The following is a 72,089-nucleotide window of genomic DNA, read 5'->3' on the forward strand; positions in this document are numbered from 1 at the left end:
TTGTGTTGTTTTATTCACTGGGCCTGAGTTTTGGTTCAGTCTCCCCCCAAAAAAGTGAGATTCAAATTCTCACAAAGTGAATATACTTCAGTCCTGTTAGTTTGTCGTATGTCAGCCAGCCACTTTCTGCCACTTAGATTGCATTGTTATTTACACTGGGCCTGAGTTTTGGTTCAGTCTCCCCCCAAAAAAGGGAGATTCAAATTCTCACAAAGTGAATATACTTCAGTCCTGTTAGTTTGTCGTATGTCAGCCAGCCACTTTCTGCCACTTAGATTGCATTGTTATATACACAGGGCCTGAGTTTTGGTTCAGTCTCCCAAAGAAAAGGGAGATTCAAATTCTCACAAAGTGGATATACTTCAGTCCTGTTAGTTTGTCGTATATCAGCCAGCCACTTTCTGCCACTTACATTGTGTTGTTTTATGCACAGGGCCTGAGTTTTGGTTCAGTCTCCCACCAAAAAAGTAAGATTCAAATTCTCGCAAAGTGGATATACTTCAGTCCTGTTAGTTTGTCATATATCAGCCAGCCACTATCTGCCACTTACATTGTGTTGTTTTATGCACTTGGTCGGAGGTTTGGTTCAGTCTCCCCCCAAAAAGTGAGATTCAAATTTTCACAAAGTGGATATACTACAGTCCTGTTAGTTTGTCGTATATCAGCCAGCCACTTTCTGCCACTTACATTGTGCTGTTTTATGCACAGGGCCTGAGTTTTGGTTCAGTCTCCCCAAAAAAAAGTTAGATTCAAATTCTCACAAATTGGATATACTTCAGTCCTGTTAGTTTGTCGTATATCAGCCAGCCACTTTCTGCCACTTACATTGTGTTGTTTTATGCACTGGGCCTGAGTTTTGGTTCAGTCTCCCCCAAAAAATGTGAGATTCAAATTCTCACAAAGTGAATATACTTCAGTCCTGTTAGTTTGTCGTAAGTCAGCCAGCCACTTTCTGCCTCTTAGATTGCATTGTTATATACACTGGGCCTGAGTTTTGGTTCAGTCTCCAAAAAAAAAGGGAGATTTAAATTCTCAACAAGTTTATATACACCTTCTACCTTGTTTTACAGTACCATATAACGGTTGTTATTTTGGTTAGATTTTCCAAAAAATGAGGAAGTCTGGTGGAAGAGCCCGTGGGCGGTGGTTGCCAGCTAGTACTGATGGTGGTGGTGGTGGTGCATCTGGTGGTAGTGGCAAAAGCACAATAGCACCTAAGGCTGGAGGTGTTGAGCCAGCGTCATCGTCTGGCTACACAAGGCCTTGAAAGCTCCCTTATCTGGGAGTAGGAAAACAGCTTTTAAAGCCAGAGCAGCAGGAAAAAGTTTTGGCTTTCCTTGCTGACTTAGCCTCTAGCTCTTTCGCCTCCCCTTCAGAAAGTTCCAAATATAAAACCAGCGAGTTGTCAGTGGATGCTCCCGGTCAGGAACAAGATGTTTCCTTGTGCCCTTCACCCAAACCAAAAGTGGAGGATGCATCAGGCGACACTACAGGTTACTCCATGGAGCTCTTTACACATACCATGCCTGGGATAGAAAGGGAAATTGTTAACTACCCATTACAAGATAAATTGGACATGGTGTGCACTGATGCACAGCCACAGCTAGATTACTATGCTGTTCCATTGACTCAGATCACTACATTGCCCTCGCAGTGTACTGAGCCAGAATCTGACCCTGATGAGACTATGGTGCCCCGTCCCGAACGCTATAGCACCTTACATGGTGACACAGAGGAAGGTGCACATGACATTGAAGAGGAGGTGATAGATGACCCAGTTGTTGACCCAAATTGGCAGCCATTGGGGGAAGATGGTGCCGCTGCCAGTAGCTCAGAAGCGGAGGAGGATGATACGCAGCAGCCATCTACATCGCAACAGCTGTCATCTGACGTTTGTCAAAAACAAAAACAGTTTTAGGACAGTGTGGCCATCCAGTGAAAGTAGCACAGTGTGCAATGCCTGAAAAGTCATTCCATAGTAGGAAAAGTGTAGTGTAGGCAATTTTTTAACCAAGATCCGAATGATCAGCGCAAAGTTATCTGTAAGAAGTGCTCAAAGACCTTTAGCAGAGGAAAGAATCTCCTAAATTTAAATACAATGTGCATGCGTAGACATTTAACCAGCATGCACTTACAAGCCTGGACTAACTACCAAACATCTCGTACCATTGGTGCACCTGCTCAGAATGAAGGTAGTCAGCAACGCTACATTGCTTCCCTCACTGTAAGCCCACCGGTTAGGACACCACCAACAGCATATGTGGAGATATCGTCGCAAGGCCAAAGCAGTCAGGGAATCACAAGGTTATTGGTAGGAAACACTGTAGGTAGGCCAACATCAAGAATACCATCACCAACCCTCTCTCAATCCAGCATGTTCACCACCACCACCGCTAATTCCACCATATGCAGCTCTCCAGTCCAGCTCACCCTACAAGAGACTCTTGTTAGGAAAAGAAAGTACTCATACTCTCATCTGCGTACACAGGGTTTGAACGCCCACATTTCTATACTAATCTTGTTAGAGATGATGCCCTACCGGTTGGTTGAAAGCGAAGCTTTCAAAGACCTGATGGCCTACACAGTACCACGCTATGACCTACCCAGTCGGCACTTCTTTGCGAGAAAATCCATCCCAGCCCTCCACCAGCATGCCAAAGACCGCATTGTCCATGCACTGAGGCAATCAGTCAGTGGAAAGGTGCACCTCACAATAGAAGCATGGACCAGTAGGCATGGCCAGGGACGTTACGTGTCCATCGCGGTGCACTGGGTTAATGTGGTGGATGCAGGGTCCACAGGGGACAGCCGTAGTGGGACAGTTTTGCCTAGCCCACGGTCTAGGAAACAGTTGGCTGTAGGCGTTCCCCACCCCTCCTTCTCCTCCAGAAGGAAAAGCTTGTCCACAGAGCGCAGTCGCACGACCTCTCCATCTGCAGCTGCCAGTGTTGCACATGATGTGTCCCATTATTGAACAGCTAGTGGTAAGCGTCATAAGACTGTGTTAGAAATGAAGTGTTGGGGCGACAACAGACACACCGCAGTAGTACTGGTCGAGTACTTGCAGCAACAAACTCAGTCATGGCTGGGCAGTGTACATCTTGAGGCAGGCAAGGTAGTCAGTGATAACGGAAGGAATTTTATGGCTGCCATAGCCCTTTCAGAACTTAAACACTTACTTTGCCTGGCTCACACCTTGAACCTGGTTGTGCAGTGCTTCCTCAAAAATTATTCGAAATTACCAGCCCTGCTTCTGAAGGTGCGAAGACTTTGCTCGCACATCCGCCGGTCACCCGTACACTCAAGCCGTATGCTGAATCATCAGCGATCGCTGAATTTTCCCCAGCACCGCCTAATAATCGACGTTGCAACAAGGTGGAACTCCACACTGCACATGGTTCAGAGGCTGTGTGAACAGAGGCGTACTGTAACTAATTTGTGGGAGGATACACATACACTGGCAGGCACTTGGATGGCAGACATGGAGTTGTCTGGTGTGCAGTGGTCGAAGTTACAAGACCTCTGTCAAGTTCTTCAGTGTTTTGAGGAATGCACATGGCTGGTAAGTGCAGACGACGCCATCATAAGCATGAGTATCCCACTAAGGCGTCTGCTGATGCAAAGTTTGACGCACATTAAGGAGCTGGCGTCTGCAGCCGAGGAGGAGGGAAGCTTTGATGACAGTCAGCATTTGTCTGCTCAGGGAACTCTCCTGGACGAGGTGGCGGACGAAGAGGAGGAGGAGGAGGAGGATGATGGGGATGAATATTTATGGGAGGAGGATGCTTCTCAGGGGCAATAGAAACTGGTGATGTTGCAAGGTCAGGTACAGGGTTTCTGCGGGACACAAGTGATGTTGATTTGCAAGAAAATGCTCCTCAACCCAGCACAAGCAGTGAATTGACAACTGGAACATTGGTTCACATGGCTGAGTATGCCTTGCATATCCTAAAAAGGGTCCCCCGCATTATCAAAATGATGACCGATGACGATTACTGGTTGGCCTGCCTCCTGGATCCATGATATAAAGGAAAATGACAAAATATCATGCCACATGAGAACCTGGAGCAAATATTGGCTACCAAGCAAGCAACTCTTGTTGACCGTTTGGTTCAGGCATTCCCAGCACACAGCGGCGGTGATGGTTCTCACACGAGCCGTAGGGGGCAACATGGCAGAGATGTTAGAGGTGCACAAATCCAAACTGGCATTGGACAGAGGGGTTTTATGACCAGGTTGTGGAGTGATTTCGCAATGACCACCGACACGACAGGTACTGCTGCACTGATTCAAAGTGACAGGAGACAATATTTGTCCAGTATGGTTACGAACTACTTTTACTCCCTTATCAATGTTCTCCCTCACAGGTCATTCCCCTTTGATTACTGGGCATCTAAAATAGACACCTGGCCTGAATTGGCAGAATATGCATTACAGGAGCTTGCTTGCCCTGCTGCTAGTGTGCTATCAGAAAGAGTCTTCAGTGCTGCTGGTTCAATGCTGACCGAAAAAAGGACACGTCTTGCTACCCAGAAAGTTGATGATCTAACCTTCATTAAAATGAACCAATCATGGATTTCAAATTATTTTGCCCCACCTTCCCCTGCTGACACGTAGCTTGCCTGAAAAATGTCTTGCTTTTGGCCTCCTCTTACTGACTTCGCCAACTCCTCCATTTGCAGCTGCTGAATGTCCACCATAGGCCATTTTTATACCTCCCTAAATGGGCGGATTCTCCCCACACAGGGCCGTGGTCACCACCTGGCGCAAGCACCCGTGCGAGTGCCGTTTGCCTGAACAGGTGGGTGTGCCCACTCTTGGCGACGGCACTGGCACAGGGTCCCTCATAGTACAATGAAGTGTCTCTGATGGTGGTGGTGCACAACTAATGTCAGACACACCTTCGTAATATGAGGGGCCCTGTGCCAGTACCACCGCCCACGAGAAAGTGTTCCCCCCAGCTTGAACAGTGCTCTACCACTTGCAATACTTACCTCTCCCTGATCCACCACTTTGTAGTCTGTGCTGTTAAATCCTTCAATGGCACTGCCAATACAAATTTGTTGAAATGATAGATGATAGTTAATATATACAGGGGCCCTGGCCTCCATTTAGACCAGTTAATACTTTGCGCTTACTACCACTGTCTGCTACTCAGCAGAGGAGCCCACCCCTGTACCTAGCTATGCCACCTGTTTATTTTTGAACAATTTTTTGCAGACATTTAGCCCACTTTATTATTTGGGCCTACTAACTGTGTCAGCCACTTATTACAGTTGTCCTCCACTGAACAAAGCAATGCCACCTGTGTACTCCTGTTACCAATTTTGAACTGCATTTAGCCTACTTACTTATTTGGGCCTAGTTACTGTGTCTGCCACTCACTACAGTTTTCCTCCACTGAACAAAGCAATGCTGCCTGTTTAGTCCTGTTACCAATTTTAAACAGCATTTAGCCTACATTATTATTTGAGCCTACTAACTGTGTCTGCCACTCACTACAGTTTTCCTCCACTGAACAAAGCAATGCCGCCTGTTTAGTCCTGTTAACAATTTTGAACTGCATTTAGCCTACTTTATTATTTGGGCCTATATCTGTGTTTCCTCCTCATCCTGCTCATTGCCTAGCCACTGCTAGATGAGTCTGCTGGTACATTGACCCAGACCAATGCATTCCCCTTGCACTCTACACAGCCAGAATCTGACCCTGCTGAAAGTCAGGTTCCCTTTCCCGCATACTATACCACCTTACACAGGAACAAAGAGGAAGGTGCAGATGAAAGTGCAGGTTTCTTCATCAGGTGAGGGGGCTATAATCATTGGTGATGTCACTGGCACAGGGCCCCTCATAGTACGCAAAAGTGTCTCTGCCAGGGGGAGGCGCCACCCGCCGTCAAACACACCACCGTACTATGAGGGGCCCTGTGCCAGTGCCAACGAGTGTGCCCCCCCTGCTTGCTCAGGATCACAGCACTTGCAAAGCTGAAATACTTACCTCTCCCTGCTCCACCGCCGTGACATATTCCGTGTTTCCTGGGCCCACGAAAATCTTGAGCCAGCCCTACCCCCCCACAACTTTAGCCAGATGACCCCCAGTTTTCAATGCCTAACTATTATTATAAAGTAAATTAAGATTGACAAGCTTAAGTAATAAGAATTGATGTTTTTGGCACTAAAATGGGCACTGTAGGTGTTTTCCTGTCCTCCACTCACTGCCAACTTTGATTCCCCATTGACTTGCATTGAGTTTCGTGTTTCGGTCGGCCCCCCGACTTTTCGAAATAATCAGCCAATTTCACCCGACCCGACTTATGACTCGATCCTAAAAAAGTAAAAGTCGCTCAACTCTAGTGATCACGGTTAAATTTTCCACCTTTTCATGCAGCATCATAATAATAATAATAATAATAATCATTGCGACTTTTCGCAATAATCGGCCGATTTCACCCGACCCGACTTTTGACAAAGTCGGGTTTCGCGAAACCCTACTCGATCTGAAAAAAGTAAAAGTCACTCAACTCTGCTCTACAGTATTTATATATGCACCCAATGTCTTCCAAAGGCATTAGAAGGGTTTTTTTGTTGTTGGATGTTATACAATTGACAAGAAAATGCTACTCAGAAGATCTATGTACACACTGTAAGAGAATGAATTAGTAAGCCAGCTGCACCATAATTTTGGCTCAATTTATGCCAATATAGTGTCACCAGCTATTGAACCCGTTCTACGCCCAGGTGGCGAGCATTTATATTGGTATATGGTCTCCATCCTGGTATGTGCTGCTCCATCCTGCGTCCCGATCCTGTCATGTGCTGCTCCATCCTGCGTCCCCATCCTGTCATGTGCTGCTCCATCCTGCGCCCCCATTCTGTCATGTGTTGCTCCATCCTGCATCCCCATCCTGTCATGTGATGCTCCCATCCTGCGCCCCCGTTCTGTCATGTGCTGCTCCCATCCTGCACCCCCGTTCTGTCATGTGCTGCTCCCATCCTGCGCCTCCATTCTGTCATTTGCTGCTCCCATCCTGTCATGTGCTGCTCCCATCCTGCGCCCCCGTTCTGTCATGTGCTGCTCCCATCCTGCGCCCCCGTTCTGTCATGTGCTGATCCCATCCTGCGCCTCCATTCTGTCATTTGCTTCTCCCATCCTGTCATGTGCTGCTCCCATCCTGCGCCTCCATTCTGTCATTTGCTGCTCCCATCCTGTCATGTGCTGCTCCCATCCTGCACCCCCGTTCTGTCATGTGCTTCTCCCATCCTGCGCCCCCGTTCTGTCATGTGCTGCTCCCATCCTGCGCCTCCATTCTGTCATTTGCTGCTCCCATCCTGTCATGTGCTGCTCCCATCCTGCGCCCCCGTTCTGTCATGCGCTACTCCCATCCTGCGCCCCCGTTCTGTCATGTGCTGCTCCCATCCTGCGCCCCCGTTCTGTCATGTGCTGCTCCCATCCTGTGCCCCCGTTCTGTCATGTGCTGCTCCCATCCTGCGCCCCCGTTCTGTCATTTGCTGCTCCCATCCTGTCATGTGCTGCTCCCGTCCTGCGCCCCCGTTCTGTCATGTGCTGCTGCCATTCTGCACCCCCGTTCTGTCATGTGCTGCTCCCATCCTGCGGCACCGTTCTTTAATTTGCTGCTCCCATCCATATGCCCCATACGCTGCTCCATAAGATGCTCCATAGTATATGCCCCGTATCAGGTGGCATAAGTAACAAATAGCTGTGGCATGAAGTGCCACAGCCTCATGCCACAGCATTTTGTTACTTGCACCACCTGATTCCTTTCCGCCGCCATTTTCTTGGTCCTCCTGCTGGCGGAATCGGCGTCTGCGCAGTCCGCGCTTTCCGGCGCCATTTTCTTGAAGACACACCTGCAGTGTGTCTTCAAGAAAATGGCGCCGGCAGTGTGTCTTCAAGAAAATGGCGCCGGAAAGCGCAGACTGCGCAGGCGCCGATTCCGGCAGCAGGACCAAAAAATGGCGGCAGAAAGGAATCAGGTGGCGTAAATAACAAATTGCTGTGGCATGAAGTGCCACAGCTTCATGCCACAGCAATTTGTTATTTACGCCATTCCTTTCCACCCATTTTCTTCGTCCTCCTGCTGCCGGAATCGGCGCCTGCGCAGTCCGCGCTTTCCGGTGTCATTTTCTTGAAGACACACCTGCAGTGGAGCCGGAGTGTGTCTTCAATAAAATGGCGCCGGAAAGCGCGGACTGCGCAGGCGCCGATTCCGGCAGCAGGAATCGGCGCCTGCGCAGTCCGCGCTTTCCGGTGCCATTTTCTTGAAGACACACTCCGGCTCCTCTGCCTGTGACTGGTCAGAGGGCGGCACCGGCGCGAATTAGGCGCGTCATCGCGCCCTCTGAACTGTCACAGCAGAGGAGCCGGGAGACGGAGCCGCACGCAGCGCTGAAACGGGGAAAGGTGAATATACTTACCTTCCTGGCGGTCCTTGACTCTCCGGTGGAGATCGCGGTATGCGTTCAGTGCTTACGCATACCGCGATCTCCTGGGAGCGTTACTCTGTGGGGGTCAGACTGCGCCGGCGCTTGCGCCTGCACAGTCTATAAAGGCTTCGGACAGAGTGACGCTCCCAGCGTTATATCATAGATATGCATGGGCCATGCTATATATAGAACAGAGTGAGTATATGGATGTCATGTAGATATTTAATGTAACAGACCCCTACATATAATAAACTTGCAACCTATAGTGCCGTTCATGTGGCACTAAAGGATGTTTAGCCTTATTCAATTTTTTAAATAAATAATTTTTAAACATTGATGTGTTGCCCCCCTATGTTTTGTAATCAGCCATGATAAAGCATTTTGATAACCAGCCATGTTAAAGCAGACAGCTGATAGCTGATATTAGGATGGAAAGGTTCATGGAAATTGGCTACATGGCTACTGTATTTTCGTGTATGGCGAGCATTTCCGTATGCTTATTGATTGTCTAACAGCCACAAAATATGTGGGTTGAGGACTCAAGCATGGTGCTGAAGCACCCCGATGCTCAATCGAATATTGAGTAATGGCGAGCATGCTTTCTCATCACTAATGAGTATCTGATTCAAGATCAGCCACATGATAAATGCAATAATGTACACCAAAAATTTTGCCAAAATTTTCAAAACAATCCCTGGCACAAAGTGAGTTTACTAATGAAAAGTGTAAATAAAGAAAAAAAAAGGGACAATTCATTAAAGTGTTTTCACCAGAAAGCTGTCCTTAAAAGGGAACATGTCATGTAAAAAAATGCTATTAAAGGGAATCTGTCTCCAGGCTTCCTCATCTGAGAGCAAATATCAGCGTTTTGGATTAAAATATAACTTTTTTTAACAAATTCTTATATTAAAAGTTCCGGGGACTGGAACCTTCGAATGAAGTCGGAAGCAAGTGCGTATTTCACAGTGGGGCGTGAATATACAGTGGGGCAAAAAAGTATTTAGTCAGTCAGCAATAGTGCAAGTTCCACCACTTAAAAAGATGAGAGGCGTCTGTAATTTACATCATAGGTAGACCTCAACTATGGGAGACAAACTGAGAAAAAAAAATCCAGAAAATCACATTGTCTGTTTTTTTAACATTTTATTTGCATATTATGGTGGAAAATAAGTATTTGGTCAGAAACAAAATTTCATCTCAATACTTTGTAATATATCCTTTGTTGGCAATGACAGAGGTCAAACGTTTTCTGTAAGTCTTCACAAGGTTGCCACACACTGTTGCTGGTATGTTGGCCCATTCCTCCATGCAGATCTCCTCTAGAGCAGTGATGTTTTTGGCTTTTCGCTTGGCAACACAGACTTTCAACTCCCTCCAAAGGTTTTCTATAGGGTTGAGATCTGGAGACTGGCTAGGCCACTCCAGGACCTTGAAATGCTTCTTACGAAGCCACTCCTTCGTTGCCCTGGCGGTGTGCTTTGGATCATTGTCATGTTGAAAGACCCAGCCACGTTTCATCTTCAATGCCCTTGCTGATGGAAGGAGGTTTGCACTCAAAATCTCACGATACATGGCCCCATTTATTCTTTCATGCACCCGGATCAGTCGTCCTGGCCCCTTTGCAGAGAAACAGCCCCAAAGCATATTTCCACCACCATGCTTTACAGTAGGTATGGTGTTTGATGGATGCAACTCAATATTCTTTTTCCTCCAAACACGACAAGTTGTGTTTCTACCAAACAGTTCCAGTTTGGTTTCATCAGACCATAGGACATTCTCCCAAAACTCCTCTGGATCATCCAAATGCTCTCTAGCAAACTTCAGATGGGCCCGGACATGTACTGGCTTAAGCAGTGGGACACGTCTGGCACTGCAGGATCTGAGTCCATGGTGGCGTAGTGTGTTACTTATGGTAGGCCTTGTTACATTGGTCCCAGCTCTCTGCAGTTCATTCACTAGGTCCCCCCGCGTGGTTCTGGGATTTTTGCTCACCGTTCTTGTGATCATTCTGACCCCACGGGGTGGGATTTTGCGTGGAGCCCCAGATCAAGGGAGATTATCAGTGGTCTTGTATGTCTTCCATTTTCTAATTATTGCTCCCACTGTTGATTTCTTCACTCCAAGCTGGTTGGCTATTGCAGATTCAGTCTTCCCAGCCTGGTGCAGGGCTACAATTTTGTTTCTGGTGTCCTTTGACAGCTCTTTGGTCTTCACCATAGTGGAGTTTGGAGTCAGACTGTTTGAGGGTGTACACAGGTGTCTTTTTATACTGATAACAAGTTTAAACAGGTGCCATTACTACGGGTAATGAGTGGAGGAAAGAGGAGACTCTTAAAGAAGAAGTTACAGGTCTGTGAGAGCCAGAAATCTTGATTGTTTGTTTCTGGCCAAATACTTATTTTCCACCATAATATGCAAATAAAATGTTAAAAAAACAGACAATGTGACTTTCTGGATTTTTTTTTCTCAGTTTGTCTCCCATAGTTGAGGTCTTCCTATGATGTAAATTACAGACGCCTCTCATCTTTTTAAGTGGTGGAACTTGCACTATTGCTGACTGACTAAATACTTTTTTGCCCCACTGTAAGGACAGATGATGCAGGTTTGTCCACATATAACGGCAACGTCTTTGATGACATGGTCATACTCGCCCCATGGCACTCCCCTGATGAGCATAACGAAACACGTCGGGAGAAGGGGTGAAAGTGTCCTCCGCTGAACCTGGATAAAGGGTCGTAATGTTTGGCTCCCTCCATACTTCGTGAGACCTTTCTGATTTGTGAAGAATGTCAATTTTTCATGTCGCATTGATTCTCTCCTGAGAGAGGGATAGTAGTGAGCTTCACCTCAGAGATGATGCACCAACAAAATATGATGCTCTCTCCAGTCAATCCTTAATGCAGCAGCCAGGGTCGTCTATCTAGCTAATCGTTACTCAGACGCGTACGCTCTTCGCCAATCATTACATTGGCTGCCCATTCATTACAGGATACAATTCAAAGTACTTGTTCTCACCCACAAAGCTCTTCACAGTGCAGCACCCCTTACATCTCCTCCCTCATTTCTGTCTATCGGCCTAACCGACCTCTTCGCTCTGCAAATGACTTTCGACTAACCTCTGCACTAATCCGTACCTCCCACTCCCGACTACAAGACTTCTCCCATGCTGCGCCAATTCTCTGGAATGCTCTACCCCAAGATATTAGGATTATCCACAATTTGCATAGTTCTAGGCACTCCTTCAAAACACATTTGTTCAGAGCGGCCTACCATGTTCCCTAATCAGTTATTTTGTTTGTGTGTAGCCCATTCACTACTTCTATATATCCCCCTCTCCCTGAAGATGGCTGGACCATCATTGTAAATACATCATTGTAAATACACACCTGTACTTTGTATTTCCCCACCTCATTGTAGATTGTAAGCTCTCACGAGCAGGGTCGTCTTGTGTCGCTTTAATTATTGTATTATTAACATTGTTACTTATGACTGTTGTGTTTGATGCTGTTAAACTGTAAAGCGCTGCGGAATATATTGTCGCTATATAAATAATGATTATTATTATTATGATGCTGCATGAAAAGGTGGAAAATTTAACCGTGATCACTAGAGTTGAGCGACTTTTACTATTTTAGGATCGAGTCATAAGTCGGGTCGGGTGAAATCGGCCGATTATTTCGAAAACTCGGGGGGCCGATTGAAACACGAAACCCAATGCAAGTCAATGGGGAATCAAAGTTGGCAGTGAGTGGAGGACAGGAAAACACCTACAGCGCCCATTTTAATGCCAAAAACATCAATTCGTATTACTGAAGCGTGTCAATCTTAAGAAACAACCATAAAGCGGATTTCATCCACCAAGGTACCTTATAGCTATAAGGCATTTTATTCATTATAAATTTTATTATGTTCACTGCTCATTATCATATATTTGACATGATATCATATAATTTTTTTCTCTTTTTTGCATAATGCCATTAGAAATACTAATATCCATATTTCTAGTTTCACTTTCACCATTTTCCCCTCTTCTTTTTCACAGTGCCACTTTGTTTTCACTATGGACGTTGTTACTACTTCACTGTGGTGTTACTCTTTACTCATCAGGTATGTGCACATGTTTATTTCTTTGTACTAGATGCCCCGCTGATATCTACCTTGCATACTTACCATGATTCATTTCTGCCCATTACGTCCTGCGGTGTGCGCTTCCTCTGGCTGGCGTCTGCCTGTCTCCATGGCTACATATTCTCCTGACGTCTTTGGCTCTGGGCCCACTTTGCTCACGCATCGGCGGTGGGCGTGGACCGATGATGTCAGACGCTGAGGCCCTGGCTTCCAGCCTTCGCCGTGCCATTGTAAGCACCGTATATACTGCACAACTCTGCTTTTGGTGGACTCATTTCCTCCATGCTATAAATACCTGCATTTTACGCCCTGACACCACGCCCCCCAAAGAAGCTACACAGTGAAACGCGCGTTGGGGTTCTCTCTCCATGTCCATTTAAGGTTGGTTTACTCCTATGGTATTCTATTGTGGGAATCTACTTCTCCGCTTTTCATTATATGCCATGTATGCTTTATAGAACAATTTGTGGAACACTCTGTCTTTACTTTAGCAGTTACCTTTTTTATATATATGGACTTTATAGCTATTTTTATCAATATGCACTCGGCACTTTATATGATATGACTCTAGTCTCCTCTATATACATTTTTTTGCATTTTGTACTGCTATCTGATAGGTATATTTTATGCTGTGGATCTGTTCCATCATGCTATATAGAAAATCTTACCACTTTTATTCTGCCTATTACTAGTCTGACATATTTATATACGTTCCATTTTGGACGTTACACCCAAAGTTGTCACAATCCCCCCCCCTTTTGTTCTTTTTACATTTTTGTATCATCTTTAATACTATTTTAATGCATTTTTCTAAATAAAGATTTGTTTGATTTACATCTTATATTGCTCTGTCTTCCATATCTTTTTGTTTGGTTTTCTATACGCTATTTATGGATGAGCTTTGATTGGGCCTTCTGTTATGGTAAATACTGTGCAGGCGCTGGCGGCTCCACATTGGAGGAGGAATTTTTAATTAATTAGTCGGAAAAATGGCGCTGCTGGCGCATGCGCAACAGCAGCTATCAGATCTCTATACAAACTGATAGCTGCTACTGCGCAGGCATGACATGCACAATTTTCTAATTTACTTTTTTTTACTCTCTCAATTAAATCAGCAAAGCGGATTAAGTGCACAGTAACCATGCGATTATGCTGCTGAAGTGTTTTTTTATTCAGTATTTGATGGTATTCTTTATGTAATCTAGGGGACAGGTCACTGAGGGATCAGTGACCTGTCAACAGTCTGCATTATAAATATCTAATCAGAGCACCACACACACCAGCCCCGCCTTAGGGCATAGGAATCTCATTAACCCAAAACTGAAAATAAATATTAAGAAACAATCATAAGGCGGATGTCATCAACCAAGGTACCTTATACTGTAGCTATAAAGCATTTTATTCATTATAACGGTGCTGACCTGACAGTGTGTGTGGGTTACTATGCACAATCCTGCTGTAAGGTTCCCTTTAATCATTATCAGAGTGAGCCTGTCAGAACTTTTTGTTGACAGGCAATAGTGTCTGTATTAATACACCCTTGAGGCATTAAAAATCTGCTCAGACAAGACGATAGGGGAAGGACAGTATAACACATCCAAGGTATAGAGAAACAACTCATGCCATGTGTCCAAATTTGAGACCCAGTAGCTGAAGGTCACAGAGGAATTAGGGAGTATGCTGGTTTGGTTGGCCAGGTATTGTTTGACTCTCTTTAAAAACTTTACCTCCTTGGCAAAAATACCCGGTCATGAGAGCATATATGCTGGGATGGTGTCATGAAATTTCCCAATGTCTTTGACAATGTATCTCTACCTCTGCTGTACCTGGTGTTTGTCTCTCCCATCTCTCCTCAATTGGACAAGGAAACTTATCTCCTGTTGCTAGTGTCTGATGGGAATTTATACAACATATTTTCCACAATGGCCTTCTGGTATAGCACCATCTTAAAAGACCTCAGGAAGAAGAGATGGAAAGTTCTCTTTGCAGCGTGAGTTTAGTAGAGTAAACAACCAGTACTCTTTTTTGGCCAATATGAATGTAACGCGAAAGTCTCAAGAAAGGCAGTACTTAAAGTCTGCCATATGTGCCAATTTCCCTTAAGCCAACACTTTCCCATCTCCTTCAAGAAGATTACTCTCCATCTCCTCCTCCATCTCTTCCTCGTCAATCCCCTCCTCAGCCCATCCACATAGTAGATACATGGCAAAGTTTGTGTGGATACTAGCCTCTTTTGCACTCAGCCAGCTCCTGTTCCTCCTCCTCCTCTTCTTCAGCTTCCACCTCCCCATTGTTAACCAATCTGCATTAACGAGATGAGATGAAGTTTGGAAGAATCTCCCTGTCTCATTTCTTCTTGTGTCTCCACATAGTGAGCATGGAAAGCTTAATGTTTAATTGTCAGCAGCAACTGTTTAAGTAGGCACAGCATCAAAATCACTGCACTGTTGATGGCATCATCGCTGCTTGCCATCTTTATGTAGTCCTCAGAGTCTACAAATCTGCACAAATGACAGCCCACTCTTCAGATGTTATATGTGAAGGTTAACAAGAATACTGACTGGTGTGTTGGAGCTGGTATTCCACAACTGGCCTCTGCTGTTTACAAAGCCTTGCTAGCATGTGCATTGTGCAGTTCCAGTGCATAGTCATGATGCACACTTGTCGGTTTTTGAGGCTTTTATAGCAACGAACTGTACACAAGAAGATGTAATATCCTGTGGATGAGCAATATCATACCAGTACATTTTTAAACAAGTTTTTTGAGGGTTATACGGCAATGAAATGGACTCCAAACCACGGAATAGTCTATAGATGAGCAATATAATACCAAAAAATTATTGAACAAGTTTTGTGAGGCTTATATAACAACAAACTGTATCCAAGAATATGTAATACCCTATGGATGAGCAATACAAAACCAATACATTTTGAACAAGTTTTTAGAGGGGTATATACCAACAAAATGTACTACAGACAACGCAATAGTCTATGGATGAGCAATACAATACTAATAAAATTTTGAACAAGTTTTTTAAGCATTAAATAGATTTGAAATCTACCAAAGAATATGTTAAAGTCTATGGATGAGCAATATATTATACCGATTATTTTTAACAGGTTTTTTGAGGCCTGTATACCAACTAAATATAGTCCAGACCATGCAATAGTCAATGGATGAGCAATATAATGCCGATACATTTTTAACAAGATTTTTGAAGGTGATATACCAATGAATGGGACTCCAGACCATGGAATACTCTATAGATTAGTTATTAAAAAATTTAGACCATAAATATTTCGGAAGTGTAGCTGATGTATTTAAACAGTCCTACAGGCTTGACAGATAGTGCAAAGCCAGGCAAAATTATAAGGAGGGTCATCCATAGACCTCTGAAAGGCAACAACTGGCAAGCCTCACTGAAATATTTAATATTAAAAGCACTTTATGCACTGTTGTCATCTCCTGGTAAAAAAAAGCGTCGGTTAATCCAGGCACGTTCAATTTTAAGAGCATGAGCCTGCCAGCATTTTCAGTTGACAGGCGAAAGCACCTGTCTGTTATGACCCCCTAAACTAAAAACCTGTCACACAAGATGCTGTCAGCAGGGCACAACACCCCCATAGAGGGACAGTTCATGCAAGGTGTCCAGCTTTGAGACCCAAAAATTGAAAGTCGCAAAGAAAGTATGGCGTATGCTGGTTTGATCAGCCAGGTATTGCTTGACCATCATTAAAATCTTTTCCCTCCTTGTCAAAAATGCCCAGCTGGGCTGCTGTAATGAAATTGGCCCATGCCCTTGACAATGTACCCCTGCCTCTGCTGCGTGTCTCCCTGGCCTCTCCTCCTTGGTTGGGCAAGAAACCTTGTTTCCTGATGCTATCATTTTGTAACGGGATTTTTTTCAGAATATTTTCCAAATGGCCTTCTGGTATAGCACCATTTTAGAAGACCTCTCCACCTCTGGAAGAAGGTAAACAATGTTGTCCTTGTAGCATGATTCTAGCAGGGTGAACCAGTGCTTATTTTTGGCCAAGATGAATGTAATGCGAGGGTCAAGGGAAATGTAGCGGTATATAATGTCGGCCATATGTGTCAAGCTCCATACAGCCATCACTTCTCTGTCTCCACCATGATGATGATGACTTCCCATCTCCTCCTCACTTTCTTCCTCCTAGTTCCCCTCCTCAGCCCATCCAAGTACAGGTGGGACAAAGATTGAATGGCTTATAGTCTCTGCTGTGCTAGCTACCAACTCCTGTTCCTCCTTCTCTTCCTTTTCCTCAGCATCCACCTCTTCATTGTTACCCAATCCATGCTGAGCACATAAGATGTGGCTGGGCTGGTTAGAATCTCTATGTGTTAAGTCTTCTTCCATCTCCACCTGGTCTGTTTGCAAAGCTTCATGTTTAATTGTCAGCAGCGACTGTTTAAGTACGCACAGAAGCTGGATAGTTGGCTAACTTTGGAGTCATCTCAGCTCACCGTCTTTGTGGAGACCCACACAAATATCAGACATCCATGTCCATTCTTCAGTTATTATGTACGGAGGCTGAGCAGAATACCGACGGGCATGTTGGAACTGGTACTCAACGACTGACTTCTGCTGCTCACAACAAAACCTTGCCAGCAGATGCCGGATGGAGTTCCAGCTCTTTCCACACCAGTCATTGAGCTGGCACTTGCATGCACTGCTGTTTCACTGCCAGCTGTAGCCGACTTGCAGAAATGGACACTGATGCGATGTCAGAACCTCTGGCAAATCTGGTTAGGTTTTTAGAAGTGGCTGAACTACCAAGTTGAGCACATGTGCCAAGGATGGTACATGTGTGGGCTTGCCAAGATTCACAGCTGCACCAAGTTTTGCCCATTATCACACACACAACCCTGCTTGGTTGGAGGTTCAGTTGCAACAACCACAGATCTCTCTGGTCCCTTATTCCATTAATTAACTCTGCCATGGTGTTCAGTTTGTTACCTAGACAAATTAGCTTCAGCAGAGCCTGTTGCCACTTCACTGAGGCAGTGCTACAGAGCTTCCAGCTTCCGGCTGATGTGGATGACATGCTCTGAGATAGAACATCAAAAATGGAGGATGAGGTGGAGCAGGAGGGGATGCAGAAACTGCTGTAGGGGGTGGAGGAAAGCCTCATCGAAGTAGGGCCATCAATTCTTGGCATTGGGATGACATGTGCCATACAAGGGTGTGATTCGGCCCCAGCCTCCACAATGTTCACCCATTGTGTCATCGGGAAATGTAGTGTCCCTGGCCACAAGTGCTTGTTCACATGTCATTCGTTAAGTGGACATTCCCAGCAAGTGCATTGGTAAGGGCACAAGTGATGTTCCTGGACACGTGCTGGTATAAGGTGGGGAAGCCAGACCATGAGTTAAAGTGGCAGAAGGGGACCGAGTACCGAAGGACGGCTGCCGCCATGGGCTGACAGAAATCCTCCATGTCAACAAGCAGACAACCTGGAAATGTGTTAATTTAGCCTGTGGGCCTTTTAGATGGGTGGCTGAAAATTTTCTCTTTCATTTCAAGGCCTGGGGTAGTGACAGCAAAAAGCTGAGCTGGGACAAGGATTTGGAGTAGCCTAATGACGGTATGTCAGAATGTTCAAGGACAGGCGCAGGGCAGGATGCATCTGCCACAATATTTTGGACAGGGGATTGGAATCACTCAGCACAGGGGAAGAGGCAGTGGTATCCCCTGATGGCACCATTTCTGGACCCAGGTATTCAGCCTACCGAATCCAGTGCTTAGATGACATGTATCTTATCATGCTGGTGGTGGTTAGGTTTGTAGTGGTCAGATCGCTGCTGATCTTGGCATGGCCGTTTTCTTTGTCTAAGAACTCTTTTTAAAAAAGTCCCAGACTGGGAAACACCTAACTCTTTGATGGAGAAATTCCTGAGTGTCGGTGCTTTGCAGAACAGTTTCCCACATTCTCCGTCTGGTCACCTCTCTGCCTCTTCTAGTCTGTTTGAGTGCTTGCCGATCCTTCTCCCTCAGCACTACTGGCATTGACCACCTCATCTTCCACTACCGCACCCTGGCCCTTCTGACTTAGTGGCTTAACAACAACAAGACTTAGTGGCAACTGTGTCTCCTCATCAACCTCTTCCTTAGTCAAAATTTGCTGTTCCTCACTGTCATGTTCTTGCGGCCATGGCTGCTCTAAGTTTTGTGCATCACTAAACAGCATGTAGTCCTGTCCTTCTTGGACCATGCAGGTTGAGAGGCAAATCAAGAGATGTTGTTGTAAAGGGCTCCTCAGAGTGTCCTAGTATTGGATCACTAGTCTCCTGGGCTTCAGCATGGTGGAAGGTGTAACGCCGCTGGGTTTATACCTTTTTTCTTCGGCATTACTTTTGCATGTCTCTGCTTTAACCCTTGCTCCTCTCCCTCTAACTTGCAGGGATACTGTAGTCTGCTACCTGTATGGACGCTGCTCAGTTCCCTGCCACCGCTGCGTAGCTGTACATGTGCTGTGATGTCTTTGCTCTGCTACATGGCCACTCGCATGTGCGGTCCCTGGCTGTCACTGTGGAAGCTAGCCACGGCTTGCGAGGTCCTCTGCATCTGGTGCATGACTTTCCATGTGTGTCCAGGCTAGCAGTCGCTGCCAGGTGCCCTAAGCCACAGTTCCTGTGCTGACTGTGCTGTAATGGTTTCTATTTGTGCTTAGGGTGCGCGAGGCCACACCTACCCTGCTTTTATTAGGGTTTGTGTGTGCACCTGTGTTGCTTCCTCAGCCTATGGCTGCCGTCACACTAGCAGTATTTGGTCAGTATTTTACATCAGTGTGTGTAAGCCAAAACCAGGAGTGGAACAAATAGAGGAAAAGTATAATAGAAACATACGCACCACTTCTGCATTTATCACCCACTCCTGGTTTTGGCTTACAAATACTGAGGTAAAATATTGACCAAATACTGCTAGTGTGACGGCAGCCTATTGCTGAGGAGCAGCTCCTATATAAACTCCATATTGGGCTTTGCCAGAGCATTGAATTGTGTTTCTGTGTCTTGCCTTGTGAGGTATCCAGCTCCCGTTCTGTCTGCAGTATGTTTTGGGAGAGCTGATACCTGTGTCTCGCCTGTTCTGGGGGCAGAGTACCCAGATCTGCCTTCCCTGGAGGCTGTATATCCAGATCCGTTTGTGTCTTGTTTACCCGCCTGTTCTGGTGGCAGAGTACCCAGATCCCCCTTTCCTGGAGGCTGTATATCCAGATCCGTTTGTGTCTTGTTTACCCACCTGTTCTGGGGGCAGAGTACCCAGATCCGCCTATCCTGGAGGCTGCATATCCAGATCCGTTTGTGTTTCATTTTTCCGCCTAATCTGGGGGCAGAGTACCTAGACCCGCCTATCCTGGATGCTGCATATCCGTTACCTGATCCTGTCTGAACTGTGTCCGTTGTGTTATGTTCCTGAAGTCCTTTTGTGTCTGACATCTTGCACCCAGTGACTGAACTTTCAGTGCTCATCTTTTAAAGATGTAGTTCGGTGTTCTTGCTGAGCTCTTACTATGCTGTGCTCAGCCTTCCATGCAGTGCTAACCCCGTCTCTCCCAGTTCCAGTCTGGCGGTGCTTGCACCATCACGCTTGAGTTCCTTCCTAGGTCCGATGCTCGGAGCCCGACGGCCATAGCTAGGGGCCTGATGACTTCCGCTACCTGGTCCTGTGCCATCCGTGTCCCAGCCGATGACCTGGGCTGCCATGCCAGTGTCCCAGATGTCTATCCGGTATTCCTGATGTCAAGCCTGTGTCTGATGTCCTGATGTCCATCCTGTGTCTGATGACCTGATGCCCTGGGCTGCCCCGCCAGTGTCCGAACCTATGACCTGGGCTGCCGCGCCAGTGTCCCAGATGTCTATCTGGTATTCCTGATGTCCTTCCTGTGTCCGATGTCCTGATTCCCTGGGCTGCCATGCCAGTGTCCCAGCCGATGACCTGGGCTGCCACTCCAGAGTCTCAGATGTTCTGATGTCCTGCTTGTGTCTGATGTCCTGCCTATGTCCGATGTCCTGACGTCCTGCCTGTGTCCGATGTCTTGATGTCCTGCCTGTGTCTGATGTCCTGATGTCCTGCCTGTGACCCGATATTCCACCAGTTCCTTGGGGTCCATCCTGTGATGACGTCTTTCCTGGGTCTGTGTCTGATGTTCTCCTGCTGAGCCAATGCTATGCCTGAGGTCTGAGAGAGGCCGTTCTAGTAAGCCCATGCTAGATGACCCTGGACTGCATCAACCAGTGATGACCCTTGCCATCGTCAGAAGTTCGTCTGAGGTCGGTGTCTGATGTTCTCCTGCTGAGCCTGTGCTGCGCCTGAGGCCTGAAAGAGAGGCCGTCCTAGCATGCCCGTGCCAGATAACCCTGGACTTCATAAACCCATGATGTCCTCCTGCCTTCATCTGTTATCCTGAGACGTGTACCCTACTCTGATGTGTGGAATGGGGATCCTGACATTGTTTTGTTATGTAGTGTTATCATTTGAGTAAACTTTGTTTCTTCATACCTGAAGTTGTGCGGTGTAATCTAGTTCTGCATATCGCTATCTTGTCCACATGCTCAGCTGCCACAGACCCTGCTCACTGCCCTTCCCTAGTCTCGGTAGGTCCAGGTAGCTATATGTGGTCCAGTGGGTCCACATTCCATTCCCACCAGGGACGCTCGCCCAATGTCGCTATGTCTGGTGACGTGGAGGCATCGGCTCGGCCACATCTGCGGTCGCAGCAGTAACAGAAGGAAGGAGGATCAGGGTGAGGATTAAGTCATCCAGACTGTTGGCTGGTTAGACTGGATCATTTGGGGGACTGGGTGGTGCTGCCAAGTATGCTGGAAGCATTATCTGCTATCCAACTGACCACCTTTTTGCACTGCTCTGGGAACTTTTCAGAATATTTTCCCACGCTCAAGTTCATATGAGGATATCCAGCAGAGGGCACCTCACCGCAACTGAAGGTAACTACAGGTCGTTGACCTACTTTCCATTCATTCACTGGGGTTTTACTGGCATGAGCACAGCTGCATTAGCAGAGCTCCTGCTTGTAAAATTAGTTAACCTCTTCAGATGGATTTACAGCGTGGGACGAGACTGATCATCGGAAGGTATGGGATATTGTTGTTTTTTTATTTTACCTTTTTTACAGAGCGAGGGTCTTCAGGTGGATTACCAGTCTAATAAACTATTCCAACAACCTGTGTTTTTATTTCATTAAAAGACTTTGTAATAATGTGTGTGTGTATTTTTAACCATTTCAGACAATTGGATTAATAATGGATAGGTGTCATAATTGACGCCTCTCCATTATTAATCTGGCTTAATGTCATGTGACATTAACCCTTCATCACCCCATATCCCACCGCTACACGGGAATGGGAAGAGAGTGGCCAAGTGCCAGAATAGGCGCATCTTCCAGATGTGCCTTTTCTGGGGTGGCTGGGGGCAGATGTTTTTAGCCAGTGGGGGGGGGGGGGGCAATAACCATGGACCCTCTCCAGGCTATTAATATCTGCCCTCAGTCACTGGCTTTACCATTCTGGCGGAGAAAATTGCGCGGGAGCCCACGCCAATTTTTTCTGCGATTTAACCCTTTAAATTAATAGCTACAGCGTCCAAATTTTGCACATACACACTACTACCATTAGTACTGTGGAATTTGCAAAAAAAGGGATATGAGATGGTTTACTGTATGTAAACCATGGCTCATATCATGTTGGATTTGGGAAGAAGATAGCAAAAGCCGGTAATTGAATTACCGGCTTTTAAGCTATCTAGCGCTGTATGAAATATTAATATATATGTGTCTCACTGATATATATATATATATATATATATATATATATATACATATATATACCCCTATACTATGTGTAAACATTTATTTTAGCTATTCTATTCTACCCTGTCAGTGTAATATTACTGTACACTGCACTGAATTGCCGGCTTTTCTATAGAACACCGCTGCGTATTTCTCGCAAGTCACACTGCTGGTCCGTGTGTAATCCGTATTTTTCTGGCCCCCATAGACTTTCATTGGCGTATTTTTTGCGCAATACGGTGACAAACACAGCATGCTGCTATTTTCTACGGCCGTAGAACACCGTATAATACGGATCAGTTAAATATGGCTGATAGGAGCTGGGGCATAGAGAAGCATTGTACCGTATGCAATCCATATTTTCAGCACCTCTCTTACGTCCGTAAAACACGGTAGTGTGACGCCGGCCTAACTGAGCTTCAGTACCAGAGTCAACACTACAGGACTGTGATTCCTTATGCTGTGCACACATAGGTATAGACAAGTACTCAAGATTAGGGTTGAGCGAAACAGATCGGCACTTTTCAAAGGTCGCCGACTTTTAGCACAGTCGGGTTTCGTGAAACCCGACCCGATCCCACTCTGGGATCGGGTCGGCGATCGGCGATCTCTACATAAAAGTCGGGTTTCGTTTTATATATATATATATATATATATATATATATATATATACTAGATGGCAGCCCGATTCTAAAGAATCGGGAGTCTAGAATCCATATATACTTTATTTATTCAAATGTAAGAATAATACAATTAATAAATAATAGTAAGAAAGAACAAAAATAATAGGCAGTATATGGAGAAAACACCAAACAAAAGTTCAAAATTGGTGTGAAAATGTCACTGAACCACTTCACAACTAAATATATATAGTTTTGGTAAATGGTATTATCATTTTTTTGACGAAATTCGGCAGGAGCTTGAAGAGCAACGTCACTGGGCCCGCCTCCACGCAGTAGAAACTTGCTGTGAGGTAAAAATTCAAAAATCACACCAAAATGGCGGGCGGAGTGTGTCACAGTACGGCACGTTTCTGATTGGTCGCTCGCAGCAGGCGGCAACCAATCAGACACTGGACACTGTTGACGTCACTTATCTCCGGACATTAGCTCCGGACATTAGCTCCGGACATTAGCTCCGGACATTAGCTCCGGACAAAGCCACGGAAGTTGGCACAAATTGCAGGAAGTAGTATTCTAGGCAATTATATATTATATATATATATATGTCATTCAGACACATACCGTATATACTCGAATATAAGCCGACCCGAGTATAAGCCGACCCTCCTAATTTTGCCACAAAAAACTGGGAAAACTTATTGACTCGAGTATAAGCCTAGGGTGGAAAATGCAGCAGCTACCCGTGAATTTCAAAAATAAAAATAGATGCTCCATACCGTTCATTATTGCCCCATAAGATGCTCCATATAAAGCTGTGCCATATATAATTATCCATATCGTTCATTGTTGCCCCATAGATGCTCCATAGAAAGCTGTGCCATATAGAATGCTCTGCACCGTTCATTATGGCCCCATAGATGCTCCTTATAAAGCTGTGCCATATAGAATGCTCTGCACTGTTCATTATTGCCTCATGGATGCTCCTTATAAAGCTGTGCCATATATAATGTTCTGCACCGTTGATTATAGCCTCCTGGATGCTCCATATAAAGCTGGTCCATATAGAATGCTCTGCACCGTTCACTATGGCCCCATAGATGCTCCTTATAAAGCTGTGCCATATAGAATGCTCTGCACTGTTCATTATGGCCTCATGGATGTTCCTTATAAAGCTGTGCCATATATAATGTTCTGCACCGTTGATTATAGCCTCCTGGATGCTCCTTATAAAGCTGTGCCATATAGAATGCTCTGCACTGTTGATTATGGCCCCATAGATACTCCTTATAAAGCTGTGCCATATATAATGTTCTGCACCGTTGATTATAGCCTCCTGGATGCTCCTTATAAAGCTGTGCCATATAGAATGCTCTGCACCGTTCACTATGGCCCCATAGATGCTCCTTATAAAGCTGTGCCATATATAATGCTCTGCACCGTTCATTATGGCCTCATGGATGTTCCTTATAAAGCTGTGCCATATAGAATGCTCTGCACTGTTGATTATGGCCCCATAGATACTCCTTATAATGCTGTGCCATATATAATGTTCTGCACCGTTGATTATGGCCCCATGGATGCTCCTTATAAAGCTGTGCCATATAGAATGTTCTGCACCGTTGATTATAGCCTCCTGGATGCTCCATATAAAGCTGGTCCATATAGAATGCTCTGCACCGTTCACTATGGCCCCATAGATGCTCCTTATAAAGCTGTGCCATATAGAATGCTCTGCACCGTTCATTATGGCCTCATGGATGTTCCTTATAAAGCTGTGCCATATAGAATGCTCTGCACTGTTGATTATGGCCCCATAGATACTCCTTATAATGCTGTGCCATATATAATGTTCTGCACCGTTGATTAAGGCCCCATGGATGCTCCTTATAAAACTGTGCCATATAGAATGCTCTGCACTGTTGATTATGGCCCCATAGATGCTCCTTATAAAGCTGCGCCCCATATGGAATGCTCTGCACTGTTGATTATGGCCCCATAGATGCTCCTTATAATGCTGTGCCATATAGAATGCTCTGCACCATTCATTATTGCCCCATGGATGCTCCTTATAATGCTGTGCCATATGTAATATTCTGCACCGTTCATTATTGCCCCATGGATGCTCCTTATAAAGCTGTAATCCTATAAAGAGGGCACCAGAGATAAATGCTCCGCCATCATAAATACAATAGAAACCCAAAAGAAAAATGGACATCTGAGCTAAAACAATATGTTTTATTGAAGAACTATATAAAATACATAAACAATGCAGAATAAGAACCAAGATAAGATGATGCAATAACATAAACAAGAAGGCGACACTAGTGCCACACACAGACGTGATATTAAATCAAAGGAGCAAATAAAATGTATACCATGCCACAAAGGTACATATATGTATATCAGTAAAGTATATCATGATATAAAGTGATGCATAGTGCATATGAGCGATATATATACAGATATAGTATAATTAATTAACCAGGCAAATGGTACACAAAAGATAGTGAACTAGTAATAAAAAATGCTCACAAATACAATGTAGGTACAGGGAGATACTAGGTGAGATATGCCTTATATAGCAGCCAATGTGGTAGAAAAAGTATCAATAAAGTGCAGAGTGCAAACCTAATATGGTGGGAAATACAGTACCACTATTATTGTTAATGCGGGAACACCAAGAATCGCTAAGGAAAATATCCAATTGTCGGTATACAGTATACAGGTTTTGAGCCTAATAGTGGCCTGCATAGGGCTGACAACGGGCATGTACCGAAAGTACCAACCTGTGGCTGTGTGTGGAAGGGGAGGATATTTTCCTTAGCGATTCTTGGTGTTCCCGCATTAACAATAATAGTGGTACTGTATTTCCCACCATATTAGGTTTGCACTCTGCACTTTATTGATACTTTTTCTACCACATTGGCTGCTATATAAGGCATATCTCACCTAGTATCTCCCTGTACCTACATTGTATTTGTGAGCATTTTTTATTACTAGTTCACTATCTTTTGTGTACCATTTGCCTGGTTAATTAATTATACTATATCTGTATATATATCGCTCATATGCACTATGCATCACTTTATATCATGATATACTTTACTGATATACATATATGTACCTTTGTGGCATGGTATACATTTTATTTGCTCCTTTGATTTAATATCACGTCTGTGTGTGGCACTAGTGTCGCCTTCTTGTTTATGTTATTGCATCATCTTATCTTGGTTCTTATTCTGCATTGTTTATGTATTTTATATAGTTCTTCAATAAAACATATTGTTTTAGCTCAGATGTCCATTTTTCTTTTGGGTTCCTTATAAAGCTGTGCCATATAGAATGCTACTGCATTAAATAAAAAAATCACACTCACCTCTCTTTGCTCAGGACCGTGGACCCTCTCTAGGCTATTAATATCTGCCCTCAGTCACTGGCTTTACTACTCTGGCGGAGAAAATTGCGCGGGAGCCCACGCCAATTTTTTCAGCGATTTAACCCTTAAATTGCTGAAAGCTATTTAATTTAAGGGCTAAAGGCAATTTAAGGGTTAAATCTCTGAAAAAATTGGCGTGGGCTCCCGCGCAATTTTCTCCGCCAGAGTAGTAAAGCCAGTGACTGAGGGAAGATATTAATAGCCTGGAGAGGGTCCACGGTTTTTGGCCCCCCTGGCTAAGAACATCTGCCCCCAGCCACTCCAGAAAAGGCACATCTGGAAGATGCGCCTATTCTGGCACTTGGCCACTCTCTTCCCATTCCCGTGTAGCGGTGGGATATGGGGTAATGAAGGGTTAATGTCACCTTGCTATTGTAAGGTGACATTAAGCCAGATTAATAATGAAGAGGCGTCAATTCTGACACCTTTCCATTATTAATCCATTTGCATTAAATGGTTAAAAAAACACACACACAATATTAAAAAGCATTTTAATTAAATAAAAACACAGGTTGTTTTAATATTTTATTGTACGCTCAATCCACTCGCTGAAGACCCTCGCTCTGTAACAAATAAAAAATAATAAAAAAAAGTAGGCGCGCACTTACCCTGTTGCGGTGAATATCACTTTATTAGGACATATAAACAAACGGATAGCAGGGAGGGATAGAGTCAGCCACGGACAACGATCGTTTCGTGCTCTACGGCACTTCAACGGGTCCTCCGTTCAGGACCCATTGAAGTGCCGTAGAGCATGAAACGATAGTTGTCCGTGGCTGACTCTATCCCTCCCTGCTATCCGTTTGTTTATATGTCCTAATAAAGTGATATTCACCGCAACAGGGTAAGTGCGCGCCTACTTTTTTCTATTTTTCCATTGGATTCTGTGTACATTTTTTCTGGCAGCAGCACCCCTTTGATTCAGGTGTAGAGGATTCATACAGCCAGTATCACTTTCTGTGGTGCTAGACCGATAATATAATACGGTCATTGAGTCTGACCTTTGAGCAGTGCGGATGTGTGTTTTTTCTACTATTAAAAAATAATAAACCAACAATATCCATACCTTCCGTAGATCTGTAACGTCCCACGCTGTAAATCCATCTGAAGGGGTTAAAATATTTTACAGCCACAAGCTCTGCTAATGCAGCTGTGCTTGTGGCTGTAAACCCCAGCGAATGAAGGTAATGTAGATCAATGACCTATAGTTACCTTCATTCGCGGTGATGCGCCCCCTGCTGGATGTCCTCATATGACCTCGAGCCTGGGAACTTTTCCCACGCTCCAGGGACATCCAGCAGGGGGCGCATCACCGCGAATGAAGGTAACTACAGGTCATTGACCTACATTACCTTCATTCGCTGGGGTTTACAGCCACGAGCAGCGCTGCATTAGCAGAGCTCCTAGCTGTAAAATATTTTAACCCCTTCAGATGGATTTACAACGTGGGACGTTACAGATCTACGGAAGGTATGTATATTGTTGGTTTATTATTTTTTATTTGTTACAGAGCGAGGGTCTTCAGCGAGTGGATTGAGCTTACAATAAAATATTACAACAAACGGTATGTTTATTTCATTAAAATACTTTTTAATATTGTGTGTGTGTTTTTTTTTAACTCTTTCATACAATTGGCTTAATAATGGATAGGTGTCATAATTGACGCCTCTCCATTATTATTCTGGCTTAATGTCAAGGCAGGTGGGGGGCAGGTGTTTTAGCCAGAGGGAGGCCAATAACCATGGACCCTCTCCAGGCTTTTAATATCTGCCCTCAGTCACTGGCTTTACTACTCTGGTGGAGAAAATTGCGCGGGAGCCCACCCCAATTTTTTCCGCAATATAACCCTTAAATTTAAGAGCTAGAGCGCCGAAATTTTGCATATACACACTACTAACATTAGTAGTGTGGAATATGCAAAAAAGGGGGATATGACATGGTTTACTATATGTAAACCATGTCTCATATCATGTCGGGTTTTGGCAGGAGAAATGAAAAGCCGGTAATTGAATTACCGGCTTTTCTGCTATATCGCCCTGAAGGAAATGTAAAAAAAATCAAAAAACATAGACTTACATTGGGTTTCGAGTTTCGGCCGATCCCCGACCCCGACTTTTCAATAGGATCGGCCGATCTCACTCGACCCGACTTTTGAGAAAGTCGGGTTTCGTGAAACCCGACTCGACCCTGAAAAACTAAAAGTCGCTCAACCCTACTCAAGATGGCTACGGCATTACAGTGAGGTGCAGGTAATCCCTACATGCTTATTGGATATGTAATAGGCATCAAATATGTGGGGTGGAGATTTGAGTTTTATATCAAGAACTGCCCAATTCTCGCAGAGTAATGAGTACATCCGAGCACCCAGATACTTAAGTGATATCTGAGTATCACTGAGCACGTTTGCTCATCCCTAAAAGTAACTCCTCCAAAGAAAAACAAAAAAAGTGCAACACTGCTTTGCCCTTCACTAGAAGGATTTTAATTGTACAAAAAGAGGGCATAGAGAAGCAGATTTGTTATATACATTATGTTTACTAAGAACGTGAGCCAGCTGAAGGAAAGTAAGTTACTTGGGTAAGAACTAGAAAATGTCTAACTCCTAGCACAGACTCCAAGTTTTTTAAACTGTGTGGCACATTTTCAGATTGTCAAATTTTGACTGTCTAAATATAGAACAGGATCAGTAAACTTTCCCTAAATATACTGTTAATCATTATGAAATGTCAGCTGGCCATACTTCACTAAAGCACACCATCACATTTTGCAGTATTTTCTACGATCTCTGATCTTTTAAAAGGATGAATGTAAGCCTCAAACCTTATCCTTTATGAAATTAATGTTTTAAGTATGCATTCTATAAAGTACAGTATTGATGAAAATTGAGAAAAATTAGTAATATAATGCTAATTCAAAGAAGTAACATCATACTACGAGAGAGTAAATACTATATATTATAAAAAAAATAGTCTATCATGCATGTACATAATAATTTTACACTTTGTTTAATGATATGTGTAAGCACTGATCTACAATGCTTTTCATCCACACGTGTACATCTCCTCCTGCTGTTTCTTTTACTCCTGTGAAAATAACAGAGAATGGAAAATATAATTAAAAATGCCAATCTCTTCCTTTGCGTTTTGAAAATCGGAAGAACAAAGCAGTGAATGAAAGACATGCTGCCCTATACATAGTACGATAGTGTGTATCTGTATTTACCGATGAAATTGTGATAAGTGTACAATGAGAACAATTGTTGTTAGACGCATTACATTCATTATAGGGTTTTTCAGTACAACATACAGCACTAGTTTCTATTTTCCATACTTACTACTTGTTACTCTAACATTCTTGCATGCTTAGATAACAAGTCAAACAATAAAGCATTATAGACAGTATTTAGGGATGGAGAGTGGAAAGAGAGAATAAATAGGGAAGCTCCCTGGCCCACAGCTTTAATAAGAGACAAAAACACATTAATGAAGAAATTGAAGGAGGTAGGTATTGGTCATTTTAGTAGAGATGATTGCATTGTGTTGATGCAAATCATATATTTATGTTTAATGTTATGATGTTCACATGTCCTGGCAAATTCATACAGTCTGCTATTACATTTGTACGAGTCATCAAAAAAAATGCTCACTGCCATTTTACAAACTGCAGAAGATTGCATTAGCCGCAAAAAGGTTCACATGTAGTGATGAGCGAGTGTGTTTGTCACTACTTGTTACTTGCTCGAGCATCAGTGTGCTCAGGATGCTCGTTAATTGGTGATTATCTTTTTAATGCTCGATCTGGTGCTTGAGTCCCTGCCCCGCATGTTTGGTGCTTTTTACACAGCCAATGAACATGTGGAGATTACTTGCCAGCCACTGTAATGTTGTAGCCATCTTGGTTGTGGCATTACTGAGTTTGCCTGGCCGCATAGCATCATCAGGTCTATATAAGACCTGTGATGCCATACTCAGCACACTGTACCCCGGGAAAACAGACAGAGAAGGGAGAGGTGCTGGTGAGAGAGGGTCAGAATTGCAGCTGCATATTAGCTGCATATTAGCCAGGGATTCAACGACTTTTACATTTATTTTAACCCCTTCCCGACCTGTGACACAGCGTATGCGTCATGAAAGTCGGTGCCAATCCGACCTGTGACGCATATGCTGTGTCACAGAAAGATCGCGTCCCTGCAGGCCGGGTGAAAGGGTTAACTCCCATTTCACCCGATCTGCAGGGACAGGGGGAGTGGTAGTGTAGCCCAGGGGGGGTGGCTTCACCCCCTCGTGGCTACGATCGCTCTGATTGGCTGTTGAAAGTGAAACTGCCAATCAGAGCGATTTGTAATATTTCACCTAAAAAAATGGTGAAATATTACAATCCAGCCGTGGCCGATGCTGCAATATCATCGGCCATGGCTGGAAATACTAATGTGCCCCCACCCCACCCCACCGATCGCCCCCCCCAGCCCCCCGATCTGTGGCCCGCTCCCCTCCGTCCTGTGCTCCGCTCCCCCGTCCTCCTGCCCGCTCCCCCTGTGCTCCAATCACACCCCCCCGTGCTCCAATCAAACCCCCCCGCACTCCGATCCCCCCCCGTGCTCCGAACCACCCCCCCTGCACACCGATCCACCCCCCCTGCACACCGATCCACCCGCCCGCACACCGATCACTCTCCCCCATGCTCCGACGCCCCCCCGTGCCCTGATCTCCCCCCCCCTGTGCCCTGATCTCCCCCCCTTATACTTACCGATCCTGGCGGGGTCCCGTCCGTCTTCTTCCCCGAGCGCCGCCATGTTCCAAAATGGCGGGCGCATGCGCAGTGCGCCCGCCGAATCTGCCGGCCGGCAGATTCGTTCCAATGTGAATTTTGATCACTGTGATATAATCTATCACAGTGGTCAAAATAAAAAAACAGTAAATGACCCCCCCCATTTGTCCCCCATAGATAGGGACAATAATAAAATAAAGAATTTTTTTTTTTTTCACTAAGGTTGGAGTTAGAACTAGGGTTAGGGTTAGGGTTAGGGGTAGGGTTAGGGGTAGGGTTAGGGGTAGGGTTAGGGGTAGGGTTAGGGGTAGGGTTAGGGTTAGGGTTAGGGTTTCGGTATGTGCACACGTATTCTGGTCCTCTGCGGATTTTTCCGCAGCGGATTTGATAAATCCGCAGTGCTAAACCGCTGCGGATTTATGGCAGATTTACCGCGGTTTTTCTGCGCATTTCACTGCGGTTTTACAACTGCGATTTTCTATTGGAGCAGTTGTAAAACCGCTGTGGAATCCGCAGAAAGAAGTGACATGCTGCGGAATGTAAACCGCTGCGTTTCCGTGCAGTTTTTCCGCAGCATGTGTACAGCGATTTTTGTTTCCCATAGGTTTACATTGAAATGTAAACTCATGGGAAACTGCTGCGGATCCGCAGCGTTTTCCGAAGCGTGTGCACATACCTTTAGAATTAGGCTATGTGCACACGGTGCGGATTTGGCTGCGGATCCGCAGCGGATTGGCCGCTGCGGATCCGCAGCAGTGTTCCATCAGGTTTACAGTACCATGTAAACCTATGGAAAACCAAATCCGCTGTGCCCATGGTGCGGAAAATACCGCACAGAAACGCTGCGTTGTATTTTCCGCAGCATGTCAATTCTTTGTGCGGATTCCGCAGCGTTTTACACCTATTCCTCAATAGGAATCCGCAGGTGAAATCCGCAGTAAATCCGCAGGTAAAACGCAGTGCCTTTTACCCGCGGATTTTTCAAAAATGGTGCGGAAAAATCTCACACGAATCCGCAACGTGGGTACATAGCCTTAGGGTTAGGGTTGGGTTGGAATTAGGGTTGTGGTTAGGGTTAGGGGTGTGTTGGGGTTAGGGTTGTGGTTAGGGGTGTGTTGCGGTTAGGGTTGTGGTTAGGGTTACGGCTACAGTTGGGATAAGGGTTAGGGGTGTGTTGGCGTTAGAATTGAGGGGTTTCCACTGTTTAGGCACATCAGGGGGTCTCCAAACGCAACATGGCGCCACCATTGATTCCAGCCAATCTTTTATTCAAAAAGTCAAATGGTGCTCCTTCCCTTCCGAGCCCCGACGTGTGCCCAAACAGTGGTTTACCCCCACATATGGGGTATCAGTGTACTCAGGACAAACTGGGCAACAATTACTGGGGTCCAATTTCTCCTGTTACCCTTGAGAAAATAAAAAATTGCTTGCTAAAACATCATTTTTGAGGAAAGTAAAATGATTTTTTATTTTCACGGCTCTGCGTTGTAAACGTCTGTGAAGCACTTGGGGGTTCAAAGTGCTCACCACATATCTAGATAAGTTCCTTGGGGGGTCTAGTTTCCAAAATGGGGTCACTTGTGGGGGGTTTCTACTGTTTAGGCACACCAGGGGCTCTGCAAACGCAACGTGACGCCCGCAGACCATTCCATCAAAGTCTGCATTTCAAAACGTCACTACTTGACTTCCGAGCCCCGACATGTGCCCAAACAGTGGTTTACCCCCACATATGGGGTATCAGCGTACTCAGGACAAACTGGGCAACAATTACTGGGGTCCATATTCTCCTGTTACCCTTGAGAAAATAAAAAATTGCTTGCTAAAACATCATTTTTGAGGAAAGAAAAATGATTTTTTATTTTCACGGCTCTGCGTTGTAAACGTCTGTGAAGCACTTGGGGGTTCAAAGTGCTCACCACATATCTAGATAAGTTCCTTGGGGGGTCTAGTTTCCAAAATGGGGTCACTTGTGGGGGGTTTCTACTGTTTAGGCACACCAGGGGCTCTGCAAACGCAACGTGACGCCCGCAGACCATTCCATCAAAGTCTGCATTTCAAAACGTCACTACTTGACTTCCGAGCCCCGACATGTGCCCAAACAGTGGTTTACCCCCACATATGGGGTATCAGCGTACTCAGGACAAACTGCGCAACAATTACTGGGGTCCAATTTCTCCTGTTACCCTTGAGAAAATAAAAAATTGCTTGCTAAAACATCATTTTTGAGGAAAGAAAAATGATTTTTTATTTTCACGGCTCTGCGTTGTAAACGTCTGTGAAGCACTTGGGGGTTCAAAGTGCTCACCACATATCTAGATAAGTTCCTTGGGGGGTCTAGTTTCCAAAATGGGGTCACTTGTGGGGGGTTTCTACTGTTTAGGCACACCAGGGGCTCTGCAAACGCAACGTGACGCCCGCAGACCATTCCATCAAAGTCTGCATTTCAAAAGTCACTACTTCCCTTCTGAGCCCCGACGTGTGCCCAAACAGTGGTTTACCCCCACATATGGGGTATCAGCGTACTCAGGAGAAACTGGACAACAACTTTTGGGGTCCAATTTCTCCTGTAACCCTTGGGAAAATAAAAAATTCTGGGCTAAAAAATTATTTTTGAGGAAAGAAAACGTATTTATTATTTTCACTGCTCTGTGTTATAAACTTCTGTGAAGCACTTGGGGGTTCAAAGTGCTCACCTCACATCTAGATAAGTTCCTTTCGGGGTCTAGTTTCTAAAATGGGGTCACTTGTGGGGGGTTTCTACTGTTTAGCCACATCAGGGGCTCTGCAAACCCAACTTAACGCCCGCAGAGCATTCCATCAAAGTCTGCATTTCAAAATGTCACTACTTGACTTCCGAGCCCCGACATGTGCCCAAACTGTGGTTTACCCCCACATATGGGGTATCAGCGTACTCAGGAGAAACTGTACAACAACTTTTGGGGTCAAATTTCTCCTTTTACCCTTGGGAAAATAATAAATTGCAGGCTAAAAAATCATTTTAGAGAAAATAAAATTTTTATTTTATTTTCATGGCTCTGCGTTATAAACTTCTGTGAAGCACTTGGAAGTTCAAAGTCCTCACCACACATCTAGATTAGTTCCTTTGGGGGTCTAGTTTCCAAAATGGGGTCATATGTGGGGGATCTCCAATGTTTAGGCACACAGGGGCTCTCCAAACGTGACATGGTGTCCGCTAATGATTGGAGCTAATTTTCCATTTAAAAAGCCAATTGGCGTGCCTTCCCTTCCGAGCCCTGCCGTGCGCCCAAACAGTGGTTTACCCCCACATATGGGGTATCAGCGTACTCAGGACAAACTGGACAACAACATTTGCGGTCCAATTTCTCCTATTACCCTTGGCAAAATAGGAAATTCCAGGCTAAAAATCATTTTTGAGGAAAGAAAAATTATTTTTTATTTTCATGGCTCTGCATTATAAACTTCTGTGAAGCACCTGGGGGTTTAAAGTGCTCAATATGTATCTAGATAAGTTCCTTGGGGGGTCTAGTTTCCAAAATGGGGTCACTTGTGGGGGAGCTCCAATGCATAGGCACACAGGGGCTCTCTAAACGCGACATGGTGTCCGCTAACAATTGGAGCTAATTTTCCATTCAAAAAGTCAAATGGCGCGCCTTCCCTTCCGAGCCCTGCCGTGTGCCCAAACAGTGGTTTACCCCCACATATGAGGTATCGGCGTACTCGGGAGAAATTGCCCAACAAATTTTAGGATTCATTTTATCCTATTGCCCATGTGAAAATGAAAAACTGAGGCGAAAAGAATTTTTTTGTGAAAAAAAAAGTACTTTTTCATTTTTACAGATCAATTTGTGAAGCACCTGAGGGTTTAAAGTGCTCAATATGCATCTAGATAAGTTCCTTGGGGGGTCTAGTTTCCAAAATGGGGTCATTTGTGGGGGAGCTCCAATGTTTAGGCACACGGGGGCTCTCCAAACACGACATGGTGTCCGCTAACGATGGAGATTAGAGTTGAGCGACCTTGACCTTTTTAGAGTCGAGCCGGGTTTTGCGAAACCCGACTATGTCCAAAGTCGGGTCGAGTGAAATCGGCCGATTATGACGTAAAGTCGGGATCGACCGAAACACGAAACCCAATGCAAGTCAATGGGGCAGCATAGTCGGCAGTGAGTGGGGGCCAGGAAAACACCTAGAGTGGCCATTTTAATGTCAAAACCATCCATTCTTCTTAATGAAGCTTGTCAAGCGTAATTTACCTTATAATAATTGGAAGGCATTTGAAATTGGGGGTCATTTGGCTAAAGTTGTGGGGGGTAGGGCTGGTTCAAGTAATTAGTGGGCCCAGGAAATCTGGACCACGTCACGGCAGTGGAGCAGGGAGAGGTAAGTATTTCAACTTTGCAAGTGCTGTGAACCTGAGCAAGCAGGGGGGGCCCACTCGTTGGCATTGGCACTGGCACAGGGCCCCTCAAAGTACAGCGGTGTGTTTGCACGGCGGGGGCGCCTCCCACCGGCAGCAACACTTTTGCGTACTATGAGAGGCCCTGTGCCAGTGACGTCGCCAACTAGTATTCCTCCCCCCACCTGATGAAGGAACCTGCACTTTCATCTGCACCTTCCTCTTTGTCCCCGTGTAAGGTGGTATGGTATGCGGGAAGAGCAACCTGACTTTCAGCAGGGTCACAATGTTGTTGTGTAGCGTGCACGGGGAATGTTGCGTTATGGGTCAATGTACCAGCAGACTCATCTATCACTGGCTGGGCAATGGGCACGATGAAGTGGAAACACAGATATAGGCCCAAAGAAGAAAGTGGGCTAAATGCAGTTCAAAATTGGTAACACAGGAATAACCAGGGGGCATTGCAGTGGAGGACAACTGGAATGAGAGGCTGACACAGAGAGTAGGGCCAAATCAGTAAGTAGTCGAAATGCAGTTCAAAATTGGCAACCGTAGTAAACAGGCGGCACAGCTTTGTTCAGTGGAGGAGAACAGCAAGGAGTGGCAGACACCGATAGTAGGCCCCAAACCAACTAGTACGCCAAATGCAGTTGTTCCATTTAACCACAATTTAATGAGAGCCTGAAGATAGAAGCTCAGGAAAGGCAACCTGGGGAACACCTTGGAGTGTAACACACCATCTCTCTCCACCCCATACCCATTTTGTATGGCCTAATGCAGTGTACTTTTCTACAACTACTAAACGAGAGTCGGAAGACCGAAGCAATGGCAAGGAAACCTGGGGAACACCTTAGAGTGTAACACACCCTCTCTCTACACCCCATACCCAATTTGAAGGCCTAATGCAGTGTAGTTTCCAAGAACTACTAAACGAGAGCCGGAAGATCGAAGCTCAGGAAAGGCAACCTGGGGAACACCTTGGAGTGTAACACACCCTCTCGCTACACCCCATACCCAATTTGAAGGCCTAATGCAGCGTAGTTTCCAACAACTACTAAACGAGAGCCGGAAGATCGAAGCTCAGGAAAGGCAACCTGGGGAACACCTTGGAGTGTAACAAACCCTCTCTCTACACCCCATACCCAATTTGTAGGCCTAATGCAGCGTAGTTTCCGACAACTACTAAACGAGAGCATGAAGATCGAAGCTCAGGAAAGGCAACCTGGGGAACACCTTGGAGTGTAACACACCCTCTCTCTACACCCCATACCCAATTTGTAGGCCTAATGCAGCGTAGTTTCCGACAACTACTAAACGAGAGCCGGAATATCGAAGCTCAGGAAAGGCAACCTGGGGAACACCTTGGAGTGTAACACACCCTCTCTCTACGCCCCATACCCAATTTGTAGGCCTAATGCAGCGTAGTTTCCGACAACTACTAAACGAGAGCCGGAATATCGAAGCTCAGGAAAGGCAACCTGGGGAACACCTTGGAGTGTAACACACCCTCTCTCTACACCCCATACCCAATTTGAAGGCCTAATGCAGTGTAGTTTCCAAGAACTACTAAACGAGAGCCGGAAGATCGAAGCTCAGGAAAGGCAACCTGGGGAACACCTTGGAGTGTAACACACCCTCTCGCTACACCCCATACCCAATTTGAAGGCCTAATGCAGCGTAGTTTCCAACAACTACTAAACGAGAGCCGGAAGATCGAAGCTCAGGAAAGGCAACCTGGGGAACACCTTGGAGTGGAACACACCATCTCTCTACACCCCATACCCAATTTGAAGGCCTAATGCAGAGTAGTTTCCAAGAACTACTAAACGAGAGCCGGAAGATCGAAGCTCAGGAAAGGCAACCTGGGGAACACCTTGGAGTGTAACACAACGTCTCTCTACACGACGGAAGGGCTGATTCTTAGGAAGGAAGGCTGTTGGAAATAAGCATTGCGCGTCCGAGGGTGATTATATTCTTATTAGGTATATACTCACCCTCGGACGCGCCCTGCTTCTTTATTTGGAATGAATGTTTATTTGCAATGTGGTGTTGACTTTCTCTATTATTTTGGTAATTAATGATTTTATTATTTTCATTATTTTGCATCTTCTCGGCAATAATATAAAGAAGACGCGACAGGACAACACTCGGTGGATGCCATATGTGTGTTTTCAATTTAAAAAAACTTTCAGTTAACTACTTGCAGGAGAAAGTAATTGTAGCTGGTGGCCATTTTTAGTACTGTACCAGATTAGAGTTGTGTGTTTGTTTTTAATGTTAAAATGTCTGCATTTGATATCTCACCAGTATTTTCTTTTTTATAAGCAAAATACTTATTTTTATATTTTCTGATGTTGGTTCCAGGGGTACACGGCCAGCAGTGCCCTGGTCAGTGTAGTAGTAGTTGAAAGAATGGACCGCAGACAGGCATCGAAGGCCTAAAATAATAACACATGGCTGTAGGCAATTTTAAATTGGTTCCAGGGGTACACGGACAGCAGTGGTGTGGTCAGTGGAGGCCTAGTGGAAGGAGTGACCGCAGACAGGCATCGAAGGCCTAAAATAATAACACATGGCTGTAGGCAATTTTAAATTGGTTCCAGGGGTACACGGGCAGCAGTGACCTGGTCAGTGTAGTAGTAGTTGAAAGAATGGACCGCAGACAGGCATCGAAGGCCTAAAATAAAAAAATTGGGCTGGCTGTAGGCAATTTTAAATTGGTTCCAGGGGTACACGGGCAGCAGTGGTGTGGTCAGTGGAGGCCTAGTGGAAGGAGTGACCGCAGACAGGCATCGAAGGCCTAAAATAATAACACATGGCTGTAGGCAATTTTAAATTGGTTCCAGGGGTACACGGGCAGCAGTGACCTGGTCAGTGCAGTAGTAGTTGAAAAAATGGACCGCAGACAGGCATCGAATGCCTAAAATAATAACACATGGCTGTAGGCAATTTTAAATTGGTTACAGGGGTACACGGACAGCAGTGACCTGGTCAGTGTAGTAGTAGTTGAAAGAATGGACCGCAGACAGGCATCGAAGGCCTAAAATAAAAAAATTGGGCTGGCTGTAGGCAATTTTAAATTGGTTCCAGGGGTACACGGGCAGCAGTGGTGTGGTCAGTGGAGGCCTAGTGGAAGGAGTGACCGCAGACAGGCATCGAAGGCCTAAAATAATAACACATGGCTGTAGGCAATTTTAAATTGGTTCCAGGGGTACACGGACAGCAGTGGTGTGGTCAGTGGAGGCCTAGTGGAAGGAGTGACCGCAGACAGGCATCGAAGGCCTAAAATAATAACACATGGCTGTAGGCAATTTTAAATTGGTTCCAGGGGTACACGGGCAGCAGTGACCTGGTCAGTGTAGTAGTAGTTGAAAGAATGGACCGCAGACAGGCATCGAAGGCCTAAAATAAAAAAATTGGGCTGGCTGTAGGCAATTTTAAATTGGTTCCAGGGGTACACGGGCAGCAGTGGTGTGGTCAGTGGAGGCCTAGTGGAAGGAGTGACCGCAGACAGGCATCGAAGGCCTAAAATAATAACACATGGCTGTAGGCAATTTTAAATTGGTTCCAGGGGTACACGGGCAGCAGTGACCTGGTCAGTGTAGTAGTAGTTGAAAAAATGGACCGCAGACAGGCATCGAATGCCTAAAATAATAACACATGGCTGTAGGCAATTTTAAATTGGTTACAGGGGTACACGGACAGCAGTGACCTGGTCAGTGTAGTAGTAGTTGAAAGAATGGACCGCAGACAGGCATCGAAGGCCTAAAATAAAAAAATTGGGCTGGCTGTAGGCAATTTTAAATTGGTTCCAGGGGTACACGGGCAGCAGTGGTGTGGTCAGTGGAGGCCTAGTGGAAGGAGTGACCGCAGACAGGCATCGAAGGCCTAAAATAATAACACATGGCTGTAGGCAATTTTAAATTGGTTCCAGGGGTACACGGACAGCAGTGGTGTGGTCAGTGGAGGCCTAGTGGAAGGAGTGACCGCAGACAGGCATCGAAGGCCTAAAATAATAACACATGGCTGTAGGCAATTTTAAATTGGTTCCAGGGGTACACGGGCAGCAGTGACCTGGTCAGTGTAGTAGTAGTTGAAAAAATGGACCGCAGACAGGCATCGAATGCCTAAAATAATAACACATGGCTGTAGGCAATTTTAAATTGGTTCCAGGGGTACACGGGCAGCAGTGACCTGGTCAGTGTAGTAGTAGTTGAAAGAATGGACCGCAGACAGGCATCGAAGGCCTAAAATAAAAAAATTGGGCTGGCTGTAGGCAATTTTAAATTGGTTCCAGGGGTACACGGGCAGCAGTGGTGTGGTCAGTGGAGGCCTAGTGGAAGGAGTGACCGCAGACAGGCATCGAAGGCCTAAAATAATAACACATGGCTGTAGGCAATTTTAAATTGGTTCCAGGGGTACACGGGCAGCAGTGACCTGGTCAGTGTAGTAGTAGTTGAAAAAATGGACCGCAGACAGGCATCGAATGCCTAAAATAATAACACATGGCTGTAGGCAATTTTAAATTGGTTACAGGGGTACACGGACAGCAGTGACCTGGTCAGTGTAGTAGTAGTTGAAAGAATGGACCGCAGACAGGCATCGAAGGCCTAAAATAAAAAAATTGGGCTGGCTGTAGGCAATTTTAAATTGGTTCCAGGGGTACACGGACAGCAGTGGTGTGGTCAGTGGAGGCCTAGTGGAAGGAGTGACCGCAGACAGGCATCGAAGGCCTAAAATAATAACACATGGCTGTAGGCAATTTTAAATTGGTTCCAGGGGTACACGGACAGCAGTGACCTGGTCAGTGTAGTAGTAGTTGAAAGAATGGACCGCAGACAGGCATCGAAGGCCTAAAATAAAAAAATTGGGCTGGCTGTAGGCAATTTTAAATTGGTTCCAGGGGTACACGGGCAGCAGTGACCTGGTCAGTGTAGTAGTAGTTGAAAGAATGGACCGCAGACAGGCTTAGAAGGCCTAACATAACAAACTTGGGCTGGCTGTAGGCACTTTTAAATTGGTTCCAGGGGTACACGGGCAGCAGTGGTCTGGTCAGTGGAAGTCTAGTGGAAGGAGTGACCGCAGACAGGCTTCCAAGGCCTAACATAACAAACTTGGGCTGGCTGTAGGCACTTTTAAATTGGTTCCAGGGGTACACGGGCAGCAGTGGTCTGGTCAGTGGAAGTCTAGTGGAAGGAGTGACCGCAGACAGGCTTCCAAGGCCTAACATAACAAACTTGGGCTGGCTGTAGGCACTTTTAAATTGGTTCCAGGGGTACACGGGCAGCAGTGGTCTGGTCAGTGGAAGTCTAGTGGAAGGAGTGACCGCAGACAGGCTTCCAAGGCCTAACATAACAAACTTGGGCTGGCTGTAGGCACTTTTAAATTGGTTCCAGGGGTACACGGGCAGCAGTGGTCTGGTCAGTGGAAGTCTAGTGGAAGGAGTGACCGCAGACAGGCTTCCAAGGCCTAACATAACAAACTTGGGCTGGCTGTAGGCACTTTTAAATTGGTTCCAGGGGTACACGGGCAGCAGTGGTCTGGTCAGTGGAAGTCTAGTGGAAGGAGTGACCGCAGACAGGCTTCGAAGGCCTAACATAACAAAATTGGGCTGGCTGTAGGCACTTTAAATTGGTTCCAGGGGTACATGGGCAGCAGTGTATGGTCAGTGGAAGTCTAGTGGAAGGAGTGACGGCAGACAGTCTTCGAAGGCCTAACATAACAAAATTGGGCTGACTGTAGGCACTTTTAAATTGGTTCCAGGGTAACACGGCCAGCAGTGGCCTGGTCAGTGTAGTAGTTGTAGAAAGAAGGGACTGCAGACAGGCTTCGAAGGCCTAACATAACAAAAATGTCAAAACAATGGTATTGTCAGTGCCAGGCATTGAAGGATGTCAGCGGCTAGACTACACATTGGTGAAGCTGTGAGAGATAATTTTGCTAGTGGTAGAGCACTGTTTGAGCTGGGGGGGGGAACTGTCTTGTGGCCGGCGGTACAGGCACAGGGCCCCTCATATTACAACGGTGTGTCTGACGTTGGGTGCGCACCACCACCGCCAGAGACACTTTATTGTACTATGAGGGACCCAGTGGCAGTGCCGTCGACCAAAAGCGGCCACACCCACCTCTTCAGACAAACAGCACTCTCAAGGGTCCAAGCGCAAAGTGGCGATAGCACGGCCCCGTGTGGGGAGTTTGGCCATTTCGTGAGGTGGAAACATGTCGTATGCTGGACAATCAGGTGAAGAAAATTACGAGATTGGAAAAGTCATTCAGAATAGTCCACAGGCAAGACCTTTTCATAGGAAAGCTAGGTGTCAGCCGGGCAGGGTGGGGCAAAAGATTTTGAAATCCAGTTGTGGTTCATTTTAATGAAGGTTAGATCATCTACATTTTGGGTAGCCAGACGAGTCCTTTTTTCTGTTAGTATTGAACCTGCAGCACTGAATACTCTTTCTGATAGGACACTAGCTGCCGGGCAAGCAAGCTCCTGCAATGCATATTCTGCCAATTCTGGCCAGGTGTCTAATTTGGATGCCCAGTAATCAAATGGGAATGACGGTTGAGGGAGAACGTCGATAAGGGATGAAAAATAGTTTGTAACCATACTGGACAAATGTTGTCTCCTGTCACTTTGAATTGATGCTGCAGTACCTGTCCTGTCTGCGGTCATAGAAAAATCACTCCACAACCTGGTCAGAAAACCCCTCTGTCCAACGCCACTTCTGATTTCTGCCCCTCTAACACCTCTGGTCTGCTGGCCCCTGGAGCTCGTGTGAGAACGATCACGGGCGCTGTGTGCAGGGAATGCCAGAAGCAAACGGTCAACAAGAGTTGATTGTTTTGTTGCTAATATTAGTTCCAAGTTCTCATGTGGCATAATATTTTGCAATTTGCCTTTATAGCGAGGATCAAGGAGGCAGGCCAACCAGTAATCGTCATCGTTCATCATTTTTGTAATGCGTGTGTCCCTTTTGAGGATACGCAAGGCATAATCCGCCATGTGGGCCAAAGTTCCCGTTGTCAAATCTGCGGTTGTGCTTGGTTGAGGGGCAGTTGCAGGCAAATCTACGTCACTTGTGTCCCTCAAAAAACCAGAACCCGGCCTTGCCACGCCACCAATTTCCCGTGCCCCCGGGAAAGCTTCCTCATTAAAAATATACTCATCCCCATCATCCTCCTCATCCTCCACCTCCTCTTCGCCCGGTACCTCGTCATGTACACTGCCCTGACCAGACAATCGCTGACTGTCATCAAGGCTTTCCTCTTCCTCTGGTGCAGACGCCTGATCCTTTATGTGCGTCAAACTTTGCATCAGCAGACGCATTAGGGGGATGCTCATGCTTATTATGGCGTTGTCTGCACTAACCAGCCGTGTGCATTCCTCAAAACACTGAAGGACTTGACACATGTCTTGAATCTTCGACCACTGCACACCTGACAACTCCATGTCTGCCATCCTACTGCCTGCCCGTGTATGTGTATCCTCCCACAAAAACATAACAGCCCGCCTCTGTTCGCACAGTCTCTGAAGCATGTGCAGTGTTGAGTTCCACCTTGTTGCAACGTCTATGATTAGGCGATGCTGGGGAAGGTTCAAAGAACGCTGATAGGTCTGCATACGGCTGGAGTGTACAGGCGAACGGCGGATATGTGCGCAAAGTCCACGCACTTTGAGGAGCAGGTCGGATAACCCCGGATAACTTTTCAGGAAGCACTGCACCACCAGGTTTAAGGTGTGAGCCAGGCAAGGAATGTGTTTCAGTTGGGAAAGGGAGATGGCAGCCATGAAATTCCTTCCGTTATCACTCACTACCTTGCCTGCCTCAAGATCTACAGTGCCCAGCCACGACTGCGTTTCTTGCTGCAAGAACTCGGACAGAACTTCCGCGGTGTGTCTATTGTCGCCCAAACACTTCATAGCCAATACAGCCTGCTGACGTATGCCAGTAGCTGCCCCATAATGGGAGACCTGGTGTGCAACAGTGGCAGGTGCGGATGGAGTGTTTGTGCGACTGCGGTCTGTGGACGAGCTCTTGCTTCTGCAGGAGGACGAGGAGGAGGAGGAGGAGGGGGTGCGAACGGCTACAGACAACTGTTTACTAGACCGTGGGCTAGGCAGAACTGTCCCAAACTTGCTGTCCCCTGTGGACCCTGAATCCACCACATTTACCCAGTGTGCCGTGATGGACACGTAACGTCCCTGGCCATGCCTACTGGTCCATGCATCTGTTGTCAGGTGCACCTTTGTGCTCACAGATTGCCTGAGTGCATGGACGATGCGCTCTTTAACATGCTGGTGGAGGGCTGGGATGGCTTTTCTGGAAAAAAAGTGTCGACTGGGTAGCTCGTAGCGTGGTACAGCGTAGTCCATCAGGTCTTTGAAAGCTTCGCTTTCAACTAACCGGTAGGGCATCATCTCTAACGAGATTAGTCTAGCTATGTGGGCGTTCAAACCCTGTGTACGCGGATGCGAGGCTAAGTATTTCCTTTTTCTAACCATAGTCTCATGTAGGGTGAGCTGGACTGGAGAGCTGGAGATCGTGGAACTAGCGGGGGTGCCGGTGGACATGGCAGACTGAGAGACGGTGGGAGATGGTATTGTTGCCGCCGGTGCCCTAGATGCAGTGTTTCCTACTACGAAACTGGTGATTCCCTGACCCTGACTGCTTTGGCCTGGCAAAGATACCTGCACAGATACAGCAGGTGGTGCGCTAAATGGTGGTCCTACACTGCCGGAAGGGATGTTGCGTTGATGACTAGCTTCATTGGCCGAGGGTGCAACAACCTTAAGGGACGTTTGGTAGTTAGTCCAAGCTTTCAAATGCATGGTGGTTAAATGTCTATGCATGCAACTAGTATTGAGACTTTTCAGATTCTGACCTCTGCTTAAGGAAGTAGAACATTTTTGACAGATGACTTTGCGCTGATCAATTGGATGTTGTTTAAAAAAATGCCAGACTGCACTCTTTCTAGCATCGGATACCTTTTCAGGCATTGCAGACTGAGCTTTAACCGGATGGCCACGCTGTCCTCCACCAGGTTTTGGCTTTGCCACGCGTTTTGGGCAAGATACGGGCCCGGCAGATGGAACCTGTGGCGATGTTGATGCCTGCTGCGGCCCCTCCTCCTCCTCTGCTTCAGAACTGCTGCCGCCTGCACCCTGTTCCCCCAATGGCTGCCAATCGGGGTCAAGAACTGGGTCATCTAATAACTCTTCTTGTACCTCCTGCGCAACTTCGTCTGTGTCACCGTGTCGTTCGGTGGTATAGCGTTCGTGATGGGGCAACATAGTCTCATCAGGGTCTGATTCTTGATCAGCACCCTGCGAGGGCAATGTTGTGGTCTGAGTCAAAGGACCAGCATAGTAGTCTGGCTGTGGCTGTGCGTCAGTGCACTCCATGTCAGATTCAATTTGTAATGGGCATGGACTGTTAACTGCTTCACTTTCTAAGCCAGGGACGGTATGTGTAAAGAGCTCCATGGAGTAACCCGTTGTGTCGCCTGCTGCATTCTTCTCTGTTGTTGTTTTTGCTGAAGAGGACAAGGAAGTGACTTGTCCCTGACCGTGAACATCCACTAACGACGCGCTGCTTTTACTTTTACCAGTTTCACGAGATGAGGCAAAAGAGCTAGAGGCTGAGTCAGCAAGATAAGCCAAAACTTGCTCTTGCTGCTCCGGCTTTAAAAGCGGTTTTCCTAATCCCAGAAAAGGGAGCGTTCGAGGCCTTGTGTAGCCGGACGACGAACCTGGCTCCACAGCTCCAGACTTAGGTGCAATATTTTTTCCCCCACGACCACCTGATGCTCCACCACTACCACTACCCTCATTACCAGCTGACAATGAACGCCCCCGGCCACGACCTCTTCCACTAGACTTCCTCATTGTTTTAAAAACGTAACCAAACTAACGTTATTTGTTGCAGTCACACAACTTACACGGTGAGCTATAACTTCAGTATGATTTAGCTACCCCTTTACAGGTTGGTGAGACCACAGCGAAAATCAGGCCCAATGTTACACACTCTTTTTTTGGTGGCTGCAAATTAGAGAGATGCCCCACACGCAGGACTGTCACTGAAGCACAAATGTTAATATTAATGTCACACTATTATTTTTTTTTTATTTTTATTTTTTTCAGGAACACTTTAGAAACCCCCCAAAAAAAAAAAAATAGATTTTTGCAGGGAGAATTTAGAAAACAAATGTAACAAACTATATGCTTTCTATGGGCCACTGAGTGAGAGATGACGCACACAGGAATCAGGAGTGGCACACAAGCCCAGAGGCCAATATTTTTCTACCAATGATTGATGGAGTTATTTTCTCTGGTAGATTTTGGAACCCAAATCAAGGAAAAAAAATGTAGGCTTTCTATGGACCACAATTGGAGAGAGAGAGAGAGAGAGATGGCACACCCAGGAGTCAAGACTGGCACACAAGCAGAAAGGCCAATATTAATCTCCCACTGTTTTTTTTTTTTTTTTTTTTTTTCAGGGAGACTTTAGAAAAAAAAATAATAAAAAAAATATGATTTTATCAGGAAGAATTTAGAAACCAAATAAAATAAAATGATTTTTTCAGGGAGAATTTAGAAAACAAATAAAACCAAAAATAGGCGTTCTATGGCCCACTGACTGAGAGATGACGCACACAGGAGTCAGGAGTGGCACACAAACCCAGAGGCCAATATTTTTCTACCAATGATTGATGTAGTTATTTTCTCTGGTAGATTTTAGAACCCAAATCAAGGAAAAAAAATATAGGCTTTCTATGGACCACAATTGGAGAGAGAGAGAGAGAGAGAGAGAGAGAGAGAGAGAGAGAGAGAGATGGCACACCCAGGAGTCAAGACTGGCACACAAGCAGAAAGGCCAATATTAATCTCCCACTGTTTTTTTTGGTTGTTTTTTTTTTTTTTTTTTTCAGGGAGACTTTAGAAAAAAAAATAATAAAAAAAATATGATTTTATCAGGAAGAATTTAGAAACCAAATAAAATAAAATGATTTTTTCAGGGAGAATTTATAAAACAAATAAAACCAAAAATAGGCGTTCTATGGCCCACTGACTGAGAGATGACGCACCCAGGAGTCAAGACTGGCACACAAGCAGAAAGGCCAATATTAATCTCCCACTGTTTTTTTTGGTTGTTTTTTTTTTTTTTTTTTCAGGGAGACTTTAGAAAAAAAAATAATAAAAAAAATATGATTTTATCAGGAAGAATTTAGAAACCAAATAAAATAAAATGATTTTTTCAGGGAGAATTTATAAAACAAATAAAACCAAAAATAGGCGTTCTATGGCCCACTGACTGAGAGATGACGCACCCAGGAGTCAAGACTGGCACACAAGCAGAAAGGCCAATATTAATCTCCCACTGTTTTTTTTGGTTGTTTTTTTTTTTTTTTTTTCAGGGAGACTTTAGAAAAAAAAATAATAAAAAAAATATGATTTTATCAGGAAGAATTTAGAAACCAAATAAAATAAAATGATTTTTTCAGGGAGAATTTATAAAACAAATAAAACCAAAAATAGGCGTTCTATGGCCCACTGACTGAGAGATGACGCACCCAGGAGTCAAGACTGGCACACAAGCAGAAAGGCCAATATTAATCTCCCACTGTTTTTTTTTTTTTTTTTCAGGGAGACTTTAGAAAAAAAAATAATAAAAAAAATATGATTTTATCAGGAAGAATTTAGAAACCAAATAAAATAAAATGATTTTTTCAGGGAGAATTTAGAAAACAAATAAAACCAAAAATAGGCGTTCTATGGCCCACTGACTGAGAGATGACGCACACAGGAGTCAGGAGTGGCACACAAACCCAGAGGCCAATATTTTTCTACCAATGATTGATGTAGTTATTTTCTCTGGTAGATTTTAGAACCCAAATCAAGGAAAAAAAATATAGGCTTTCTATGGACCACAATTGGAGAGAGAGAGAGAGAGAGAGAGAGAGAGAGAGAGATGGCACACCCAGGAGTCAAGACTGGCACACAAGCAGAAAGGCCAATATTAATCTCCCACTGTTTTTTTGGTTGTTTTTTTTTTTTTTTTTTCAGGGAGACTTTAGAAATAAAAATAATAAAAAAAATATGATTTTATCAGGAAGAATTTAGAAACCAAATAAAATAAAATGATTTTTTCAGGGAGAATTTAGAAAACAAATAAAACCAAAAATATGCGTTCTATGGCCCACTGACTGAGAGAGAGAGAGAGATGGAACGCTTAGTACTGGCACACAAGCCCAAAGGGCAATATTAATCTCCCTTTTTTTTTCCAGGGAGAATTTCTGAAACCCAAAAAAAAAAAAAAATAGGCTTTCTATGGCCCACTATTTGTGAGAGAGATGGGACGCTCAGGACTGGCACAGATGGCACGCTCAGGACTGGCACAGAAGCCCAGAGGCCAATATTAATCTCCCTTTTTTTCTGGGAGAATTTATAAAACCAAAAAAATATTTAAATAGGCTTTCTATGGCCCACTATTTGTGAGAGAGATGGCACGCTCAGGACTGGCACAGATGGCACGCTCACAACTGGCACACAAGCCCAGAGGCCAATATTAATCTCCCTTTTTTCAGGGAGAATTTCTAAAACCCAAAAAAAAAATTAAATAGGCTTTCTATGGCCCACTATTTGTGAGAGAGATGGCACGCTCAGGACTGGCACAGATGGCACGCTCAGGACTGGCACACAAGCCCAGAGGCCAATATTAATCTCCCTTTTTTTCTGGGAGAATTTATAAAACCAAAAAAATATTTAAATAGGCTTTCTATGGCCCACTATTTGTGAGAGAGATGGCACGCTCAGGACTGGCACAGATGGCACGCTCACAACTGGCACACAAGCCCAGAGGCCAATATTAATCTCCCTTTTTTCAGGGAAAATTTATAAAACAAAAAAAAAAATTAAATAGGCTTTCTATGGCCCACTATTTGTGAGAGAGATGGCACGCTCAGGGCTGGCACAGATGGCACGCTCAGGACTGGCACACAAGCCCAGAGGCCAATATTAATCTCCCTTTTTTTCAGGGAGAATTTATAAAACCAAAAAAAAAAATAAATAGGCTTTCTATGGCCCACTATTTGTGAGAGAGATGGCACGCCTAGGGCTGGCACAGATGGCACGCTCAGGACTGGCACACAAGCCCAGAGGCCAATATTAATCTCCCTTTTTTTCAGGGAGAATTTATAAAACCCCAAAAAAAATAAAATAGGCTTTCTATGGCCCACTATTTGTGAGAGAGATGGCACACTCAGGACTGGCACACAAGCCCAAAGGCCAATATTAATCTCCCACTGTATTTTTATCAGGGAGAATTTATACACCCCACAAAAAAAAATACAGAAAAATGAAAAGGCTTTCTATGGCCCACTATGTGAGAGAGATGGCACACACAGGGATGGCACTCTAGCAGAAATGCCAAATTGCCAATCTTAATCTCCCACCAAAAAAAAAAAAAAAAAAAAAACAGGGAATGTCCTACAATTACTATCTCCCTGCCTGCAGTAATCTCAGCCAGGTATGGCAGGCAGCTACTATCTCCCTGCCTGCAGTAATCTCAGCCAGGTATGGCAGGCAGCAATAAGGAGTGGACTGATGCACAAATGAAATAAAAAGTGTGGACAAACAAAAAAGATAGCTGTGCAGAAAGGAAGGAACAAGAGGATTTGTGCTTTGAAAAAAGCAGTTGGTTTGCACAGCGGCGTACACACAGCAATGCAGCTATCAGGGAGCCTTCTAGGGCAGCCCAATGAGCTACAGCGCTGAGGGGAAAAAAAAAAAAAAAAAAACTTCCACTGTCCCTGCACACCGAGGGTGGTGTTGGACAGTGCAAATCGCTGCAGCACAAGCGGTTTTGTGGTTAATGGACCCTGCCTAACGCTATCCCTGCTTCTGACAAAGCGGCAGCAACCTCTCCCTAAGCTCAGATCAGCAGCAGTAAGATGGCGGTCGGCGGGAACGCCTCTTTATAGCCCCTGTGACGTCGCAGACAGCAAGCCAATCACTGCAATGCCCTTCTCTAAGATGGTGGGGACCAGGACCTATGTCATCACGCTGCCCACACTCTGCGTTTACCTTCATTGGCTGAGAAATGGCGCTTTTCGCGTCATTGAAACGCGACTTTGGCGCGAAAGTCGCGTACCGCATGGCCGACCCCGCACAGGGGTCGGATCGGGTTTCATGAAACCCCGACTTAGCCAAAAGTCGGCGACTTTTGAAAATGTTCGACCCGTTTCGCTCAACCCTAATGGAGATAATTTTTCATTCAAAAAGTCAAATGGCGCTCCTTCCCTTCCGAACCTTACCATGTGCCCAAACAGTGGTTTACCCCCACATGTGAGGTATCGGTGTACTCATGAGAAATTGCCCAATAAATTTTAGGATCCATTTTATCCTGTTACCCATGTGAAAATGAAAAAAATTGAGGCTAAAAGAATTTTTTTGTGAAAAAAAAGTACTTTTTCATTTTTACGGATCAATTTGTGAAGCCCCCGGGGGTTCAAAGTTCTCACTATGCATCTAGATAAGTTCCTTGGGGCGTCTAGTTTCCAAAATGGGGTCACGTGTGGGGGAGCTCCAATTTTTAGGCACACGGGGGCTCTCCAAACGTGACATGGTGTCCGCTAAAGAGTGGAGCCAATTTTTCATTCAAAAAGTCAAATGGCGCTCCTTCCCTTCCAAGCCCTGCCGTGCGCCCAAACAGTGGTTTACCCCCACATGTGAGGTATCAGCGTACTCAGGACAAATTGGACAACAACTTTCGTGGTTCAGTTTCTCCTTGTACCATTGGGAAAATAAAAAAAATGTTGCTAAAAGATAATTTTTGTGACTAAAAAGTTAAATGTTCATTTTTTCCTTCCATGTTGCTTCTGCTGCTGTGAAGCACCTGAAGGGTTAAAAAACTTCTTGAATGTGGTTTTGAGCACCTTGAGGGGTGCATTTTTTAGAATGGTGTCACTTTTGGGTATTTTCAGCCATATAGACCCCTCAAACTGACTTCAAATGTGAGGTGGTCCCTAAAAAAAATGGTTTTGTAAATTTCGTTGTAAAAATGAGAAATCGCTGGTCAAATTTTAACTCTTATAACTTCCTAGCAAAATAAAAATTTTGTTTCCAAAATTGTGCTGGTGTAAAGTAGACATGTGGGAAATGTTATTTATTAACTATTTTGTGTCACATAACTCTCTGGTTTAACAGAATAAAAATTCAAAATGTGAAAATTGCGAAATTTTCAAAATTTTCGCCAAATTTCCGTTTTTATCACAAATAAACACAGAATTTATTGACCTAAATTTACCACTAACATGAAGCCCAATATGTCACGAAAAAACAATCTCAGAACCGCTAGGATCCGTTGAAGCGTTCCTGAGTTATTACCTCATAAAGGGACACTGGTCAGAATTGCAAAAAACGGCCAGGTCATTAAGGTCAAAATAGGCTGGGTCATGAAGGGGTTAAAGGGAACCTGTCACCCCGTTTTTTCAGTAGGAGATAAAAATACCGTTAAATAGGGCCTGAGCTGTGCATTACAATAGGGTATTTTTTGACCCCGATTCCCTACCTATGCTGCCGAAATACCTTACAAAAGTGGCCTTTTTCGCCTGTCAATCAGGCAGGTCAGGTCGGATGGGCGTGGTCACAGCGCTGTTTCTTCCCCCACATCTTCCTTATGTTCCCGTTGGTGGCATAGTGCTTCTCGCATGCGCAAGTGCCAAATGCACTGCGCAGCTGTACAAAAAGACCAGAACACCTAACCACCATAAGATAGGAAATCACCAGGAAGTCATACAGCGTAAGGATAAATAATAAGCCTTTATTGAATAAAGTGGCAATTTATACATATAATATAAAAATATGTGTATATTTTTAAAAAATAGAAATAAAAACAGGATGCAGGAACAATATATGGTACCCAAAAAACTCCTAAAAATATATAAATATATAGTACAAATACTCCCTCCAAGAGAATAATTTATGATATCACTACTCACTGTATATACGTATGTGAAAAATAAAGTCAAAAATTATATAAAAAAATATAATAAATATATATACAATAATAAAAGAAGTCACATATGACCCATAAAAAGGTGAAATATCATGTACGTGGAATACAAACACAACACAAGTGAAAAAATATGAAGAAAATCAATTTTAACACAGCAATTATGTGTACATAAAAATCCTTTTCATAAAAGTGAACAGTGCAAGTCCCTATCAGGGGATGTAAAATAAAGTGACCGTTAACAACAGTAGTGTAGACACAGCGAGGTGTTTTATCTAAATGGGAGGGTTGTAATGGCACATTATATTTAACTATGCCCAGGGATGCAAGCCATGTGGTCAATGTGTAGCTTGCACTAACATTAATAGAACTAATATTTTTTGTAACTATAATGGCACTACTATGTATAAAATCAAACAGACCATTACCTGCACCTCAAAAGCTGTTATTTATCATGCCACTTGCCCAGGCTCCCTGGTATATATAGGGATGACAACCAGGCAATTAAAAGTACGCACCAGAGAACATGTCTTGGGAATTTTAGCTGCCAAAGAAGTGGAGGATATATCGTCTTTAAAGACAATTCCAAAACATTTTAAATTACACCATGGATGTGATGCCTGATGCGCACGCAGGTCCCGGACCCAGTCTCTCCTTTCAGGTAGTGCCACATGCTCTTCTGCTTTAATTTATTTGCCCGCATGGTTATTTATCCATGATAGTTGCTGTATTTTGGGCATCTTTTTATGCAGCAAGCTGCTATATAATATATACCTTGCTATGTGAGCACTTTCTACCTGGATACTATTTGCACCTGGTCACCTTCTTGAATACGCTGCTATAACTATATATGTAAAGCACTTGCCTCGCAGTGAACTGACATAGTGAATCTCCTCATTTAGGATATCTATCTCGCTGTGGGTGCACTTTTTATATGGTCATTTGACCTGGGCATAGTTAAATATAATGTGCCATTACAACCCTCCCATTTAGATAAAACACCTCGCTGTGTCTACACTACTGTTGTTAACGGTCACTTTATTTTACATCCCCTGATAGGGACTTGCACTGTTCACTTTTATGAAAAGGATTTTTATGTACACATAATTGCTGTGTTAAAATTGATTTTCTTCATATTTTTTCACTTGTGTTGTGTTTGTATTCCACGTACATGATATTTCACCTTTTTATGGGTCATATGTGACTTCTTTTATTATTGTATATATATTTATTATATTTTTTTATATAATTTTTGACTTTATTTTTCACATACGTATATACAGTGAGTAGTGATATCATAAATTATTCTCTTGGAGGGAGTATTTGTACTATATATTTATATATTTTTAGGAGTTTTTTGGGTACCATATATTGTTCCTGCGTCCTGTTTTTATTTTTATTTTTTAAAAATATACACATATTTTTATATTATATGTATAAATTGCCACTTTATTCAATAAAGGCTTATTATTTATCCTTACGCTGTATGACTTCCTGGTGATTTCCTATCTTATGGTGGTTAGGTGTTCTGGTCCCTTCATCTCAGTGGTTATTCACTGAAGCTTGCACAGTGCACCCTATTTCTATGAGGTATATTCTGAATTATTTAACTACTGTATGAGTTAGAATTGTGGTTATATAATAGGGTCCCTGTGCTGTTTTAGCTGTACAAAAAGAGCACGCTCGCCGCTATTCAGCGGTTTCTCGGTGGGCGCGGCCATCTTCCTGAGGCTGCGCGTGCGCAGATGGAGTCTCCTGCTTCCCGGGGCTTCAGGAAAATGGCCGCGGGGTGCCGCGCGTGCGCAGATGGACATCGTGGCGGCCATTTTCCTGAAGCCGAGTTCGAATTTCGGCTTCAGGAAAATGGCCGCCGCGATGTCCATCTGCGCACGCGCGGCACCCCGCGGCCATTTTCCTGAAGCTCCGGGAAGCAGGAGAATCCATCTGCGCACACGCGGCCTCAGGAATATGGCCGCGCCCACCGAGAAACCGCTGAATAGCGGCGAGTGCGCTCTTTTTGTACAGCTGCGCAGTGCATTCGGCACTTGCGCATGCGATAAGCACTATGCCACCAACGGGAACATAAGCAAGATGTGGGGGAAGAAACAGCGCTGTGACCACGCCCATCCGACCTGACCAGCCTGATTGACCGGCGAAAAAGGCCACTTTTGTAAGGTATTTCGGCAGCATAGGTAGGGAATCGGGGGACAAAAAATACCCTATTGTAATGCACAGATCAGGCCCTATTTAACGGTATTTTTATCTCCTACTGAAAAAACGGGGTGACAGGTTCCCTTTAAGTACAACAACAGTCCTTCTTATGGTTAATTATGATTAATAGTAATACTGCTGTTAGCAGCACTAAGGGAGAGATTTTGCAGAAGAGATATTGTAGGGCAGGATATGGCGAATTGCATGTCCTTTCTGCTGCAGCTTGCAACAGATACCAAAACCCCTTCTCAGGGATAATAATATTCTTTTTGCACTTAATCCTACAAATTGTTCTGAGCAGAGCAATATTATATACAATTTTTATTGCTGCAGTTGTGTGTCAAAAGCATACAACCAGACTTGGTTGGATATCAATCGCATTGCTATATTGGCACAGCAGTCTTAAACGTCCGTCTGAAGTTGGCAAATTTTGCTGGCATTGTAATGCTGCATTTTTTTCAGCAGTGAAATTTTAAAAGGCATTTATCATGCTACAGTTGGGCCTCAAACCTCCCCAAAAAATGTGGTTACAAATAGCATTGCTATATTGATACTGTAGTCTTATACTTATCCTGAGCCATGGGTCTGGTCAAGTCTTTAGCCTGATCCATGTATCTTTCAAATGACAGATTTCTAAATACAAAACTTTGAATTAAATTTTAATTCTAGAATGCACTCATCACTGCTACAGTATTACCATCATCTGTACCATCTATTCAAGCTGTTCTCCTCTTCCCACAGGTATGCACTGACTTTCCCCAACTCTCCCTGGTTCCTGAATGTCTCTGTATATTGCATTGATTTTCTATGGTATGCACTGACCTTCTCCAACTCTGCCTGGTTCCTGAATGTTCCTGCATGTTGCATTGATTTTTTATGGTATGCACAGACTTTCCCCAACTCTCCCTGGTTCCTGAATGTCTCTGTATATTGCAATGATTTTCCATGGTATGCACTGACTTTCCCCAACTCTCCATGGTTCCTGAATGTCTCTGAATATTGCATTGATTTTCTATGGTATTCTGTGCTTACCCATCACTCTGTATCCACTATGTATTTCACTGCTCCGGTGTTTGCAGGCATATCTGAGTGGTCAGTGTAACCCCTCCCCTCTATTTATGGCTTTTGTTTAAATGTGAACATGTGTTCTGGCCCCACACACCCACATTCTTTCACAGCTGACAAGTGTTAATCCCAGATATATTCTGAGCCGTTGGTCTGATCCAGACTTTAGTCTGATCCATGTAGCTTTCAAATTCATCTTTCAAATTACAGATTTCTAATTGCAATATTTTGACTTAGACTTGAATTGGACTGGAATTTGACTGTAAAGTAATGGAATATCAAACCACTACAATGTTTCAGTTTCTTTTCTCTTTCACACCTATACTACTCTATTTTTCCCTACCTCCTGTAATCCCCCCACCTAGTAAGGAACTAGCAATTTCACACTCCATCCTCCCCAGCCATCTCACCTCCTCCTCACAGCTGTTCCTCTACATACAATCCTTTCTCTCCAGACACACACAGCCGCATCATGTCCTATCCTGCTTCAACCTTCTAATGATCTCTCTGCTACTGCTCATCGCTGGTGATGTATCCCCAAATCCTGGCCATCCTGCCATGACCCTCTACACATTTTCCCAACCATGATAGCCTCATACCCATTCATCCAGCACCCACTCCCCTGGTCCCCCTACCTGGGGCACTATGGAGCGCACACTCCATCTGCAACAAACTGCCATTTATCCATGACCTCTTCATCACCAACAAACTCTCCTTCCCTGGCATCACTGAAACCTGGCTCACCCCCTGTGACTCAGCCTCTCCAGCTACACTTTCTTATGGTGGATTCCACCTCTCTTACACCCCTCGCCCCAGCACCAAAAAATGGTGGGGGAGTTGGCTTGCTCCTGTCCAAGATCTTCTCCTTTACTCTAATCCTGCTACCACCCTCTGCTACTCTTCCCTCATTTGAGGTGCACTCCATCCGCATCTATTCCCACTCCAACCTCCAGCTGGCTGTCATCTACCGCCCCAAAGAACTAGCCATCTCCACCTTTTTCGACCACTTCACCACCTGGCTTCTTCGTTTCCTCTCTGTTGACATCCCTACTATCATCATGGGTGACTTCAATATCCCTATTGACACTTCCACCTGAGCTGCCTCTAAACTTTTATTGCTCACTGTCTCCTTCGGCCTCACTCAATGGTCTTCTGCGGCCACTCACAGAGATGGTCACACACTGGATCTTATCTTTACCCGCTTCTGTTCCCTTACTAATCTCACTAGCTCACCCCTCCCCCTGTCTGACCACAACCTACTGACATTCTCTTCCCTCTCCTCTCCTAGTGCGCAACCCCCACTGTACAAACTCACTCACCCTCGGAGATACAGTATCTCAAACACGTCAATTTACAATCACTCTCTGAGTCCCTTCTAACTCTTACAGACATAGCATACCTTCATGACACAGATGCTGCTGCCACTTTTTATAACATCACAATAACAGCGACACTCGATTTGGCTGCCCCCTCAAGAATAGCAAAACGTGTACAATCAACAGACAGCCCTGGCTGACCAGCATGACCAAAGAACTGAGACATGCTTCCAGGCTCGCTGAGCGGAGATAGAAGAGATCCCATTCTGCTGAGCACTTCATCGCATAGAAGCAGTCCTTCGCCAGCTTACAGTCCATGTTCACTGCCACAAAACAAACTTACTTCTCATCTCTCATATCCTCCCTGTCTCACAACCCTAAACAGCTTTTCAGCACTTTCAATTCGCTACTCCATCCCCCAGCACCTCCTCCATCCCCTTATTTCTGCTGAAGACGTTGCCTCTTTCTTTAAACAGAAGATCAATACAATCAGAGAAAGCTTTGTCCAACAGCGCTCAATGGGCCTCTTAGCTGCTCAACCCTGTTCCACAAAAATCAGCTTCTCCACATGACAGAAGGTCAGCTATCCACCCTCCTGTCAAGATCACACCTCACTAGTGATGAGCGGGCACTAAAATGCTTGGGTGCTCATTGCTCGGGTTGAGCAAATTGGAATACTTGGGTACTAGACCCGCGCAGCGAGCCCAATGTAAGTCGATGGCAAACCCGAGTATTTTTACCGCAATCCCCCCGGGGGTCCTTTTAAGGTCTAAAAACCTCTGAAAATGATGGAAACACTGCAGAAATGACACAGGAACATCATGAGAATCGCCCGTTTCTGACTCCTAGGTCACAGCTGTAAGCATTGTTATTAGAGTCTCACGTCATTTTTAAAGGTGCACCAAAAAATAGAAAAACAAAGCCAAAATGGATTTTGCTGGGAAATATGTTAAGGTACATCCTTTCTAGGGTAATGACTTGTATATAAGGCAAATTAATTTACCTCAGACCGAAATATTCCTCCACCTCTTTTGCTATGTTCACACTCAGCGTTTTTGATGCATTTTTCAACCTTAACTTTGTTTTCAACCAATACAAATGCATTCACTGGGAAATGTCATTGTAACATTTAACAACCCTAGCTGGACATGTGGTGTGTGACACCTAAATGAGACACATCTTGTTTCATTTCTGAAGGAGGGACTCTTAAAGTCACAAAATCTTTTTTTAGAGGGGCATCATAGTAACATAGTAACATAGTAACATAGTTAGTAAGGCCGAAAAAAGACATTTGTCCATCCAGTTCAGCCTATATTCCATCATAATAAATACCCAGGTCTACGTCCTTCTACAGAACCTAATAATTGTATGATACAATATTGTTCTGCTCCAGGAAGACATCCAGGCCTCTCTTGAACCCCTCGACTGAGTTCGCCATCACCACCTCCTCAGGCAAGCAATTCCAGATTCTCACTGCCCTAACAGTAAAGAATCCTCTTCTATGTTGGTGGAAAAACCTTCTCTCCTCCAGACGCAAAGAATGCCCCCTTGTGCCCGTCACCTTCCTTGGTATAAACAGATCCTCAGCGAGATATTTGTATTGTCCCCTTATATACTTATACATGGTTATTAGATCGCCCCTCAGTCGTCTTTTTTCTAGACTAAATAATCCTAATTTCGCTAATCTATCTGGGTATTGTAGTTCTCCCATCCCCTTTATTAATTTTGTTGCCCTCCTTTGTACTCTCTCTAGTTCCATTATATCCTTCCTGAGCACCGGTGCCCAAAACTGGACACAGTACTCCATGTGCGGTCTAACTAGGGATTTGTACAGAGGCAGTATAATGCTCTCATCATGTGTATCCAGACCTCTTTTAATGCACCCCATGATCCTGTTTGCCTTGGCAGCTGCTGCCTGGCACTGGCTGCTCCAGGTAAGTTTATCATTAACTAGGATCCCCAAGTCCTTCTCCCTGTCAGATTTACCCAGTGGTTTCCCGTTCAGTGTGTAATGGTGATATTGATTCCCTCTTCCCATGTGTATAACCTTACATTTATCATTGTTAAACCTCATCTGCCACCTTTCAGCCCAAGTTTCCAACTTATCCAGATCCATCTGTAGCAGAATACTATCTTCTCTTGTATTAACTGCTTTACATAGTTTTGTATCATCTGCAAATATCGATATTTTACTGTGTAAACCTTCTACCAGATCATTAATGAATATGTTGAAGAGAACAGGTCCCAATACTGACCCCTGCGGTACCCCACTGGTCACAGCGACCCAGTTAGAGACTATACCATTTATAACCACCCTCTGCTTTCTATCACTAAGCCAGTTACTAACCCATTTACACACATTTTCCCCCAGACCAAGCATTCTCATTTTGTGTACCAACCTCTTGTGCGGCACGGTATCAAACGCTTTGGAAAAATCGAGATATACCACGTCCAATGACTCACCTTGGTCCAGTCTATAGCTTACCTCTTCATAAAACCTGATTAGATTGGTTTGACAGGAGCGATTTCTCATAAACCCATGCTGATATGGAGTTAAACAGTTATTCTCATTGAGATAATCCAGAATAACATCCCTCAGAAACCCTTCAAATATTTTACCAACAATAGAGGTTAGACTTACTGGCCTATAATTTCCAGGTTCACTTTTAGAGCCCTTTTTGAATATTGGCACCACATTTGCTATGCGCCAGTCCTGCGGAACAGACCCTGTCGCTATAGAGTCACTAAAAATAAGAAATAATGGTTTATCTATTACATTACTTAGTTCTCTTAGTACTCGTGGGTGTATGCCATCCGGACCCGGAGATTTATCTATTTTAATCTTATTTAGCCGGTTTCGCACCTCTTCTTGGGTTAGATTGGTGACCCTTAATATAGGGTTTTCATTGTTTCTTGGGATTTCACCTAGCATTTCATTTTCCACCGTGAATACCGTGGAGAAGAAGGTGTTTAATATGTTAGCTTTTTCCTCGTCATCTACAACCATTCTTTCCTCACTATTTTTTAAGGGGCCTACATTTTCAGTTTTTATTCTTTTACTATTGATATAGTTGAAGAACAGTTTGGGATTAGTTTTACTCTCCTTAGCAATGTGCTTCTCTGTTTCCTTTTTGGCAGCTTTAATTAGTTTTTTAGATAAAGTATTTTTCTCCCTATAGTTTTTTAGAGCTTCAATGGTGCCATCCTGCTTTAGTAGTGCAAATGCTTTCTTTTTACTGTTAATTGCCTGTCTTACTTCTTTGTTTAGCCACATTGGGTTTTTCCTATTTCTAGTCCTTTTATTCCCACAAGGTATAAACCGCTTACACTGCCTATTTAGGATGTTCTTAAACATTTCCCATTTATTATCTGTATTCTCATTTCTGAGGATATTGTCCCAGTCTACCAGATTAAGGGCATCTCTAAGCTGTTCAAACTTTGCCTTCCTAAAGTTCAATGTTTTTGTGACTCCCTGACAAGTCCCCCTAGTGAAAGACAGGTGAAACTGCACAATATTGTGGTCGCTATTTCCTAAATGCCCAACCACCTGCAGATTTGTTATTCTGTCAGGTCTATTAGATAGTATTAGGTCTAAAAGTGCTGCTCCTCTGGTTGGATTCTGCACCAATTGTGAAAGATAATTTTTCTTGGTTATTAGCAGAAACCTGTTGCCTTTATGGGTTTCACAGGTTTCTGTTTCCCAGTTAATATCCGGGTAGTTAAAGTCCCCCATAACCAGGACCTCATTATGGGTTGCAGCTTCATCTATCTGCTTTAGAAGTAGACTTTCCATGCTTTCTGTTATATTTGGGGGTTTGTAACAGACCCCAATGAGAATTTTGTTACCATTTTTCCCTCCATGAATTTCAACCCATATGGACTCGACATCTACATTCCCTTCGCTAATATCCTCCCTTAAAGTGGATTTTAGACAAGACTTTACATAGAGACAAACCCCTCCTCCTCTCCGATTTTTACGATCCTTTCTAAACAGACTGTAACCCTGTAAGTTAACTGCCCAGTCATAGCTTTCATCTAACCATGTCTCGGTTATTCCCACTATGTCAAAGTTACCTGTAGATATTTCTGCTTCTAGTTCTTCCATCTTGTTTGTCAGGCTTCTGGCGTTTGCGAGCATGCAGTTTAGAGGATTTTGTTTTGTTCCAATCTCCTCACTGTGGATTGTTTTAGAAATGTTCTTACCTCCCTTCTGAGTATGTTTTCCTGGGTCGTCTTTGTTCGAGTCTAATGTTTTTCTTCCCATCCCCTCTTCTTCTAGTTTAACGCCCTCCTGATGAGTGTAGCGAGTCTTCTGGCGAATGTGTGTTTCCCAGGTTTGTTGAGGTGTAGTCCGTCTCTGGCGAGGAGTCCATCATACCAGTAATTCACACCGTGGTCCAGGAATCCAAATCCTTGTTGTCTGCACCATCGTCTTAGCCAGTTGTTTGCATCAAGGATCCTGTTCCATCTCCTGGTGCCATGCCCGTCTACTGGAAGGATAGAAGAAAAAACTACCTGTGCATCCAGTTCCTTTACTTTCTTCCCCAACTCTTCAAAGTCCTTGCAGATTGTCGGTAGGTCCTTCCTTGCCGTGTCATTGGTGCCAACATGTATCAGAAGAAATGGGTGGACGTCCTTGGAGCTGAAGAGCTTTGGTATCCTATCGGTCACATCCTTGATCATCGCACCTGGAAGGCAGCATACTTCTCTTGCAGTTATGTCCGGTCTGCAGATGGCTGCTTCGGTGCCTCTCAGTAGTGAGTCTCCCACCACCACCACTCTTCGTTGCTTCTTGGCTGTACTTTTTGCTGTCACTTGTTGCTGTGTGCCCTTTTCTTTTTTGCTTGCTGGTATTGCTTCATTCTTAGGTGTGCCATCTTCATCCTCTACAAAGATTTGATATCAGTTCTTCAGTTGTGTGGTTGGTGATTTCTCCATGGTCTTCTTGCTTCTTTTGGTCACATGCTTCCACTCATCTGCTTTTGGAGGTTCTCTGACACTTTTTGCACCTTCTGTGACCAGTAGAGATGCTTCTGTTCTGTCTAGAAAGTCTTCATTCTCTTTGATGAGTTTCAAAGTTGCTATTCTTTCTTCCAGACCCCGCACCTTTTCTTCTAAAAGGGCCACTAGTCTACACTTCTGACAGGTGAAATTGGATTCTTCTTCTGGTCGATCTGTGAACATGTAGCACATGCTGCAGCTCACCATGTAGGTTGTCACATCTGCCATGTTGCTCCTAGATCCTGCTGACTTGCTGTGTGTTTTCCTTCTTGTGTAATCTACTCAGCCAAGCTCTCTTGCAATAATGTCCTACAGGCAAAAATTACGGCGCGCGGTTTGGTGATGCTTTCGAAGCAGCTGGTCCCGGCTGTACCCAACGATCTTCTAGCTTAGGGAGACTTCGCTTCTCCCAGAAGGCACCTGGAATATGCAAATTAGCCTCCTGAAGCTTGAATCCCTGGTTTGGTGATGCTTTCGAAACAGCTGGTCCCGGCTGTACCCAACGATCTTCTAGCTTAGGGAGACTTTGCTTCTCCCAGAAGGCACCTGGAATATGCAAATTAGCCTCCTGAAGCTTGAATCCCTGGTTTGGTGATGCTTTCGAAGCAGCTGGTCCCGGCTGTACCCAACGATCTTCTAGCTTAGGGAGACTTCGCTTCTCCCAGAAGGCACCTGGAATATGCAAATTAGCCTCCTGAAGCTTGAATCCCTGGTTTGGTGATGCTTTCGAAGCAGCTGGTCCCGGCTGTACCCAACGATCTTCTAGCTTAGGGAGACTTCGCTTCTCCCAGAAGGCACCTGGAATATGCAAATTAGCCTCCTGAAGCTTGAATCCCTGGTTTGGTGATGCTTTCGAAGCAGCTGGTCCCGGCTGTACCCAACGATCTTCTAGCTTAGGGAGACTTCGCTTCTCCCAGAAGGCACCTGGAATATGCAAATTAGCCTCCTGAAGCTTGAATCCCTGGTTTGCGGCATTAATATTCTTAAAGGGAGATTATTAAACATTGGTTCTCCAATGCTGTTTTTTCCTATGCAGTGAGTAACTGGGCTGCCAAGAATTACAATGCACCCCAATACCCCTATCACGAGAGGTAGAGGAGGGCCTCCTGAAAAAAAGTTGCATTGAATGCAAGGCTTGCCCTGCTATCAAGTCATATGCACCCCAATAAGCCTTGGAAACCAGGTAGTGGATGGACACAGGACAATACACTTCACATTATTCATTTTGCAATCCCATACCTGTTTCTTATGTATTAACTGCAAGACCTGCCCTGCTACCCAGTCATATGCACCCCAAAAAGCCTTTGAACCCAGGTACTGGATGGCCAAAGGAAAACCCACTTCACATTCTTTAGTTGGTCCTGCCATACTGTTTCCTTATGCATTGAATGCATGGGTCGCCTTGACCCAAATTTGCAAGCAAACCCCCCCTTGGAGGAATCATGAAGGAGGGCCTCATAAAAAACAATTTCCTATTACAAAGAAGCGGGTCTCCTAGACTCGTAATGCCCATACACTAAGTGCATGGGCTGACAAACATGTCCCCATGGGGGGTACATTATTAAAACATTATTTATGGGGATCATAGACGCCCTTGCCCAAAAATTGATTGGCTGTAGCAGCACAGAACACATTAGTGGCCCAATGTAAATAAGTGTGTCTCCTAGACTTGTAATGCCCATGAGTGATGCAACCATGACAAGCACTGCATCCTCAGCCACAACTCGGTCACGAGTCTTCAATTTGCAGGGGTGGTAAGGGATGCCTACCCTGGGCCTTTTTTGAGACCACAAAGGATGACCCAACTCATGTTATCTGCCAAATTTGCAGAAAAGACCAAGCAGAGGCAAAAATGGCAATAATGTCACCACTGCATGCATGAACCGTCACATGCACTATCAGCATGCCTTAGTCTGGGAATCTCATTGTGCTAAAATGCTGAATAGCGGGCCTCGCTAACAACAGGCTGTCCCATTAACCACATATGCTGCTTCTTCCTCCTCTGTCACCATGCCAAGTATTAATGACAAAAAACTGACTGGCACATCCAGACTAGTGTGAATAGGTGTATACCAGGAGGAGTTACCTCCATATGCAATGTACAAAAAAGGTTGCACTCTATCATGCTAAATCATGTCAATGTGAAATAAATGAAATATGAATAGCAATATGGCTATTGAATATGAGGAAAAAAATTGAGACACTTAGCATAAAATTTGCCAAAATTATATCTGCCCATCAACATGGGCAATCCTTCAGCATGACCGATTTGGCAGTGGGTCAGTAATGGTGTGAGGTGGCATTTCTCTGGAGGGCTGCACTGCCCTCCATGTGCTTTCCAAATGTAGCCTGACTGTCATTAGGTACCGAGATGAGATCCTCAGACCCCTTGTGAGACCATATGGTGGTGCTCTTGGCCCTGGGTTCCTCCTAATGCAGGGCAATGCCAGACCTCATGTGGCTGGAGTGTGTCAGCAGTTTCTGCAAGATGAAGGCATTGAAGCTATGGATTGGCCCGCCCATTCCCCAGACCTGAATCCGATTGAACACATCTTTTACATCATGTCTCGCACCATCCACCAACGTCACATTGCACCACAGGCTGTCCAGGAGTTGTTGGATGCTTTAGTCTAATACTGGGAGGAGATCCCTCAGGAGACCATCCTCCGCCTCATCAGGAGCATGCCATGGCATTGTAGGGAGGTCATATACAGGCAAGTGGAGGCCACACACACACAACAGAACATCATTTCCTTGTCTTGAGGCATTTCCACTGAAGTTGGACCAGTCTGTAATTTGATTTTCCACTTTGATTTTGAGTATCATTCCAAATCCGACCTCCATGGGATATTCATTTTAATTTACATTGATCATTTTTATGTTTTATTGTTCTCAACACATTCCACTATGTAATGAATAAAGATTTGCAACTGAAAATATTTCATTCAGTGATATCTAGGATGTGGTATTTTTGTGTTCCCTTTATTTTTTTGAGCAGTGCATATCTTTGCACAGTCAATTTTCTCCTTCCCTACTAGTCAGTACTCATTGCCCTGGCATGACCATAAAGCAAAATTAAGTATTTCACTAATGTGTACGCATCACGTTGCTTAGTCACTTAGGGAACTTGAACCTGTGATTATTTGATCACTTATGCTTTATAGTGCAATACCATTGTAGTGCAGTATATATCAGAATAGCTTCTCTGCTATGAAGCCCAGCTTTGCAATGAAGCCCAGCCACAGGCTGCGCGTCTTAGGAGGACAAACAAGAAGGACTTCAGCAGACCCACAGCAGTCAGCATCTGCCAGGTACTGTTCTTGAGACTGCTCCATACACCTGCCTAAATTATATCATGTAATTTAATGTGATGTTGTCTCAAAGGGGGAATATCTTTTTCTCCATTTTAAAGAATATAGTACAACATTCCTCCTCTTCAGTTACAAAGTAATCAATTTTGATCCAAAACCATATGTTAAAGTAGATTGAAAATAATAAATATATGTAAGATTTTTACAGTATTTTTCAAATTTTTGGTCTAGAAAAGTTATGACTTTTGTTCACAGTGCATAAAACATGTAAAGTACTATGCAAATATAATGTCGCAACTTTGTGTTGTACTCATCTATAGTATGGTGCTCATAAAATTCTATGGGTCCAGACTGAACATCTTTGTGCATTCTGACATACGCAAGTTACCTTCTACTTGAGTTTCTATCGATCTGTAATGAAATGCCTCTACATTAAATTTTATTTTCCATGAATTTTTCTATAGAAGAATATTATGCCTCACAGAGGAACCATATGGAGACATGAGTGGATTTGCAGAAGGCTTTGTACTTAGGTCATATCATAAATATTATCAACATGAGCTGTTATAAGCTCTTCTAACGTCTCAGATAAAATGTATGGACAAAACTATGCACCTCAAAATAAAAGTTTTTTATATTGATAAGGAATTTTTCTTTAAGAATAATAGTGAACCTGAAAATAGCATTGCTTTTCTAAACAGACTTACCTTGTAGATGTCAAATCTAAAGTGTTCAGATATGCTCTTCTTAATAGCTGTGAACTTTTACCATATTTCTCCTTTTGTTATTCTGACATTGAAATGGTTATCTCAGGAATATGACTGTAAAATATGCCAGAAAAGCACTTACAAATGAAAGGTCTGTCTACTTTTCAGCACATAGCATAGTGTACTGACCTCTATACATTGCAGTGATTGATAGTCTTATGCTGCCTTCTTTGGCTACGGGGAAAAAGTGGTGTGGAAAAAATGTTCCATTCAGGCATGATTAAGGAGATTGCCGTCAGAAACATTAAATATGTAATTGTTGCTGCTGAAATCAAATGTGACCAAATAACAGTATGTTCTGGGTTTTGGCAAATACTGTATTTCAATTTATTTCAAGATAAAATCATGCCATTTTGTATTTTACATTTTTTATGATTTTAGAGAATGTATTTTGTGATTCACAACATTTTTCTTATTTATCTGCATTATGTATAGAGAACATTTGACAATTATACAACTGCCTGTCTGCAGTTAAGGTATTGATTTTTTAATGTTATCTACATACAATGGCACAGAGGAAACTGTTTTATGTGGTTACTGCCTCATATGAAGTAAACTATGATGCACTGTTTTTGACACCTTTTCAACTTAAAAAGTATTGCCTTTGAATTACATTAATGCTAAATAGAATGCATTTAAAAAAAAATTATTTTATGAAGTTACAGTGGGGCAAAAAAGTATTTAGTCAGTCAGCAATAGTGCAAGTTCCACCACTTAAAAAGATGAGAGGCGTCTGTAATTTACATCATAGGTAGACCTCAACTATGGGAGACAAACTGAGAAAAAAAAATCCAGAAAATCACATTGTCTGTTTTTTTTAACATTTTATTTGCATATTATGGTGGAAAATAAGTATTTGGTCAGAAACAAAATTTCATCTCAATACTTTGTAATATATCCTTTGTTGGCAATGACAGAGGTCAAACGTTTTCTGTAAGTCTTCACAAGGTTGCCACACACTGTTGTTGGTATGTTGGCCCATTCCTCCATGCAGATCTCCTCTAGAGCAGTGATGTTTTTGGCTTTTCGCTGGGCAACACGGACTTTCAACTCCCTCCAAAGGTTTTCTATAGGGTTGAGATCTGGAGACTGGCTAGGCCACTCCAGGACCTTGAAATGCTTCTTACGAAGCCACTCCTTCGTTGCCCTGGTGGATCATTGTCATGTTGAAAGACCCAGCCACGTTTCATCTTCAATGCCCTTGCTGATGGAAGGAGGTTTGCACTCAAAATCTCACGATACATGGCCCCATTCATTCTTTCATGTACCCGGATCAGTCGTCCTGGCCCCTTTGCAGAGAAACAGCCCCAAAGCATGATGTTTCCACCACCATGCTTTACAGTAGGTATGGTGTTTGATGGATGCAACTCAGTATTCTTTTTCCTCCAAACACGACAAGTTGTGTTTCTACCAAACAGTTCCAGTTTGGTTTCATCAGACCATAGGACATTCTCCCAAAACTCCTCTGGATCATCCAAATGCTCTCTAGCAAACTTCAGACGGGCCCAGACATGTACCGGCTTAAGCAGTGGGACACGTCTGGCACTGCAGGATCTAAGTCCATGGTGGCATAGTGTGTTACTTATGGTAGGCCTTGTTACATTGGTCCCAGCTCTCTGCAGTTCATTCACTAGGTCCCGCCGCGTGGTTCTGGGATTTTTGCTCACCGTTCTTGTGATCATTCTGACCCCACGGGGTGGGATTTTGCGTGGAGCCCCAGATCGAGAGAGATTATCAGTGGTCTTGCATGTCTTCCATTTTCTAATTATTGCTCCCACTGTTGATTTATTCACTCCAAGCTGGTTGGCTATTGCAGATTCAGTCTTCCCAGCCTGGTGCAGGGCTACAATTTTGTTTCTGGTGTCCTTTGACAGCTCTTTGGTCTTCACCATAGTGGAGTTTGGAGTCAGACTGTTTGAGGGTGTGCACTGGTGTCTTTTTATACTGATAACAAGTTTAAACAGGTGCCATTACTACAGGTAATGAGTGGAGGAAAGAGGAGACTCTTAAAGAAGAAGTTACAGGTCTGTGAGAGCCAGAAATCTTGATTGTTTGTTTCTGACCAAATACTTATTTTCCACCATAATATGCAAATAAAATGTTAAAAAAACAGACAATGTGATTTTCTGGATTTTTTTTTCTCAGTTTGTCTCCCATAGTTGAGGTCTACCTATGATGTAAACTACAGACGCCTCTCATCTTTTTAAGTGGTGGAACTTGCACTATTGCTGACTGACTAAATACTTTTTTGCCCCACTGTATATGAGCTCATCTGCAGTGATTACTGCTTCAAATGGGACCCTACACTGACTTGTATGACCCTTAGCTATGCATGAACTTGTTGATATTTCACCACTTGTCCTGCTTGGAACTACTGTTTAGGGACAATGGAAAAGATCTGCTTTATGGAATATTTTATCTAGTCATAACTATTTGTCTCAAAAGTTACGTAGACCCACATTGATTGCTCATTATCATGCTTCCAACACATCAACTTCACTTTATACTGGTGATGAGGAAATCTTTTAATGTTTCAAATTGCCAACTTTATCTAATTTTTTCCTACAAAAAAATATGATTTTCAGCTATTCACTTCATTGTGAATTTCAATACTGCAAAGTATTTAGTTGCTCAGAAAAGATTTGTGTAACAATCTGAGGTCTTGAAGTATTCTACGGAAACCTCTTTCAGCTGTTTAACACAAAAACATTCTCATAAGAAAAACATGGCACTCAATTGTTGAAATACTCTTCGTGCACAAGTAGGGTATCTGGCCCGTAATCAATAGTCTAAAAAAACTTGGCACTCAAAATTCAAAGAAAAAAGTTGTTCATTTATTATGCATCCAGACAATAATAGTTGAACGTTTTCGAAGCTTACTTGGACTTTCTTCAGAGCAAACTATTTCAGTGGTGTGGATATCTCCTTAATTATATTGTCTCAGTGGGAGATAAAAAGTGCCTGTTGCCTGGGTTTGATGCATATGGGAACTGAGTGTCCACGTGGTATGTTAGCCCGGGTTCTGTACTGTGTGTCCGGTAAGAGGAGTCAGCGCTTCTGTTTGCTGCGAGCTGTGCCGCTGTGGGTCTGCGCTGTATACATTTTCTCTGCCTAACATGGTGTCCTGACCATTAGAAATATAGAGTGAGGGTTCGATTCCTCATTTACTCACTGTCTCCAACCCTTACAGCAGAAAACTAACAATACAACAGCCTCTTAACTTACCGAGCTTTGGTAGGGGTTTGATTAAAGAAAATTACAGTCACAGATGTCATAGAATTTTTGTTTGAAATTTTTTTTTGCCTTTTGTGCAAAGCTGTGCACAGGGGCTGAATCCAAGGGAATTCACCCAATGTGAAGCGTCAAAAATTAATTTCAATAAAAATTAAAAAAACAGTAATGGTAAAGTAAATTATCTTCATGAAAACCCATGAATTTCTGTTTGAGAAATAAAAATTGCTTTGCTTCCAGCTCTGTACAGTGGCTCAATCCTACATAGGGTCCTACCTGTAGAAAAACAAGAGAAAAAAAGAAATATATATATATATATATATATATATATATATATATATATATATATACAGCTGGTGAAGTGTCTTTGACAAACAACTGATACAGAACGATGATGTACTTAAGTCGAACCTGTCATCAAGATTTTGCTAAGTAAACTACAGGCATTGTCAGGTTGACGTTGTTATACTGATTAAAATGATACCTGGGTTGAATAAATCCATCTAGGGAAGATAGACGTGCCTTTCCCTAAAAGATTCCCTTCCTGACAGCGGAGGTTGGCACCCTGGGATACGATATGGCACCCCCGCTCAATGTAGACTGACCCTGAAGACCCTAGCAGGTATCCCTACCAACAGCCACCACCAAAAAAACACCACAAAAAAAAAAGAAAAAAGTGTGATAATATACACTAACAGTGCTGCTAATGCTGGCTATTGGTGCAAAGATAGCACAAGTAAGCTTATATTTAATTAACTCTGGCGTATAATGTGAGCTGGAGATGATTATGGTGCTTTAGAGAGACTGATTGATAACAATAGTGTGTTAAGATGTCAAGCATTACTCGCCTCCTCGTATATTTTATACAAACACTGCAGAGGAGAGACAAACATATCAGTTATATAGTATCCAAGGTATCCCAAGCATATTCACTTTGGTAGTAAGGATACCAATAAAGCCACAAATCCCTCTGTATAGTATTTAACTAAGCACCATTGTAATGCCCTCTTGGAACAGTATAAATTGTATAGGTGACAAAGTTGAAACAATGTTTTAGAAATTTAGTCACACCTGGAAATATTGGCATCACCGCCATAATATCAAAGGCATCATCACCAGAAAAAATGCTCATTAGGACGCACCTCACATATTAATAACTCATGTGTGGGCTAAATTTGCCACACTTAAAATTTGAATGAATGCTAGAATGAGAAAATTAGTTACTCAGTCTTATTACCTAATGGCATCACCACCAGATAAAAAAATAATAAATTCATTCAAATGTATAGAAGGGCATCCTCACCAGAGATAAGGTCAAAAATACTTGGTGGCATTAGTGCCAGAGAAAAAATGCCCACGGAGTAACAGTCACCTGATCAAGAGGGTTAATAGGTTCACATATAAGGGCATCCTCGCCAGAGATAAGGTAATCTACAGATGAACAATTAAATGGCATCAACTCCAGAAAAAAGAAAAAGGAAATGCCCAAGGAATAATGGTCACCTGATCAAAAAACTGATGGCATCCTCGCCAGACAAAATAATGTTTCTAGCATATAAAGGCATCATCGCCAGAGATATGATTCATCAGTGCAAATAGCATCTCTGCCGAAACAGGCATGTACTCCACATAATGATATGCACGTAATCAAACAGTGTTTAAGTTATGCTTGATAGCCAACATAATGTACAGATGGCGTAATGGCAGATCACCAGCACAGCAGCACATGTGTATGGTTGCATTACACTTATCTCAAAGAGACGAATGTCTCAACCCGACGCGTTTCGCCCCATAAGGAAGTCCAGAGGGGCTCATCAGGGGAATGCCGGTCATAGGCAGCGGGCGATGCGGGCGCTGCACGCGGTCCAAGAAAGCAGACTGCTTTCCCCTGATGAGCCCCTCTGGACTACCTTATGGGGCGAAACGCATCAGGCTGAGACATTCTGTTAGTTGCTGCCCTTTGCTCCAGTTTGTTTCTATCTTTTTGAATCCTCTCTTCTCTACTTGCCTATCTGGGAGCACTACTTTGACATCCCACCTGATAGAGACCCAACTTGGAGTTCCTACAATTCAAAAATAATTGTCACACACCACTAAAGTGGCATCAATTTCCACAAAGTAGAAATATTATAATAGGCCTCTGACACCACAGGCAACCAACTAGATGGAGAACCAACTTGGAGTCCACACATTTCAAAAATTGATTGTAACATCAGCAACAGTAGCAACAGAAGGCACAGAAGACACCACAAAGATGGCATAGACTGCAATAGTAAGATATCGATGCATGACACTAAAAACAACACTATCACTGCCCAGTTTGAGACTGGGGTGCAAAAGTCATTGGAGATCCATGACTTGATCATTTTGATGAAAGTTAGGCGGTCTACACTTTCAGGGGACAGCCGGATCTAATTATCCCTCAGGACACCACCAGCAGCGCTGAAGACACTTTCTGATAGAACTCTGTCAGCCAGGCATGACAAAATCACCAAGGCATGACAGGAGATCTCAGGCCACTCTTAATTTAAATATAAATTAAATAAATTGCTTATGTCACTTACACTGCTGCTGCTACTAATGTTTTTGCGATCACACCTTGACGTTCCCGGGGTTGGATGTCTAGAGCTGGTTTTACACTGTGTGCCTCACAGCTGTCTTGGGGAAAATCAAGATTGTCTACAAGCAATTTTGATACTCCATCATGTGTGCATCTCTTTCCAGGAGGGGAAGCATCTGTCTAAATTTACTCTTGTGCCGTGGATGTAACAGAGTTTCAACCCAGTAGTCAGCACTATTTCTATCAATAAGACTATGGGCATCATGTTGAAGATAGTGCAGCAAGAAGGTGCTCATGTGTCAGGCGCTTCCATGAGATCCAAGTGCATGGTGTGTTGGTGGCGGGGTAACACCCAAGGCTGCTTCCTCTGTCCCTTCCAGCCAATCAAGGCCAATCAGTATTATCTTCACCTGCTGACTGTTGTGCATCAATCACCTCATACTCGTCCATTTGTTTCTTGGCTCCTGCTCCTTCAATAACAGTTAGTCTGGTACCATGAACCCCCCTCGATTGCTGTAATCCACTGTCCCTTGGCACTCGCCTGTGCGACAACAGTCTGGAAATTTGAGATACTGTTATCTCTTTCACATCGAACTCTGCTTCCACCTCTTTTTTTGGGACCACCATCTCCTTACGCAGATTATTCAAAGTGTGCTCCAGCATGTAGATGTCCAGAATAGTGATGCTGATTACAGCATCGCCAGCATTAACCATCTTAGTAGCCATTTTAAAACTGTGCAGAAGGGTGCAGAGGTCCTTCCATCTGTGCCCACCTAACAAGCATGATTTGCACTATGTCAGTACTGCATTGGCCCAGGTTTTGCCAAGGACATACTGCACCAGGGCTCAATGCTGCTTCAACAGAACTGCTGCCACAGTCACTGCAACATGGGCAGAGTGGAATTCCACCATATTGGAACATTGCAAATCAAACGATTAACCAGTGGGTCAAATGATTTCTGTAGCAAAGTCAAAGGCCTGCAGGGTGCGATTGGCAGAAGTGAGCACACAGCGA

The sequence above is a fragment of the Ranitomeya imitator genome, chromosome 5 (genome assembly GCF_032444005.1).
Source record: "Ranitomeya imitator isolate aRanImi1 chromosome 5, aRanImi1.pri, whole genome shotgun sequence".
In the NCBI taxonomy this organism is placed as follows: domain Eukaryota; kingdom Metazoa; phylum Chordata; class Amphibia; order Anura; family Dendrobatidae; genus Ranitomeya; species Ranitomeya imitator.